The sequence below is a fragment of the Tinamus guttatus genome, unplaced genomic scaffold (genome assembly GCF_059628265.1).
Source record: "Tinamus guttatus ecotype Peru unplaced genomic scaffold, ASM5962826v1 Tinamus_guttatus_pri_ptg000297l, whole genome shotgun sequence".
Lineage (NCBI taxonomy): Eukaryota > Metazoa > Chordata > Aves > Tinamiformes > Tinamidae > Tinamus > Tinamus guttatus.
Window position 1 is genome coordinate 4036853 of NW_028288831.1, and position 69442 is coordinate 4106294.

General features: G+C 50.0%; 3 protein-coding genes across 4 annotated transcripts in view; 1 reads left to right on the top strand and 2 right to left on the bottom strand.

Annotated features, from left to right (window-relative positions):
• MAN1B1 (mannosidase alpha class 1B member 1) overlaps window positions 1-7125 on the bottom strand; it is a 17844-nt gene extending 10719 nt beyond the window's left edge. The window contains exons 1-5 of the mRNA XM_088527989.1: window positions 6955-7125; window positions 4567-4675; window positions 3821-3957; window positions 2884-3044; window positions 1069-1178 (exon numbers count right to left, since the gene is read on the bottom strand). Coding sequence (XP_088384115.1) covers window positions 1069-1178; window positions 2884-3044; window positions 3821-3957; window positions 4567-4675; window positions 6955-7086 — 649 coding nt within the window. The 5' untranslated portion in view covers window positions 7087-7125. The remainder of the gene's footprint in view (window positions 1-1068; window positions 1179-2883; window positions 3045-3820; window positions 3958-4566; window positions 4676-6954) is intronic.
• A 3734-nt stretch (window positions 7126-10859) lies between these two features.
• Window positions 10860-29039, bottom strand: UAP1L1 (UDP-N-acetylglucosamine pyrophosphorylase 1 like 1). The gene is made up of 9 exons (XM_088527990.1): window positions 28766-29039; window positions 19636-19840; window positions 17829-18004; window positions 16450-16622; window positions 15568-15761; window positions 14764-14904; window positions 13056-13241; window positions 12224-12290; window positions 10860-11200 (listed from the first exon to the last, which is right to left on the bottom strand). The coding sequence occupies exons 1-9, from the start codon at window positions 29037-29039 to the stop codon at window positions 11114-11116; spliced, it is 1503 nt and encodes a 500-aa protein (XP_088384116.1). The 3' UTR covers window positions 10860-11113.
• Window positions 29040-34977: 5938 nt separating this feature from the next.
• SAPCD2 (suppressor APC domain containing 2) lies at window positions 34978-48135 on the top strand. 2 transcript variants are annotated; one of them, XM_088528047.1, is made up of 8 exons: window positions 34978-34990; window positions 35024-35084; window positions 35119-35606; window positions 41265-41398; window positions 45935-46081; window positions 46686-46787; window positions 47361-47483; window positions 47895-48135. In XM_088528047.1, exons 1-8 carry the CDS (start codon window positions 34978-34980, stop codon window positions 48021-48023), a joined length of 1197 nt encoding a protein of 398 aa, XP_088384173.1. In that variant the 3' UTR covers window positions 48024-48135. The 2 variants fall into 2 exon arrangements, with proteins under 2 accessions (XP_088384173.1, XP_088384174.1); XM_088528048.1 differs by lacking the exons at window positions 34978-34990; window positions 35024-35084 and having other exon boundaries at window positions 35123-35419; window positions 35480-35606.
• Window positions 48136-69442: the final 21307 nt, after the last annotated feature.

The following is a 69442-nucleotide window of genomic DNA, read 5'->3' on the forward strand; positions in this document are numbered from 1 at the left end:
TAGTTTGACTTAAAGAGAGAATGTCTTTTGCTCTGCAATCCAGGGAAAGTAAAACCACTGCAGGAAAAGGAAGTTGTTTGATTCAAGCCCTCTCTCGCTAAATTATTCTTTCCTGGAGAAGAGATGAGCATGTCTGCTTCTTCCCAGGGGACAGATTTCAAAGATTTGGTACTAGAATTTATTTTCAATGTCACTCTAATTGTTTAAGGAAAGCAAAAATACAAACAAGATGTCCCAAAGCGAGTGTACACCTTCCATAAAGAGAAAGAACAAAAATACACAGTGCACATGTTCAGCTCCCGTTCCTCTGGTTTCTCTTCACTGAATTAAGCAAAAAATGTAAGCAGGGGAAAGCATACAAAACTCACAAGACAAAAGATGAAAATGAGAACAGACCTACAAACTCCTAAACATGAAGCAGTTATATTCTAGAAAATCAACAGAGAAGACCCAAATCAAACAAGGGGAACTTGGGATCACTTTGCTTCAAAATATCAGAGAAAACAGTGCTGCTGCAAAAATATAGAGCATGAGGGAACATGCATATACGTTTTCATACAAGTGAAACACTCCCTTTGTAGCTATAATCCTGATAAAGAAGATACATTTTATGCAGCACCTCAGAAAAGACACCCCAAATGCTTTTCAGAAGCAGACACACACACTCTAAGACAGGAGAAATGTAGCAGTGAGCTGCATTCAATGCAGTTTATAACCTTTAAAAAAGCAGAGTCATGTTAAATGAATTGCACTCAGGCATCAGAATATTCCTTATTCCATATTGAGAAGCAAAACTAGAATTCAACCAAAATTCTCACGATTAACAAATGTGTCCTTATTCACTGCAGAACAAGGGCACTGATGAGTTTTGATGTCCTAGATAAATAATCTCTTCCTATAGGAACAGTTTTATAGAACTGTTCCTTCCTACGTCCTTCTCTCATCAGATTTTTCCCCCATAAACTGAGGAAAAAAAAAGAAAAAGGTGTGGGAGCAGGGGGTGAAAAGGAATTGCACAACTTTGACAATCACAGTCAACAGATATAAAGGTGTCTTTGTTCTACTTGCCTGGTTCTTTCTGGCTTTCAGCTTCCATAGATGAGGGTTTTTCTGGTTCCTTAATTTTGCTAGAAGGAGGTTCGGTGCTTTGGTCAGGTTCTATCACTGCTCCTCTCCAACTACAAATACAAGGAATTGAAATTAAAATTTCATTTGATTACACAAGATTGTGCAAATGAACAAAACTTATCTGTGTATTCCCTATTTTCACTACATTTGATGAAACAGGAGTTAGATTTTTGTATCAAAGATCAAAATAACTGTGTTGCTCACTAGCTATTTGTCATTTGCACCAGAGAAATTTCACTCAGTTAAGAATGCATCTTCCAGCTTTTGAGATTTTATTAAATATCTTGGCATTGGAATTTTACAAAGAAATTTTAATACACATGCAAACACCTGAGATTGCTGCATTTGAAGTGTTTAGTTTCATTTCAGAACTTTAATGTTCACAGGAGCCATTAGCACTGTACAAATGAACATCATTAGGAACTCACGAATAAGCACAATGGAGTATAAAGTATTCGCTTTATTATCAAGGACTTCTCAAGCCTTTCCCACAAATACAGAAGCACAAAACTACTGAAAGAAGTTTTATTAAAACTATTTTGAAGGAAAAAAAGTCTTTTAAAATAAACCTCAGTTCCTGCCACATTCACAGCAAGATCAAACCATCTTGACCGTTCTTAATAAATAAAAACGTTATCTTTGAGTTCATGATATAACTGCTAATGGACCATGGCCTTAATAATCTTAAAGTTTCATACTGTTTTCAATCAGCATGCCTTATGATTTCCATAAATCAAATCATTTCTTTTTCTTACTCTCTCATTTAAAATTTGTAACAAGTCTTTGCTGTGCTATAACCATTTTTCTAAGTTCTCCTGTTCTGCTCTACCAGCAACAGCATCAGCAGAGGCACAGGAACGCTGCTCTCCAAGCCATTTTGAGCATTCAGATAATCCTAATAGCCAAAAGGCTGAAGCAAACACAACTCTGACACCATGATCAACTGAGCCACGTCAGTGCTGAAAAAGGACACAGACATTCAGAAAACGAAGTCTAGTGCCCTCATACTTTAAGAATCTCTACTGAATTTCTAGCAGTCTTTTCTACAGCAAAGTTACATTCCCTCAGTTATTTAAAATCAAAGGACTCCCCTCGGGAATAGCCTAGAGAATTGTATCTTTGTATCAATAGTCAGAGCACCATAGGTCCCTTGATATAGCAATATCAAAAATCTGTATGAAGATGCTTTGCTGGTACAACTAATCCCTTATGAAAAAAATGGATAAGAATATCTTATACAGCTCCATCTGCACAGCCACATACCTATGGCTTCTGCCAGCTTTCCTTGTGCTTGCTTCATTTACTGCCATCGTACTGCTACCCAACTCTGTGACACTGCTATGAGTGTCAAGCCCAGATCAGGGCAGAGCCCCCTGTGTCCGTATACTGACACTGGTATGTTCACATTTTCCAGAAGACAAGTGGAAACACACGCTGCAAATTCTGCATGGTACTAACAGTGTATAAATTATTAGAAACACAGAGTCAAGCAGGGCTCCAAAACTTCCCTGGAATTCTACAATAAAAATAACAGAAACAGTAAAACCACACATTTGCCCAAATAAAATAAATCAACATAGCAATATCAAGAGATGTCAGGCAAGAGGGAATAATCATAAATAGAGGGAAAAGAATAATAATAAAAAGTCAACACAGACAAAAACACCCTACAATTTTTGCTGCAACATCCAAGGGATGCTGACAAGAAGAAAAAAAAAAAAGAGAAAAGCTGTAACTTGCTGGAAATATTTCTACCTGATAACAGATTTCTCTGTCTTCTCTTCTTTTTCAGTCTGGACTGGTTCCTCTAAAACTTTGCTGGTATCATGTTGGGTCTTGAGCCTCACATCCCTCCGTGGTGGCTTGATCTGAAGATTAGGAGGACCACGACGGACATGAGGCAACTTTGGCTGCTTCTGAGAAAACAAGTGAGAAAAACAAAAAAACGTGCTGAAGACCTTGTTTGATTTTTTAAAGCTTCAGTAAAGCTACACAGTTGTTAAATATACATTGATAAATCATCTTTAATTCACACTGTCTACTAGTAATGAAATTGCCATAAGACATTGTCAAAGGAGCATAAATATATTTGATTTCATTTTACTAAGTACAGTATTTTTTTATTAGAATTGGCAAGAATTCAGTGCAACACTTATCACATCCTATGTCTCATTCAATCACACGTTCCATTTAGGCTCCTTGCAACTGCAAGGCTGACGCCTGGAGTACTCTACAGCACTAAAAGGTCAAACAAATCACATCAGGAAGGCGAAGTCTCAAATAACAGGTCAACATGACTTAAAAGTTCTCTGCTCCACAGCACATTGGCAATTTAGAAAAAGCATTTCCCACTGCTATTCCTGCTCTTCCCACTTCCACGCAGCATCTTCTACACCCTTATGTTATCCAGCAGCATTCCTATTAAAGAAATTGATGAAATTCTTCAGATAGAAAAAGGAATTCCCAAGAGCCACACAGAGTCCCTCTTTAGACTCAGATTGGGTATGGCCTAAAGCCAACACATACTATACCATAACCAAAGCTCTTCCTGAGAGGATAGCACTCCATTCAGAGCAAATCTTATTGCAGGCTATAATTTCTTTTTTCCATGACAACCACTGGAACCAAGCGCTATTGGCAACTTTCACAAATTCTTTGGCAGGCTTATAAGGATCATTCCATCATATGGTACCTGAAGTGAAAGCTCTGGGTAGTCTCCAAGGTTGGCATCTGCTTTCCGAGGTGCTGGTAAAACAGCTGGATTTGCCAACTTTAGCCCAGGAACTTCTGGCTCTGCTCTCTGATCATCTGGTGATTTGTTTGTTAGACCTAGACACAAAAAAATCACTCAGCACAGGGAATTAGCAATCTAGACTCCAGCTAGGAATGCATTCAAATAATCTATGCACCACCAGAAATGTTTCTATTCACAAAACATTGCTACGTAAGCCCTGCTTGTTAGATACAAAGTGTCTTCTAATGTTAAGACTTCCAGAATATAAAAAGAGACTGTTGAACAGAGCATGTTTTTCATTTCAGATTTTCAATTCAGGCAGCAAGATAATACTGTAGGTAAATGTGCCTTTATATTTCAGAAAAGCATGGAATTTAAAAGCTGAACAGAGGATTATCTTATCTTCAGTGTGTATATTTGGGTTACCAAAATGTACACACAAATATAATCAAAACATACTCATGGCCTCCAGACCTGAATCATCAAAATGTTGCTGCTAGTCACGATAAAGAACTAAAAGGCACATTAAAATATGCCTGAGTAAGCATAACCAAGGAAACACCACATAAAACTATTTCACAACTCCACTTTAATAAATGTACCCAGTCATTGTCACTGCAAGATAGAATTATCTAGGAAAATTAAAACAGTCTCTTAAACATAAGAACTCATTCAGGTAATTCTGAGCCATACAGAGCACATACTTTTCCACGGCTCTCCCATAGTTGTATACGAAATGACTCCGCAGACGGCCAGGAAGGCAAACAGGAAGAGAATCACACTCCGTTGGAGTCGAGACAGCTGCTTCCATTTCTTTGGGAAAGAAAATGAACAAGAATATTTAGCATGACATTAGAGAATCCCTAAATTCAGAGAAAAAAAAAAAAAAAAACACTCCCATCCATTCAGAGCAAGGTATAAAAACTTGGTTCTACCTGATTTTACCCTATCTTTCCAACCGCCGAAGTCCATTGTTTGTTTTCTTTTGATGACAGGACAGCAATATAACGGGCCGGCATACAGTCCAGGGGAAATATCAGAGCCACTCACTACAAGAACTTATAGGCTGTCAGTGCAGAGACTCCCTGCACGAGCATCATCTAGAACAGATTTTCACCACGGCCTTTTGCCAGCTGACCCGCACATCTGCCCAGAAGTAAAGCTCGAAATGAGACATCAGACTCCTCTGTTGTCGTTAACAAAATATTACGAGAGAGATATACAAAGTGAGAAACAAAAGAGAGTGGAGAAAAAACTGAAAATGATATTGCAGCCAAGAAGAAAGGCTCCAAATAAAGCTAAGCCCTGGTAATTAGACAAGAAAATGTAGGCATTTTGCCTCTGACAAGCAACGTTCACGAAAATACCAGGAAATTAGGGTCTGCCACCACAAATACGGTCACCAATCTACAGTAAGGTGAAAATGAAATAAACAACAGCACAACTGCTGTGTGAACAAGACAAAAAAACAGTATTGGGCAAAAACTTGGTATTTTTTCAAATTGAAGCAGATATTTACAACAAAACCTCCAAAAATCAGACCCCAAAAGCTATGTCAGTGTAACAAATAAGATTTTCTCACTGGAGGCTTTACCACTTTGATCTTAACTAACTTTTCTATTACTAGATTGTTAGTTTCTTAACTAACATGCTATCCATGCACCCCAGTGCAGCAGCCAGTTTCCAAAGCCTTGCTTTGGCACATGGCAAGGGAGGTTTTGGTGCAGAAGCTATGCTCAGGGACACCCTCCAGTTCCCTACATGCTGCCATACCCCTAAGTACTCCCTATAGTTCTCGCATTCTTAATAAAACCCACAGACTGCAAATATCTCCACGAGGAGACAGCAGCGCGGCCGCCTCGCGAAGCCCCACGATGCACGTTGTGCACAGCAATCCCGGGCACTCTTGCATGCAGCAAAGTGCTGATCCTGCTCCTTCACCTCTGACTCTATCTGTGCTGCCAACAGCATAACCACCTCACAGTTTCAAAGGGATGTTTGCAAAGCCTGCAGCTTTCAGCTTACTTGGAGCAGAAAGGAAGAGTCATTAACTCTACAGTTATTCCTATGCATCCTAAAGACATGTCCCTGTGAGTGCATTCACCAGCATCTCAGTACTCTGCCTGATAACACAGACAAAAAAAGGGTGAACCGTACCCTGCACCTGTGTTTCCTTAAACTGTAAATAAGGGAGGCGCTGCAGTCTAGCATCCCTGAAGGGCTCCTACACTCGCAACCTGATCGCACCACAGGCCTCTGCTAGGTGGCTGTCCCTCTCCGCTCTTGGCATTTTGGCAGCAGCGTGCAGGGTCACCTCCTCACCTGAGGTCACAGTTTTCCATCCCTGTCCAAGCTTTCCAGCTGCTCCCACCCCCAAGCAGAAAACCAGATCACATCCACACAGCCCTGCTAGCAACTCCTGTCTGACGCTCAGCCTTCTTCCCATCAGAAGTGCAGCCACTGTCCTCACTCCTCCACAGCACAGGACATTGCTCCTCCTTCGAGTGCCAAAACAGGGAGCAAAGACACCAAGGCCAAAAAAGCATCTCTCCTCTTCCCTCCCATCCACCTCCCCACCTCGCCTGTAAAGGGCCGGATCCCCTCCCCAAACACTCGCCCTGCTCTCCCCTGCTTGGCTCGCAAAGCCAGACGAGGACAAGATCGACCCACAGCCCCAACACCTCCCAGAGGCCCCAACGCGGGGCGCCCCCATCGCCAGATGCCCCCAGCCCCACGGCACCGCCGCTCCACAGCCTGGAGACCTCACAGGGGGCCGGGAAGCCTCCCCACAGCGCGGGGCAGCCTCGTCTCTGGGTGACCCCCGCAGTAGCCCCGGCATTCCCTGAGCTCAGAACGATCCCCAGATGCCGAGGCCCGGCAGCTCGGGGGCTCCCCCGCCGCCCGAGGCTCCTCTCACGCTGCCACGAAGGGGTGCAGCTCCCTCCCCCCCAGCTACCGGCACCCCCTGGCCACGGACCCCTCGGGCTCGACAGCCCCTCATGGCCGCGACGCGCCGCAACCGCGGTCCGCCGACAGGCAGCGGCCCCAGGTCGCCTCTCAGAGCCCCCGCAGCCCCCGCGCGGCCCCCTCACCCGCCAGCACGAGCGCCGCCTCCAGGCCTTGCTGTTGTTGTAGCCGCCGGCGCCCACCGCCTCCTCGGGACTCAGAGTCACCGAGATGAAGTCGCGCCTGGGCGGCGAGGCGGCGGCGGCGGCCGAGTACATGGCGGCCGCCTCAGGGGCCGCGCCGCCCGCCGCCCCGCGCCGCGCCGCCCGCCGCCATCATCCCGCCGCTCCCGGACACACAGCGGGGGCGGGTAGAGTAGCCGCTTCCGGGTGCCGCTCTAGCCCGCGCGCACGGCCGCGGCTCTATGGCGCCCTAGCAACGGGCCGCCGCGCCCTAGCAACGGCCCCGGTGGCGGCCCCGCGGGGGCGTTGGGGTCCCCGGTGGCGGACCCGCGAGCGGGTGGTTTGCTGCTGCCCCCCTCAGCCACAGCCCTTTCCTGTGCCATTTTATACAACAGCACGGGTCGCCCTGGGAGTTGCTTTCCCTCTCCCCTGCCTGGCGCCAGCTTCCTACGTGCTCTCCCCACGTAGCCAGACAGACCTTATCCACCAAGCACCCCGGCCACTGTGGCAGAAAGCAGGGAGTGATGGTGGGATCCTTCTCTATTCCTCCATGTCACATGACTACGCTGTAGAGACTAGTCCCAGAAAGGCTGAGGTTGGCATGGAGGAAGCCCAAATGGAAAGGTGCATACATGAGGCCAACAGAAGAAAAAGCAGCGCAACGAGGATCAAGAGAAAGGCCCGGGCTGATAAATGTCACCCCTTACCCGCCTTTGGGAACATGCCGCTTCCCTGGAGCCATCTGAGGCTCAGCACAAACCCCACTGTGGTTGCCATTTTGTAATATCCACTGCTATCTCACATTCCTTCTATCTCAGGTTCAAAGTTCAACAGGGAAAAAGAAAATATTGGTGCAGCCATGGACTACTGTTCTGGAGCAGAGCACTGTGGTCATGCTGGCACTAAATTCACCTTCAGCTGTACATAAGGATGCGTTTAATATACATCTCGCAAGCCTGTAAACTGAGAATGCACTTTGCACTGGATTTCCAGATTAAACCAAAAACTGGGGAGGGAGAGCTGGGAAGCATTTCATAATTAAAAAAAAAAAAAAAACTAAACATGCAAACAAAATATTTGGTAGGTATTAAAAAATGCTGCATAGACAAGTAGAGGAACAATTTAAAAGAATTCCAAAAGATTCTTTTTAAGTATTTATTTTCCTGTCACAGGGACTACCCTTTCAGTTAGCTTAAAATGTCTAAAAATAAAAGGTCTCCAGCAACCTTCATATGGAGGCTAAGAGAGAAGCATGGATGAAGCAGATATGAAAGGAGGAATATGCACTTCTGAACTTTGCTGAGTCATAAACAGCACTAAACCCCAAGAAGGCAGAAGATGATCTGTCACTTACGAAAAAATACTAAATTTTCCCTTATTGATGTTCTATAAAGAGAGACCTTTTAAAAAGGGGCCTATCAATGGGAAACAGAGCAGATGTGTTGTTACGCTTTATGCTCAACGTATCTCATTAGCTAAACAACATCTATGAAGGCCTGACTCAGAACCATATCCTGCTCAGGTTGTCTTTAAATAAAAGCAGTTGGCACACTACCTGCCAATAAACTCCCTCCCTCACAGAAGTGTTATCCCACCATAAACTGCGTTAAAGAAAAAAAAAAGAAAAAAAAAAGAAAAAAAAAAGTCTGCATAAGACACAGTATTCTCATAAAAAAATCACAAAATCAAACTTTTTCCAGTATTAGAGTCTCCTGGATTCCACGTCATGTTGTAAGTTTGAAACACGGGCACTACACCACGTTACAGCACCCAGCCATGCCATCAATGACAGTGATCTGCGGCTGTGGTCACAGCATCCATGCAGGGACAAACACAACAAGGATATTTTCTTCACAAACAAGAAACAGATAGACACGTTATAGAAATCACAATAATATCTTTATTATAAAAATGCTTAAATCTCCAAAAGTTTCTGGAATAGCGTGGGATTTGCCTTTGTTTCAGGTAAGTTTTTCTTCTTTTCACAATACATGCCAGAAGAGTTTTATTATATATATGACATTTTTTATTCTCAGGTCCCTCAAAAAATTTGTGTAACATTTCAGTTTAAAACGTGAGGAGTTGTTTAAAAATCCCCAAAGGATATTTTTTGCATTCTAACTCAGCTCCTCCTTGAAAAACAACCCTTAAAAATCATGTCAGTAGCTCAGTGTTCACATGATCAAAGCACACAGGGTCGTATTGTAATTCAGTCTCAAACAAGAAAGCATTTTAGCAAGAGCAGAAGAAATATGCTCTTTTATAGCACAGTGCAATTTAAAACAATCCTGTGCCTGAGTTGACAAGCAATAGCAACAAAGATACAATGCGATTTCTTCTCAGATGTAAAACTTGACTGACTGGAATGGAATGGAATGACCATAGCAAGATTGTGCAACAGAAATTACAGAATTGTGTGTCAAGTGTAAAGGCTTAATTTATACTAAAAATCAGACTTACTGGTTGAACATGCAACCATTGCACATGCAATGAGGTAATCAGACTGCAATTAGCTGATCTGCAGGTACAAAAGACTAAATACTTGTATATATGCAGATATAGCTGATATTTGAAAACCCTGCCACTGACATTTAGATGCTTTCCTTAGAAAACTGGAGCCTACTTGCAAGTTACAATTACTCACAAAGCTATTTTTGAACTTCACCAACATGTGGAATGTGGCTTCATAACAAGAACTGGAGAAAACCACAAGTTATTTAAAATATTTATGCATCATAAAAGGAACATTAATTTCTCAGCAGAAGCAGATGCATGAAGCACAGCTATCCAGAAGAGGCAGCTTCCTCACTGCCTTCTCCAATGCCTGATTTTCTGGAAGGGGTATAGCATGCTCATCGACTAAATCCTCTCCAGGAACACACCTGAAGGGCTTTGCGAGCCCGTGAGCTGACACTCAGCCCGGGTTCTGCAGCAGCAGCTGCCCATGCGACAGGTCTACCAGAGTAGACGTGAAGAATCAATCTGCACACCATGGCTATCCTGGGATCCCTCGGGCAGGGCATTGCTCATATGTTCTGACAATTAGCACTCTCAGTTACCTGCTTTTTATGTTATGGTTAGTAAAAATCTTTAAAAAAAGAAGGCACCTAAAGAAGTGTTTCCATACGTGAAAGAGTGCTGGAAAACTACCAGCCCAGAAACTATAAAGGCAGAGGCTAGTGCATGTGCCATTTACACAGCTTGTGCTGGGATTAAGTCTTTTATTTATTTATTTATTGCTTGTCTTGTCTTTTGGTTAAGCATTTAATTTCACCCTCTGGATTTGTTCCTCTTACTACTGTCAGGCACTTATAGAGTGTCCCCCTGTTAGGGATTCCATATATAGCATTGAAAAAAAAAATGCCAAGTATAATTATTTTTTGGCATAAGATTAGGAGTGCAGAGGGCTGCCACAAAAATAGTTGTTATCATCCTGTTTTAAAATAAACAGGTCATTACAGCTGTAAAGGGCAATCCTTCTAAGCTGTGTATTTATTTTGTTTTCTTGGAGTGCCAGCACTGAGCTTTAGCAGTGCAAACCTATTTGTCCTGCTTTAGAGTCTGTATCCCAAGCAACACTTTGTATGGCAGCATCCCTACCTACATCAAACACCTCTGTAAAATCAGGTTACAGGATCGTACTGCTGAATTGGATCTTCTAACCTGTACAGGGTTAGGAAAGAGATGAAATGCCCCTAAGCACCAAGACATTCAATGCTCTTCAAGCTAAGGCCTCACATTGATCTGACTTCCTCTCTGCTCACAACTTAAAAAAAAAAGCAGCATGAATAAGATACTGAGCAAGGCACTATAGAGATTTAATCTTCTTACATACAACAACACCAAAAGTAAAAGAAATACAAAATCTGTTTGGTATCTGGAAGGCTTTAATCTTCATTTATATCTAAGTCTTCAAAACAGATGGAGGTAAAAAGGCCTCGATCTCTTCTGTAGACTTCAAAGTTACCAAACAGCACTGGAGCGAGTACGAGCGTGTGTAAACACAGCTGCTACAAGGACTTGGCATCCGTCCGGTAACACAAAGCAATTTCCCATAGCACAATAATAGCTGACATTTTAGTCTTGTCAGTTCTCGAGATGGATATGCATCAGATTTGAGAATTTAATAATTTCTTAGCATTTCTGCTTTGTTTTCATCGAGTATAAAGGGAGAACAGAAATCTTTATTCTTCATGTACATCTCCAGACCCTGAGAACATGCAAAAACAACACAGTTAACATTGCAAACACATCACACTGGTTACCTGCACTATTTTTAAGTTCTCAAGAAATGACTGACTACCTAAAATGAAGAGGTCATGGAAGGGACAGACAACAGCAAGAGTTTCCTTAGTGACACGTTACAGCATGACAGAGATGGAAAGGGTTTTAACCTCATGACTGGAGTTCACGAAAGACAGACACAGATGAACCATAAGACAAGGGATCTTGGAAACAAATCCTCCCAAGTTGGGGAGGGCGAAAGTGAGCAAGGCATGGTCTCGAGTTATAATTGCTCTCCTTAAGTCACGTTAAAAAACAGTCCTAGAAAGGCCAACTTAAGTTGCATTGTCTTCATTTTGTTTTTATAATGCATTTATTGGAACCAGTTAGCTCCCTGCAGACAAAAAAAGAGCCAGCAAAGATAACAGTCGAAGCTTTATGAACACCCTTCCCACTGTCCACCACTTATCCTTCTGTCATCCATCTGTCTGCCCAACATCCAAAGGCTTCTCTTTGCATTGTTAAATGAAAGTAGCTTTCTTGGAACCAATTAATTTAGGGATATGAATTTCTGAAATGTGTTCTGAACATGTTGACCCAAGATGATGCACATACCATGCTTTCCTGTTTGGTATGCACACCCTGGAGAGATCACCAGTGTAAATTAGCTTGCAGGCATATATAGGAACCCTCTGCGTTTTATAACGTGAATATTTGCACTTCTCTAGTCCTTTGCATTCAGAGGATCACAAAGTATTTGTGAGCCTTAATGAAACTGCGCCGCTTCATTGCAAATTTAGTTTTACAGATGGTTAAAACAGATGCACCTTTGGCAAAGTGGAATCAAGTTCATGGTGGAACCAAGACTGGACCACAGAGCTCTACTCCTGGCTTTCTTGATCTTACCATTTCTTGACAAACACGGCTAAAGAAACCCCTTGCATTTGGCAGGAAATCAGATACATATGTGCCCTCTCTTAAAAATACCTCCATAGATAGTTATCCTCACCTCTCCGAAGTAGGACACTAATGGAGAAATCTCACACACAGCAGGAGGATCGTCAGTTCCTGAGAGACTAGAAGGACAGAAAACAGGATTTTAACTTTTTGCTAGGCTAATAATGGCATGTTTTCTTTGACAGTTCAGCAAGAACAGGACATGCAGCAGGATAAGAGAAGCTAAGTTCACAAGCATCAGGCATTATTTGAACCAGAATGTGGAAATAAAAGAGAGCAAGCAGCTTCCAACTATTTCTCATCAAAGCAATAGGTGATTTTTGAAGAAGGGCCTTTCAAATAATACAAACAGCTTACAGGTTTATTAAACTATGAGCTGATGAACTAACAACCCATAGAGTAAACAAAGCTTTACATTTAGATACAGAATGTATCTGAGGTGGTTAACTGCTACATAATAGCTGATATTTATATCCACCTGAGCCTGCTGCTTAGCTATGAGTCCTGGGGCTGCATTCAGAAAAGCTGGCAATGGCTACAAATTCCCATTGCTTGGGCTGGCTAAATCCTGAACATTAAAAGGGATTGCCTCTAGCTAAGGCTGTGGCCTCTGTGTGTCAGAGTTGCTATAGGAGGAGTCATCTCATTACCAAAGGCAGGAATGTGTCAGAGTCACAGCACCAAGTTACTTGCGTATTTGTTACTGTATTTATAATTAGTAATGAAGCAGGAGCAGTAATGGACATCTATCCCCAGAAAAGGCTAGCTGAATAGGAGTCACGCCGAGGCACCATGTGATGCCCAGTTTTGTGGAGCAGCGTCCACCACAGCAGCGGTCAGGCAACAGAAAGAGAAGCTACAAAGCAGCACACAGAGATTCACACCTGAATTTCTCTGGTATTCTGTAGCCATTTTCATCCACAAATCTGGCCCCGGCATCGAGAGCCCAGCGGTAATGCTGGGCCAGGAGGGATTGCCGAACCGTGGTAGGAGTGTCTTTCTCAGCTGTGTCTGCATTTTTCAATGGTGAGAACTCCTCTTCTCTCACAACTTCAAATGCCACGAAATTCCTACCAGCAAAGGGAAGGAGATGATAATAATGAGAAACAATGCTAGCCATCAATCCTGTTCTCCAAGAAAAAAGAAAAAAAAAAAAAAGAGAGAAACCCATCAACAACAACTTTAAGTGGGAAAGGCTCGTACATACTGCTCTTGGCAGATTTAAGCTAAGGAAAGCCCACCACCCACCTGTAGGGCAAAAGACTACCAGAGCTTGATGACAGAAACACCCCACTAGAGGCCCAGGCTCCTGGAGAACATAACATCTGACTCTCAAATGGGTTCAGAGATCCCCCAGAAACCTTTCCAGAGCCTAGGTGGCTTTTTACTGACAAAAAGCCTCAGCTAAGAGGATAATAAGCAAGACAGGGTGGAGGCAGCAGTGATATCTGAAGCTAGGATGCAGGTTGCACTGCAGGTGGTCAGTCTTGGGGATAATTTGGCTCTGAAACAAAATATGCAGCTGTCTCCCTGCTACAAGAAGTGGTCACTCCATCTAGGAGTCTGTGGGCAAGGAAGAACCGAGGACACCAGTTTCTGGGTATGAATTAGCAACTTTGCACAAGTGACAGTCAAGTAGGAATGCAAATAAAAACCACAGCAACATCTGCATGTTTCAGCATTTCAAGGGTGAAGAGCATCTGCCAAGCTGCTTTGCATTATCATTAACAAAGCACACAGAGAAATCCCTGCTTGCAAATGAGCCCCTTTAAAACTCTGAAATCAGGTCTGTTTTCATCACAGTGATTTATATAATTTATTATGCTATTTCATTACTTGATGCATATCAGGAAACAGAGACGAGAGCTCAAATCTTGAGCTGCCCAATTCTAAAGCAAATCACTCTAAAAGCGAAAATAACTATACCCAACATTATAAGCGGGATCCCTAAACTACTAAAATCCCATGTCCTCTAAAAACAAAGCATCTCCAACTGTGTTACCACTATGGGACAAATGATCTCTGCTACATGTAAAGAGCCTGGCAAGTCAACACTTACAGTTCCCACAGCAACAGGAACTCGGCCCCATGGTGCTTGAGCAAGCTGTTTTCCCCAGCACAAAGGCTGTGAACTGAGCCCGGCTTAATATGCCCTGAAAATGTAACACGAGCTGCAGTTGCCATGGAAGCCGCAATTCTCAAAGACCTGATTTCAGCAGGCCGAAATACTCAAACATGGCTCATATTAAATGTTGACTTTGGACTATATATATAATTTCTTCTCTTCTCTGTTCATGCAACTAGCAGAGGCTCAGCCAGAGATGCCGCCCTCCTTAGGACAGGCAGTTCTTGGAGCACAGTCAGAGCAAGTTTGGCTGCTGCTGAGGGCTCTGCAAATGCACCCCTCAGAGCCTGTGGAGATACCCTCGTGCTCGAGAAGGTTGGTAGATGCAACAGCTTCTTAACAAACCACCCACAAAATGTGTGCTCCCTGTCAAGACCTGTTACAACCAACAGTCATTCAAACAAACATTGAGAAGCAGAAAACAAAAGAAAGAAAGAAAAAAAAAAAGATTCACATCTGCCACTAACTTAGAGAACTGGAACACATCAAACACAAACTTCTCCAGCTTTATCCCGTTCGGTTTTAGCGGCTTTACCAGATTTCCCTCCTCGTCAATGTAGGGCACCTTCTTTATGGCTACATGATGCTTCAGCTGGGGCTCAAAATTCCTGCCAGAGCAAAAGGAGCAGAAACAAATTCATTTACTTCACGCTTGCTTTGAGAGAAGTAGTTTGTTTGTTTGTTTTTTATGGAAAACAGACAGCTTATTACTGCTCTTGGTAATATTTCAACTGTTTTGGATATTGTTCTTTCCAAATGCATATAAAATACATCCAGGAAACATTCCACTGACCAGAGCAGTCCAGTCATCTGTGCGGTGGGGAGCAGTGGCCGCTCTGCACCCACAACAATGTGACATAATCGGGTAAAGCAGGAGGTGAATAAGGACCCTGTACCCAGTTCAAACCACAGGTAGAAGAAAAAAGGTGTTATCTGATCAGGATGACAGTGTACCAGAGCAGATCCTAACACAAAGAGGGACCAGGCTCTTCAAGAATATTGTCTGGCTCAAGACTAGACAGAAGTGAAGTTAGGTCTTCCCATAACTATCCCAACATTTTAAACTACATCAGTTCTATATCCTCCCACAGGTACAATTCACACAACAGACCGGTATCTTCAACATGCCCTGAATGTATCAGATCTAAGGGCAGAGAGCTGCTTTTTGAAAGCCTACCCACAACTGAAAGTACCGAGTGGGAAACCGCACTACCCCGTCTTGAAGGTGTTTTGGGGCTGCACAGCTGTCTGGCAGGTCTGCTCCAACTTACTGGGCCACTGTCTGCAGGAAGTCAACTGTGAAGAAATGGTTGCAGATATTGCCCGCGCTGTACATGAGCCTCCCGTCGGGGCTCTGCTGCTGCGCGGTCTCCGGGCTGATCTCGCTGTACTCCACCACCTGATAGCGCCCGTCCACAAGGCACACGACCCCGACGGGCTCCGTGGGATAGGCCTTCTCCACCACCTGCAGCCACAGGGCACAAGGAGATGGCAAAGACGGAGGAAAAACCAGTACCCAACTCCCACATACAAACCACCTACAAGGCTCTGCTACAGGCTGCTTCTCCAGTGCCTCAGCAGCACAAATGGGATAGTACTGAGCGTAGCCTGGAAGCATGTTTTGTCCCCAAAACCTGGCCTAAGAACCATACTCAAGCACTTAATTAAACAGTTGCTCATGGGGCAGACCACAGTGAAAAGAAAGCAGCATACTTGAGGGCAGCTCTGTAATCAAGGACTTTTAATTGGGACCCAGCATTAAATGAAGAATTCTTTACAGTTCTTAACCTTTAGCTCCCTCTCTGCATGAGCAGTGTTAATGATTACTGCAAGATAAATCTTTCCTTATAAGCATTGAGAGTCTGGCACTTTAGTCTCAAATCAGGTTGCTTTGGTTTTCCCCATTTTCCATGCTTGGTTTAAACTAAAATGTGCATCTCTAAACATGCCCCAGGCCAGTAAAGCTGCTAACCTACACGCACGTACTCTGCATCTAGCGCTGGCAGCCAAGCACTTACTACTTGCACTTCAGGCCATCATCTTTTCCAGCCATTTTTGTCAGAGGTTTAATATCCTGGTACATCCCTCCCCAACAGCTTCCAAGCTCAGATGGACCTTAATTCCCAGGAGATGGCCCATTGGCGCTGCCTCACCTTAGCACCACAGTCAGCCCCTTTGGAAACACAGAAGCCTATGAAGACGGGATCTGCCATTTTCACGAGGATATTGTCCACACAGTATACGTGCACATACTGGACACCACGCTCTTTCATGTCGTCCAAGATCTTATTATCCATCAAAGCACGATATAAACCACCGTTGCCATCTATAAGGCAAGAGAAAAAGGGAGGCCCTGTTTCATTAGTACCAGCGCGATTTTGTGTGACTAACGTTGCCAGAGCAAAAGCTGCAGAGCAAGGAATACTTTTTCTAGCAGCAAATGTGCAGGCCAAGAGTCAATGCTACTGGATTTTATTCCCAGTGTTGCCACAGTCTCAGTTCATGCAACCCACTTCCCCTCCATACCCCATTTTTCTCATCTGTAACGCGGGACTGTGTACAGCAACCTCACAGAGAAATAGTATGAGACTCTATGAAGTGTTGTAAGATCTCTAGAGGAAAAACACTAAAAAGTATTACACAGAGCATGACAGAGAATTATTACATTTCTTGTCATCCAGTGCAGAGTAAAAATGCATTTAAAAATCAGCCTTGGGGAGAAAGACTAACATAGATCTTATTTTCCGTGGATTCCCTCTCATCCCAACCTAGTACCTTTCTCAAACACTTGAACTCCAGCTGCAGAAGAGCCACCTGCACATCTGTTCAGCAAACACAGATCTTTGACACTCCAGTCAGCCCAGGAAAACCACTGTGCAGCCCCAAACCACATCACTACAACAGAGCCTTGAGTGCACTGCCTTGACTGCTTCTGTTATCGAGGCCAGGTGGAAAGAAAGGGAGAGCTACTTTTCAAGACGAGACATTTCAATCATTTGGAAAGAGTTTGTCTTCTTGCTGAATTATTTGCCATTTTAAGCTATCAGCCTTGAATGGGAGCCTTCAACCAGGTGACTTTTCTCCCCAGTGTGACAGCATCGCTCTGTGGAGGGACCAGAAGCCCCAAGCCAGAAGGAAGCGCAGTGGAGAGCACACGCTGCTCCCCCGACAGCTTCATGGAGTCAGGTCCCCAGGGGCTTTTACCCAGGGATTTCCTCTTGTGTATACACAGACCTGCCAATGCAGGTCTTTCCTAACCTGCAGCTGCCCTGGTCCTTCTAATCCTGCCCATGTTCCCAGGCTTTGATAAAAAAAAAATGCATGACATGGACAAATGTCCGGAAGAACTGAACAGACATTGCTATACTCTTCATTACCAGCTTGAAGACACTTAACTGAACCGTCCCATGCTAATCAAAAGCATTAACACTGACCTGCAAAAGAAGGCTTCTGTGTGCCAAGGCTGGTGATAGCTAGTAATTACCCACACATTTTATGTTACTGAGCCAGTTGAGGGTGAAAAGTTGGGTACCTGGAGCCATCGCAATTTTCCCTTTCTCCTCTAAGATGGCCTTCCCATCAAAGGTGACAGCTGGCAGCATCCTCTGTTCAAACATGATCACATTGGACTTATCCAAGTTGAAGTAGTTGTGTTCAGCAAAAAACTCTTCTGTCGGCCCCAGGGTAAATTCACTTGTCATAATGTACCTGGGCAAGAGCAGATGCTGAATGACCAAGTCAAAAGCAAAAGGAAAACACAAGCAAAAAGCAAACTACATAATATAAAAGTGTATGTGTGTGGGGGGGGGAACTGTAAGTCTCAAGTTCTGTATTCTGTGGTAGGTAATTAAGCAGGAGAGATTTTCTCCAGAACTCACCCTGCCTGAAGGCTGCATGGAGCCTTGTGCATAGCCTTTCCCTCCCACAAATGATGTCTAGATACTCAGGTGAGCTGGCAACGAGGCAAGAGACAGTACAACAGCCTCCCACCCACCCCGATTCAAACTGATATTAAAGAGTTTAAAGAGGCACAGATCGGGGCCAGGTGCTGAGAATCTCCAGGAGCTCAAAGTCTGCCAGTCTGTGCTAAGGTGAAGAGCAGCATTTTCAGATGTTGGCTGGATGATGTTTTCTTCTCTTAAGCCTCTCTATTTCCCCCCTCTCCTTCTATCTCTCTCTCTTTTCCTTCTTCAGCAATGGCTAGGAATCATATTTGCCAGTTCCCCATCAAGCATGTTTCCAATCACTATTGCTATAGGATTACAGGGTCCTCTGACAGCGTTCTAGGGTACCTGCACTCTAAACAGGAGAACTTAGGCCTCCTGAACACACCGATTTACATCCTTGCAGCACAGTATGTACTGGCCTCTGGCACACTGTAGCAGTCAACTGTCTCCTCAGCCTGAGGGGACAAGATCTACAGGGTATCAACAGAGTTCGTGTGCTGCAAATAATCCATCCTAGCTCCCAGCAGTACCAGAGATGAGAATATCTGCAATTCACGTCATACACATGGCTTAAGAGATTTACAACCTGGAGTCAAATCACCTTGTAAAAGACGATGGGCTACGTGAAGGTGCCAGGCACGTGTGCTCTTTTGTTCTGCCCACACCCTATCTCAGACAGACAGGCTAGTGATTTCATAAAGAAATTTTCCTATTTGGGGGGTGAGCAGCCAGCAGCAAGACATTCCCTGGAATAAGCTCAGTGTCTTCTCTCTCACCCTCACATCCCCCAAGGAACTCTCATTTTGCACCTTCCCCAGATTCAGTCTCTCCTGAGGCCTGGAGGCTTTTGAAAGCAAGGAGCAGCCAGTCAGCTCTAAATAAGCCACCTTAGAATTAAGTGACATTTGATGGCATTTTCTGTTTGCAGCGACAGCAGGAGGTGGCCTAAAAAATGGAGCACAACAGGCATTTACCCTTGTGAGCTGAGAAGTTCTTTGTTGTGGCAGAAATAAGACGCAAGGGCAGGGTGAGGGGCTTGGAAGTGAGCGCTCAGCGATCACTCCATGTGCAGGTCTGAGAAAGCACGGTACAAATAAATCCCTTTCAGAGGATGTGAAACAAGCACTGAAGTGTTGTTTGTGATGTCCTAGGGTGTGTGCTTTAACAGCCAGCATGCTGCACTGGCGTTCAGCGATCCAAGGGCAGGATTTGCTTCCTCAGGTCACACTTCCCTTTCCTTCTCCCCCCACTCCAGCTGCGGGGATGCAAACCCTGAGGAGCAGAGGCTCTCTGTGTAGAGCGCCAAGCAGAGCATTTCTAGAAGACAACGCAGGCATGGCTGCAAGGCAAGGCAAAGACCCTGTGCGGGGGCTGTGGCTCCAGGTCACTTACCAAGGGATGACACATCTGCGGTGGTATCTCTGGCCAGCGAGCTGCTCTACTTTGCGGATTCGTTCGGCCTGGATCTGGTACAGGGTCTTGCCGCTAGGCAGGCCCACATCGTACATGCCCTTCGGGTAGCTCACGCCCAGGCGAGTTCCTTGCCCACCAGCCAGGAGCAGCACTGCCACCTTGTTCTGCGAGATCTGCTGGAAACCTGAGGAGAAAGAAGCCAAGAGGAACATAAGAATCACAAGGCTAAAGGCAATCAACACCTTGCACTCTTGAGGCTTTCTACAGAGCTCAGGCAACAGCCATAGCTGACAGCTTGATGCTCACTGTCGGCAGAGAAAGGTGACGTTGCACAGGAGGAATTGTTTCACTTCTTTAATGACTCAGATTTCTCATTTAAGGTGAGAAATGGTACAATAATGCGTAACTGCCATGAAATGCAGCTTTGGAGGCTCAAATTGGAGATTAACATAAAAATTCCTAATTTATCAGGAGGGGGTGCATCTCTAGAATAGGACCCCAGAGAGGTGAGAGATCTCCATCCTTTGAGGTTTTCAATATTCGGCTCGAGAAAAGCCATAACTGACCTGATTTAGTGTTGGGTATGGCCCTGCTCCAAACAGGAGGCTGGACTAGTTGTCCCTCACCGTTAACATTTCTACATCCTGTACAGTTTCCACTGCTACTAGGACACCATCAGGACTAATGACAACCAGAAAAGTCCAAGCTTGGGGAATAACCAGACCACATTATAAGCATCCATTCCACTCTTTCTTTGACTGTTCTCTGCCTTCCCTCCAGTCAGAATCACAGCAACCACCATGTTCAACTGGGACAAAGGGAAGAAGCAGCGGGGAAGAAGCCACAGTTCTGATTACAGTAGCAATCAGAGCCTCCTGCAAACTCACCCAAGTCTACAGCACATAGGTACGCCTGTCATTGCTCTCCATGGTCCAAGGGGTTCTTGTTCCTCCCCAGCTTCCAAGGAGAGAACAAACACCCAGATTTGCATCATTTTAACCCTGTCAAGGATTAATTAAAAAAGTATATATGATAAAAAAATGCCATTGGGACTGGAAGACACTGGGACCAAAACCACCAAATTAGAAGAAGCCACAGGTCATTAAGCTTATCTTTAAATAATGTGCTGTTAAATTGAACAGTAAGGTGTAAAACATCACTTGCTGCTTTGACAAGCTAACTTGGTTTCATTTCTGTTCAAATGTCCAGCTTTCAGTAATAATAATTAAAAATAAACTTCAGTAATCCAGGGCATTGCAGTGACACTGACATTCCCAAGCCAACAGCTTTCAGACCCATCACAGCAGTAACGTCATGTTTCAGTCTACATATACTGCTTCCAAAAAAACTAATAATGCCTGCGGAAGCACACTTGAGAAAGCCAGGAACACAACAGTGTCATTAATTTGCTGGAGAGCAGACCCTTGAAGTAACTGCTGGCATCACAGAAATACTGCTGGAAGTGACCTCTGGGACCTCCAGTCCTACCTCCTGCTCTAAGTGGGGCTATGAGAGCTCTCCAGAGGGAAACCTGCCCTGAATGTGAAAGCTTTAGGTCTTCAGAGCTTCCAGCAGCCCTAGGACAGAAGAGGAAGCTTGTACAGACTTAAACTGGACAGGCCATAGCACTGGGCCAACTGTATTGCAAGATACATAGCTACACTAACACAAAGCTCTAAAGCATCAACTCTCCATTGCCTGATGCAGTTAAAATAAGCCTGACTTCATTGCATAATAAACCACAACAGTTAACGGTTCCCTTGCACCATCACTGAATTCCCCAAAGCAAAAGCTGACCCAGACACAGAGCAGAGGGTCGAAGGTGCTCGTTACAACACCCTTCCTCGCTACTTGGCACCCTGCTTGTGTCCCAGTTGGAGAACTGCGGAGAAGCCTCGGGGAGCTCTGCACACAGCTTGGCTCGTGCACAACCCCGCCAGCAGCATCCAGCACAACGTTACAGGAGCCAGGGGCTACTGGCCTTCGCTTCCTGGTCTGCATGAAAAGAAGGGACTGCAAAGGAGATGCCTTTCTTTAAGTGGAAGCTTGATGCGAGAAAAGCACAGCCAGCCACGTCACGGGGCTGGAGTAAGGAGCACTGGCTTCCATGTGGGTCCAGACGAGCCATGCCCAATACCACCGATGACAAATAAAGGACCGGGAGAGAGGGGGCTCTAGGAGGACAAGCTGTCTCCTGTCCAGGCCCTCACACAATGAGGGTGTCATGAGGGTGTCCTAAGGTGCCACCTCCCAGGGAAGAGAGCCAGCAAACTGTCATGCCAGGGATGCTGCAAGTCGGGGAGCAAGTGGCACCAGTCCAAGAAGTGAGACCCACAGTTTACACACAAGCCTGCCTGGATGCAGCGATGCGGCTCCACTAAACGCAAGCTTTGGCTAAAGCTTCTTTCCTTTTAGTTACTTCTCTCACTTCCCTTTCCTCTTCTGATGTACACACACACATCAGAAAAAGGAAAGCAGTTCAGCAGCACACTAAATGGGGATGCTCTGCTCTGAGCCAATCTCCATGCTCCACAGCCTGCCAGGAGCTGGAGCCCCATTAATGCATTTTCACCGGATTCCTTGGAGCAAAAGCTGCAGGATGAAACTGGCCTCATGCAGCCCTTGCAATATGCCAGTCCTCATCCTCTGGGGAAAGCCCCCAAATTAACCCCCAGGGATGGAGAGGAGAGGAGTTAAAGGCAACTGTAGGATCGGTAGGGATGGCAAAATCACCAATAAGGAGAGGAAGGAAAACCAACTGCAGTTAGAAATCAAAGTTAAACCTTCAGTTTGGGTCACACAGTGTTTTAGCAGCCAGTCCACTGTCCTAGAGCAGGGAAAAGGTGAGAAAGTTACAGCTAGAACTGCAATAAGTGGGTGTCATGGTAAGTGGAGAAGCAGTTACATGAATTCTGTTTATTTGCTTTTCCTCTTTATCACAAGAAAAGAGATGGAAAGTGCTTTGGTCCTGCTGAGCTCAACCAGAACACGAAGCCTATTCACCAGGCTGCAAGGAAAAGTCTCCCCCTCTGCCAGTCCATTCCTGAATGGATTTAATCTTGGCCTCTCCACAGCAATGATAAGCCTCTCATACACAGCAAGATAAATAGCAACATCCAAATGAAGAAAAGTGCTTGACCATTAACACCGGCAAGAACATATTTGTTGTCACTTCAACGATTAAGGACGAGGCTGAATGAGTCACTCCCCAATTATGCCCAACCACATTAAAAAACGATAGCAGATGGACACGGGCCCAGAGCCTTTGCATGGCGAGAGGCGCTCTGAATGTCACCGTGCCACATTTGCTCCATGACAGACAAGTGCCCCGGAGCAAGAGCAGGAGGGAGGAGGTAAGAAGGTGGACTACCTGCATCCCCATCCATTGGCGCCGGGTGCTTGCTGCTTTGGATGCAGATGTTAGCTCATTTACAGCTGCACCACTTGTGCCACACCACTGCCACACTGTCCCAGCTTGGAAAGGCAGATACAAGGGCAGCAGGATGCAAGGAAGCTCAAATCCTTCCTCTCTGCACCAAGGCAATCCACTCACTCAGATCTGCAGCTTTCCAAGAGTCTGAACAGCTCTGGGTTGAAATTCAGGACTAATAAGTTGGGTTAGTGAAAATCAGTCTACTCAGCCACATCAGCCCGCACTAGGGTGGCTTTGATGTTCTTCACATAATGCTCACCAGACAGAGCAGCGCACTGAGCCGCAGCACAGCTCGAGTGCACGTGTCTATAGTCTGCTCCATAGGCTGCTTCCATCCCAGCCCTGTCTTGACTCACTGCTTCGTTGGGCTCCAAATTGCAGTATCCGTTATTCCTTACCTCAGCCACGTGTTACTGCTGGAGTAGAACAGGTAACAGCTCTCAGTTTGGCCTAACTTGCATGCACGTTGCACTGAAGCAGTGCGGTTCCTGGCCGGCAGGCTCCTTCAAGCTGAAGCCGACACAAGAGTTTCCAGCAGAAAAACAAAGGGAGGAAAAAAATTACAGGAAAAGAAGTTCTAAAAGAAGATCCTCCATAAAATACTTTTGTTTGAATTGTTTCAGCTTTTCTGGTTAAACAGTTGTATCAAGAACTGTTTCAAAAAGGTAACAAAAATCACAAAAAAAAAAGGCTAAATGATCTAGAACACAAATTGGTTAAGCTTAAGTATTTCATATTGGTTTAAAGTAAAGCTTCCTGAAGGCTTCACTTGGCATTTGCTGCTTTCAACACAACCAAAGCAGCATCTCTCCAATTTAGCCACCAAACCATGACAAGTCAGTCATTTCCCAACTCCATCCCTGCTGCATTGTCTGCTCTGGTATTGGCATCTCTTGAACTCAAGCATCCACACACACATCCTGCCCTGAACCGTAAGGCCACTCTGCTCTGCTTCCAAGTACCACTTACCGCCAATAACAGGATTATGTGGGGAAACGGACTATGAGCAAGGGGAATCAATCATTCATGTCCAATCTTGATGTGATGCTGCATCATGAAAAGCCTAAAGCCAACTTATCTGCGATCCAAGGCTCAAAGGTCCCAGAGCTCAAAGGTACCAGGGCTGGAGTCACTTTCCTTAAATCAGAATGTCTAAGAGAAGGAAGCAGCTCACATGAACTTCACACATTGCGAATGGAGAACAACAGACACTGCCACACCATGATTTGGCTTCTAGCAACCACCCTCCTACACCTGCCTCCCCCTGCACTGACTACAGACAGAGCTGAGGAACCGAGACATATGTGGGATGGATCTGAATCCAAAGAGGTACCACTGAGAAACTCACTGCGGTCCATTCTTTATTTTTGCCTTTCTTTCTTTTTTCCAAAATCCAGCAGACTGATCAGGACTCCTAGCAGATGGCCACACCACAGGGCCTGGTAAGGCAGACGCTGGTGCTATCAATGCCACGAGAAGTTTGGTCCTCATTTCCAGCAGGGTGACCTTTTTCCGAGGAGAGATTTGTCCATGGTGCATTTCTAGGCCTGAATGAACAATCTTATCTGACTGCAGGCAGATAAGGAAGGAGACTGTCTTTCCCGTATGTATTGATGGGCAACCTAACAACTACAAGGGAACATGTCCGGTTCCTGATTTTAGGTTGCCATGAATATAATAAATAAATAAATAAGAATCAAGTCTGTTCTGACTTCCTAACTGTAAAAATAATAACTTTTATGAATAAAGCTTATAAAATCTGCCTCACTTTGCTATGCATTCCTGCAGGAAATGGAAGTATTTATCACTCAAAAACAAAAGAGAACAACAACAAAAACATATGAAAATATCAACCAAAGCAAAAAGGGAAGATGTCTTGGCAGGCACCTATACACAAATACAGCAGTAAGCCTTATTTTGCATATAAAGTGAAACAAAAATAGATTTCAGAGGAAGAACATATTGATCTTGCAAGACCAGATTGAATTCGCCTGCTGAATGGACTCCACCAGCCTGATTACTACAGCACCAATGAGAGAAGCAAAAAGGGAAAAAATAAACAAAATCCTTAATTCTGCAGCACAGCCACACAACAGTCCCAGAACAGATCATAAGACCTTCTCATTAAACAGGAGCTGTACAGAAGTCCATGCCCAAGATTGAGTTTTCACAAATAAAAATGTTTGCAGAATGTAAAAGTGACTGTGCTTGATTCATATGAGCCTCCATAAAGCTGCTTAGAAAGTGGAATCTCTCAATATTTGCATTGTTTCTAACCACCTAAAAATATCTGGAGTATTCCCAAGAGCAAGTTTTGCACTGCTTCACAATCCCTTTTTAACACAGAAAAGAAAAAGGGAAAGGAGAAGAAATTAATCTCTTCAGTCCTTAACTGCCTTTGGGGTGACATATACACTGCTGGTGCGAACTGCTGGGAATTCAGATGCCATTGGCAAAGCACAAGGAGCCCAGCCCAGGGGTGACACCAATCCTCCCGGGAGCACAGGGCTACTGGAGCACTCCCCCAAGAGGACCAAGAAAGCAAGGAGCAGCGCAGATCCTGCCATGAGGGCCAGCTCAGCATCACAGCAGTTCTCTTGAATGAAATAAAGGTTGTTTCTTATTTTCAGCACTGAACTGCATTATTAAAAAAAAAAGAAAGAAAGAAAGAAACAAAACAAAGCAAAGCAGCAGAATTGCATCCCCCTCTCCTGGTGGAAATGAGAAATGATGCCTCCTGATAAGATCTGGATGAGAACAAAGTGGATCTAAGCATTAAGCAACTCCTGTGTGGGGCTAACGGTCCCAGTCATACAGGACTTATTGAATTCTTGCTGGAGACTCCACAGAGTTTGCATTGATTGCTGTGGAGAGGAAGACCTCCAGCTCCCGACCTCCAGCTTCCCAGTTTGCTAAAACTGCTAATTTAGCAAATTGTCTGGATCAATTCACCCCATTAAATTCATGCGTTTTGCTCCTCTTCACTTAGATATTCTCAAGCAAGAGGCAGCAAGTGCCATCCTAACACATCCCCTACTAGCTGGTGACAGTCACTTCTGGGCTGTTCTGCAGGCGCAGACACCCCTGTTGCAGCCTCCCTACCTCTTTGGTGCTCAAAATTCAGCGTGCCAGGAAAGATCAGTGGGAGATGAGAGTTCTGCTGATGGAAAACTTCTTTGGACACAAATCCATGGCTTCACTGTCACAAGAACCTACTTCACTGTCACAAGAACCACCGAGGTGTGCTCAGGCCTGCCCCAGTGTTGCTGGGCAGAAAAAGGAAGCCACCACGGAAGCTGGTGAGATCAGCTGCGACTTCAGCAATACAGGGACGGCACCACATACCATATAAAACCAGACACACAGCCCATGGGACCAGCAGGGCCACCGTGGCCTTCCTGATGCGTGGCAGGATCAAGCACGCGCGAGCCCTGCGTCACCACCATTAATTTCCCAGAGCGGAGCCAGGGGACTGAGTTCCTTCCAAGCAAACAAAAGCCGCACTGCATCCTGCCTCGGCGACGGAGCCTCCCGCCAGACAGCGTAAGTTCCGCCTTCTCTTCCCTCCTTAACCACTTGGCCCCATCCTTGGGGAGCTGACAGCTTTTCTTCTGCCCTGTGACTGTCATTTCTATTTTTGCTTTAGTTTGGAAATTTTTACTTCCCTGATCACATCTTCCCACATCTTTGCTCACAGGTTTAGGCCGAGGCCATGCAAACACTTGGTGCAGTTTGGAAGTTTCCTCTAGGGCCACAACTGTTTCCTTCTTGCCTTTTTTTAATTACTATTTTTATTAGTTATTTTTTAAAAATAAAACATTTCTCAGGCCTTGGTGTTAACCAAAAACTGCCATATTTTATAATGAATGCTGGAGTGTGGAAAGATACCTGTATCTTTGTACATAAAATTTACCCTAGAAAAATAGCAGTGGGTCATACACACCTGGCAATGGCAAGGAGCTGGCAATGCTGGCACCCCCCTCTGCACAGACCAGGTCCAGCCACCACCTCTTCCATCACTCCCACATTTTACACACCCAGCACATCCACGAGGTGACAGGTGACATCTAACCAGGCTTCACAGAGCACGGTGGATGGTCTGGCACCTCACGGAGTCCCAAACAGCTCATGAGAAGGTGGGTCATAAGCAGGCTGAATGAATCCGCTGGGCTCACCACATGCAATGCAGGTCAAGACCTCCAAGTCTGCTTGCCACAGCAGTTCCTGCAAGCCACCAGGTCCAATACAGGTTCAGCACCCATGTGGGAGGGAGACGGGAAGGATCATCATTCATCTGAAGTCCTGGGATCACTTCTAGAACAGAAGTCTTCCAGAGAACACTCTTTCAATCAATATCCCATTCATCTTACTTGGCAACCCAGGCTTAATCAGATGCTTTCATTTCCCTTCCTTTTCTCTGTTTCTTCCACGAGTCTGGCCAAAGAGGCACTTCACTTTGTTCCCAAAACTCGGCTTCTTCCTGTGCCGCACCTAGCACAGCCTGGAAAGAACCATCCTAACATGGTAATTACCTTCTCGTTACTACAGTGTCCAGGAGACCTCCTGCATGCCTCAATGCAACTCCTTATGTGAGCAGCAACGGAAACCTCTGAACCCCCACCACTCTGGGGGCTTCACGTCTTCCTACAAGACACAGCCTACTCCACAGCAGCAAAGGCTGCTGGATGTCACTGCAAGTGTGTGATCACAGGACTTGCTCCTCGCCCCAGGGATCCTGCTCGGATTAGTCCTGGTTTCTCCATCAAACAAGTCTTTGCAGGGTGACCTAGCAGGGCATCTTCCCAAGCACACACAAGCTCCACAGCCCTTCCCACTGGTAAGGGGAAGACTTCAGCAAGGTCAGGACACAAACCAGATTCACACCAGGAGTGCAGATCCAGCTGACCTACCAGATTTTCACAGGCACCAAACAACCTTATATTTTTTAAGGCAAACCTGACTATTTTTGGTATTGAATTACACAAGTGGTACGCTCATGAACATGCTGACAGCCTCAAAAAGCAGCTCTTACAGCTATAAACACCTCTGCTTCCTGACAGCTGTGGCAGTGTCACTGGAATCCAAGGACTCATGAACGCGCAGAGCTTGCAAAGCAAACATTTTTTCCACAGGGCCCAGCAACAAGAGCTGAGCAGGTGACTAACTGCGGTCAGTCTGGGCTCCTGGCATGCATAAAAGCACAATTGTACAGCCCAGGGTTTTGCTCAAGCCTCCTGCTAACACCAGACCTGCTGCTGCTGCATGGAAAATAACCTCTTGCCTTGAGTTTGCGTGCTGCCAACCACAACGCAGCGGCACGTCCAGTGCTCTGCAGTGAAGCCGCCTAAGTCTGGGCCACCTCGGCTCCCGGCTCATCCTCGCTGAGGAGACGATGGCCACAAAGGCAGCTGCAGCCAGAAGCAGCTACATCGTCCCAAATGGCCATCCCGCCCTTGCAAACAGCCCCGACCCGCGCGCGGGGCCCGGGCCGGCGAGGGAGGCCCGGGGCAGGCTGCGAGGAGGCCGCGGGCTCCGGGGCCGGGAGGAGAGGGCAGGCAAGGAGGGTGCGGACGGAGCCGGGCGGCAGGGCCGCGGCGGAGCACGGAGAGGGGCTGCCGGGGGGAGCCCGGGGACACGGCCGGGAGCCGCGAGGGGGGTCCCCGCGCCCGCGCTCACCTTCCGCCTCCCAGCGCTGCAGCGCGGCGGGGCCGCTGCGGCGGGCGCTGCCCAGCAGCGCGGCGGGGAGCGGCTCCATCCGGCCGTCCAGGCGCTCCGGGGCGCGCTCCCGGGCGCGGGCGGCCGCCGCCAGCCGGCAGTGCTCGGCCAGGCCGGGCTGCAGCGCGGCGAGCAGCGAGGCGCGCTGCGCCGGGCCCAGCTCCGGCCAGAAGCGCAGCAGGTGACCCTGGCCCGCGCGCTCCAGCCGCGCGCGCAGCTCCGCCGGCGCCGCCATGCTCCGTGCGGGGAACCGGGCTCCGTGCGGGGAACCGGGCTGCGTGCGGGAAACCGGGCTGCCCGGGAGCGGCCGCCCCGCCTCCGGGGGGCCGGGCTGGGGCCGGGCGGCCGCGCGGGGGCGGCCCGGGCAGCGCTTCGCTCCGGGGCTGCCCTCGCGCCGGGGCCCTGGGGGCTGCCGGCAGCCGGGGGCGGAGCGGGTTTGTCCAGGTCTTTCCCCGCTGCCGGGAGCACACGCAGCTGACCGGGCCCTGCCTCATTCCTGCCGCTGTGGGGTCCCTGGCTCCCCTGGCTGCTTCTCCACCAGGAACCAGCACCAGCAGCACCCAAGTGACTGGGCACAACCCCAGGGTCAGGCCAGGCGGGTGTCCAAGAGCACATGGCAAGGCAGCCTCTTCTGCTGCCCGTGCTGGGCTCACAGGCTGCCAAGAATGAGGCAATGTAATGCCCTAAAGCCCTACCCCAAAGCCTCCGGTAAATCCACTGCTGTCAGGAGCAGATGGCAGCCTGAAATCCCTTCTAGTCCTGCTGCTGAGACAGTGCAGCCACTGTTCCAGTCTCCATCCTGTATCTGCAGCATCTTGTTTGCAGTCAGAGCCGGGCTGGGCAGAACGAGACCAGAAGAAAGGCAGAAATGCTTGGACATGGAAAAGCTTTGAGAGGTGCTTTGAGCTTTAAAACCTTTTAGCTCTGCTCTCTGTGCTTCCATTTACATGAAGTCTCCACTGCAGTTGCATTCATGTATGAACGAGTTCAGTGTGCTACTCCTTCCATGTGTGTCTGCGAATACAGCACAGATTGTTACTGCTGAGACCTCCCCGGGTTGATCCCACAAGCTGTTGCACACTTACAGGTAGAAATTTCCCTCTGTGAAGCAAAAATAAAAAGGGAGGAGCACAAGGGATAGAACATATGAGGCAGAACGGCCCAAGAAAGCAGGAAACAGATAACTTTGGGCCAAGCAAAATACAAAACATATAAATGGATCAGGAAAGCCTACATGAAAAAAAGCTCCAGTACCCCTCAAGAAGAGGAAAGGCAAACACTGCTTCACATGATCATAGAATCATAGAATCATAGAATGCTTAGGGTTGGAAGGGACCTCTAGAGATCATCTAGTCCAACCCCCCTGCATACGCAGGGACACCTAAAGCACGTGGCACAGGACTGCATCCAAGCGGGTTTTGAAGATCTCCAGAGAAGGAGACTCCACAACCTCTCTGGGCAGCCTGTTCCAGTGCTCTGTCACCCTCACTGTTAAGAAATTTTTCCTTAAGTTCCTATGGAATTTTTGATGTTTCAGTTTCCGGCCATTTCCTCTAGTCCTATCAGTGGCCACCACTGAAAAGAGACCATCCCCGTCCTCTGCACTCCCTCCCTTGAGGTACTTATATACACTGATTAGATCCCCTCTCAGCCTTCTCTTCTCCAGGCTGAACAGGCCCAGCTCCCTCAGCCTCTCCTCATAGGGCAGATGTTCCAGGCCCCTGATCATCCTTGTAGCCCTGCGCTGGACTCTCTCCAGCAGCTCCACATCCCTCTTGTACTGTGGAGCCCAGAACTGGACACAGTTCTCCAGATGCGGCCTCACCAGGGCTGAGTAGACGGGCAGGATCACCTCCCTCGACCTGCTGGAGATGCTCTTCTTAATGCAGCCCAGGATCCCATTGGCCTTCTTGGCCACAAGGGCACACTGCTGCCTCATGGTCAACTTGTCGTCCACCATGACACCCAGGTCCCTCTCTGCAGAGCTGCTCTCCAGAAGGTCGGTCCCCAGCCTGTACTGGTGTCTGGGGTTATTCCTCCCCAGGTGCAGGACCTTGCACTTGGCCTTGTTGAATTTCATGAGGTTTTTCACCGCCCAGTTGTCCAGTCTGTCCAGGTCCCTCTGGATGGCAGCACAGCCCTCTGGGGTATCGGCTACTCCTCCCAGTTTGGTATCATCAGCAAACTTGCTGAGGGAGCACTCTGTGCCTTCATCCAGGTCATTGAATGATTGAATCATTGAATGATGCCAGCAGAGGAGGCAGGGATGCAAAATCCTATCAGAAAAGTGGCAGAGCTGCTTATTTTCAGGACCTTGCTTCAGGTATGGGTAAATAATCACCATTATCTTCCCCAGAGAAATGCTTAGTTCCCTAAATTACATGAAATGAGGGGTAGTTGCTGTTTTAGGCATGATTTTTACTGTGTGAAGCCATGGTTGCCTCTGCATTACCTGACTCTAGTACCAGCAGAAGAACAGAGTTTGTCCTAGGGCAGAGCCATTGCTGAATTGCTTCTAAACTGACATTTTGGGGCATCTTTTCATTGAAGTCCTGGATAATTTCCTACTTCAAACTTGTTCTGCTGAGATCCTGAGAGGTTGGAGGGGGGCAAGGAGGATGAGGTCGGGTGTGAATGTCTGTGGTTTCCTGCTAAGGGACATCATAGGACAAAGTAACAGAAGAGCTCCTGGTACCTGGGTTTTGTCCCCAGGCAGCATCCTTTCCATCTGGAAGAGGACAGCAGCTCCACAGGATATCGAGGGAGTAGAACAAGAGAGATGTGCATATGCCTAAACTTAAACATGACACATATCACCCAAGGATGTTTCACCTGCAGGCTTGGACCCTTCTTTTCCATTCCTGCTCAGAAACTGTAGTAGTCACTATAGATCTAAATCCTCACTCTGACAGTCCAGCCATGCTTCAGACGAAGAAAACAGCTCCCCCAACCCAACACATGGAGCTTATTTTATCTTCCCACCCACTGCCCTGCTCTTGGCCCTCGTGACAGCCTGCGAGCTGCCAGACAGGCACCAGGCTTCCTGCTCACAGGGCCTCCAAGGGGGAAAAAAATACTCAGAAGAAAAGGAACTTTGTGGGAAGTGCCTGGCCCCTTCCAAAGCAAACAGATCGAGTCCTTGAGAGGCCCAGTAAAGATGGAAAACTTGAGGACGTCTCATGGAGCTGGAGGAGAAAACAAAACAGCGCTCCCCCCACCAGAAGATCTGCTGCTTTTCCCCAGACCACACATGTCTTCCCCTTCTCAGCCCCTGCCCAAAGGTTTCCTGGGGATGGACAAGCTTCTGGGTGGAAACTTTGGTGCCCTGCTGGGAGTGTTCCCGTCTTACCCTACATCTTGGGGTTGCTTGAATTAACAAGAAGGAACACCAAAATTTGACCTCTAGACTGTTGCTAGCCCAGTCCCTTGTCTGGTTTTAACCAAGGTCAACGCAAACTCTTGGGTGTCATTTGAAAATCAGCGCTAACTGGGAAACAACCCAGTTTGGAGGCAGAGCTCTTTCAGCAGGTAGGCAAATGCAATGCAGTGGGGCATTTTGCAGGCCGGGCTCTGTTCCTGGACCAAACCTTGGTCTCTTTAAGGGGAACACAGAGGAGGCTCATGATGTGAGGACTCACACACATAGGCCATGGAAATCATGGAAATCAGCATGGTTTCCTACTGCCAAAGTCAGGCAGCAGCATCCTTACATGGTCAAGGCCAAATCCAAATATGTCCTGGTTTCCACCAAAGAGCACCTTGTTAACCCACTGCACTGCAGGGAGTTGGTGGATCTAGTGTGACCTCTTCTCCCAAGGGAGAGCAGTCAGTGGGTCACATTGCTCTCTGTCACTGGCCTCCCAGGGGCATCAAAGGCCTTGTGCCCTCTTCAGAGAGAAGGGCGCATGTGGCTGCCACCACATCAGAGCGATGCATAATTCTGCCTGCTCCTCTGCTGCCACGGCCTGAGGCCAGCGGAGAGGGAGGGCTGGTGTTGGATTGATTGGCAGCTGGTGCTTTCCAGTAGCTTGCGGGAAGGAGAACTGAACAAGATGTTTTTATTAAAGAAATAAAGATGGCTCTGTCCATCAGAAGAATCTTGGCTGACCTGATACACTCTGGTGAGAAAAGCAAAGGAACGCAATAAATTTGCAAATCTCCCTGTGTTAGACAGCAAATCTAAAATAGTAACACCTCATACACTCTGCCTTTCCCCGAAGGGATAAAACTCCACATATGGCTGTTTGGATCAGACTCCTGAGGGCATGTCAGTATAGAAGAGGTAATAAGAACAGAACTGCAATGGATAGTTATGTCTTGGTTTCCTACAACCAGAAGAGAATTTTTCATATGGAAGAATGGGAGTTTTTCAGCTGAATCACCTTACACAGCTATTCCAATAGCTGCTTTTGGTATCTCCAGATTGCTTTCCTGCTGAGATGGGGGGGGAAAGTGGACAGGAGGCATTAAGGCCATCCCAAATTCCCTGTTATTCCTATCTGCTCCTGCAGGCCAGAGATGTGAGAAGACTCTAAGGAAAGAACATTTTCCTGCAGATTTAGCCTTTGCTGAGCATAACAGCCCACGGGCTGATGCCGCAGTTTGCATCATGCTGAGATACCCTGTCCTTCCTGTGAGATTTAAGACTTTGAGCTCTATAACAGCATGAACTCTCCTCAGCCTTTGCTTGTAGCAAAACTGAGGAAGATAAAATTCACTGCTTTGCTTCCGAGATAGGAAGGGGAGAAATGAAGCAAGAGTTAATTCTCCCCTTACCTTAAGCAGGTGTGAATGCATTCAGCTAAGCAGAGCAAGGCAGTGTTTTCAAAATAGATAGGACAGGCCCATGAAATCTGTGTGAGGAAATGGCTTGAAGAAGAGCAGGCTGTGAACAGCATGGAGGAGTCCAGCCGGAGCAGTGCTTGATAGGGAAAGGAGCAGTGATGGTTTCCCGATGCTGCTGGGAGCTGAACCTGCCAGTCCACACCTGGTGGCTGAGGAACTCCGTTCGGAAAAGGAGTGACGAGGATGGACTGTCATGGTGGTGCCAGAATAAAATCAGGATGGGGATTCGGCAGGTGCTAACATGCAGCAGCCTGGGGCCACTTATGCCAGTTGAAGGGCCCGTGACATGGATAGAGTGATGTCAGGGCTCTGCAATTTCCTTTAGCGTAAAGCAGTACCTGGCAGCTTGCAGAGAAGGGCAGTATCTGCCATCTGCCATGACACTAATGCACTCTTATATCTGACAGATACAGCAAATGCTGGATAGAGAAACCTTTCTTGTAATGCTACCAGTTTAGATTAAATTTCTAGGAAATAAGATCCAAACTCTGTTCTTCTCACATTCATCAATAGATGCTGGACTTAAACTGAAGAAGCCTCCCGGGAGGAAAAAAAAAAAAAAGGCAATCACCTATTTCAGTAAGGCTGCACATCCCGGGGTTCTGAACCTGTTCAAGGAAGTTGGCAGCAAATTACAGCTCAGAGTGACTCGACCTTCCTGCCAACATCTGAGATTATTCGTGCTGCAGGGATCCAAAGCCACCCCTGGGCCCGGGGGTGGCAGCGCCCGGCTCCGCTGCCCGCCGGGCAGATGCGCAGCTGGGCAGACAGCAGGTGAAGGACCGCGCGAGGAAAGAGGATTTGCGCCTCTTAAAATAGCGCTGCCACCCGGGCCAGCGCTGCTTCCCGCGGGGCTCCGGGAGGCTGCGGGCAGAGGTCATCGGCCGCGCAAGGAATCACGCGTGGGCCGAGCATGGGGGCGGCGGGAGGCGAAAGGAGGTGGCTCAGGCTTCCTCGGGGACACGGAGTTTCCACAGGGATCCCCTCCCAAGGGCCCCTCCAGACAGGCCGGGGGGTCAGACCCGCCGCCCCCGCCTGCGCCGAGCCCCTTGGCGGCGCCTTCTCCTCCGGGACGGGGCAGACGGCGCCGCCGCTGCTGAGGGCGCGGCCAGGCCGACGGCGGCAGCCGCCATTGTGAGGGGCCTGGGCGCCGCCGCCTCCTCGCTCGCACTGAGGCGGGTCTCGGCGAACCCTCGTGGCGGGGCGGCGGGGGGACCCGCTCCCGGGAACGGCCGCAACCGGCCCCCGCGGCGGCGGCGACACGGGGACCGCCGGGGGCCGCCGCGCGCCGCGCGAAAAATCAAACCGGAGGGCCGGCCCCGCAGCCAATGGGCGCGCGGGGCGGCCGGCGGCCAGCCAATGGGGAGGCGGGAGGCCGGGCGGCGGCGCCCGCCCCCGCGGCGGGGCGGCGAGACGCGCTCGGGGCCGCGGCGGCGGCGAGGGCGGGTGGCACCGGCACCGGCACCGATAGCGATGGCCCCGGAGCGCGGCGCCCGGGCGCCCCCCGCCGAGCCGCCCGCCGGCACCGAGGGGCTGCCCAAGGCCTTCCTGCAGAGCCTGCGCACGCTTTTCGACATCCTCGACGACCGGCGGCGGGGCTACGTGCACCTCCGGGAGATCGAGTCCCGCTGGCAGGGAGCCGAGGCCCGCGAGCTGCCGGCCGGGGTGCTGGAGGGGCTGCGGCAGGCGGCCCCGGCCAGCGGCTACCTCACCTTCGAGCGCTTCGTGCTGGGGCTCCGCGCCGCGCTGCTCAGCGCCGACGGCGGCCCCGCGGGCAAGGGGCGGCACGCGGGGCGCGCGCGCGGGGAGCCGCGGATCCCGGCGGACAAGGGCCGCGGCGGCGGCGTGAGCGGCTCGCGGAGCCTGGAGAAGCTGCCGAGCCCGCAGGGCGCCGAGGAGCGGCGGGGACAGAGCGGCGGGCACCGCGAGCCCGAGCCGGGCCAGCCCCGCGGCCGAGGTGAGCGGCGGCGCGGGGGGACACGGGGCCCGTCCCGCGGCACCTTGCGGCCTCCCCCGGCAGCAGCCCCTGGTCCAGACTGCCCTGCGGGCCCTGCGCAGCCCTTGCTGCCGGGAAGGGCTTCCCGGAGGGCCCCTCCGTTTCTATTTCCCCCGTCTGCTAAACCAGGAGCATCTGGGCTAGGGCTGTTGCAGGCCACGGAGAGGGGAACCCGTCTGGCTTCGGGCACACGTTTCCTCGGGCGTTCGGGGCTGCAAGGTTTTAGCAGCGCTGCGGCTAGAGAGCTGAGCGGGCACGGCTGCTTGGGATCCGTGCCCGGTTATCCAGTTATCCAGCAGCACAGACCTGCTCCTTCTTTGGGATTTAAAACAGCAGTCCATTCCTCCCACAGGCCAGATGCAAAACTCTGGGAAATCTGTGATTTTTTTTCCTTATTGTTATTTTTAGCTTCTGTAGGCTTTGATAGATGCCCTTGATAAACCGGCATGGAGAGCATGTTGTTTGCAAATCCTGGTGTGTCTCAGGTTTCTCCTTTCCTTTACATTTCTCCTCGTGTGGGTGCTTGTCTGTTTATAGTGATGACAAGAAGAATTAAGGGCTTTACGCTAACATGTCTGTAGTTGTCCCCTGGTGCAGAGGCTGTAGGTGACCTTCCTTCTGGGGTAGGTAACAGAGATTATTGTCTCTGAGGGTCACCAGATCTTCAGAGTGGGGAAATGCTCTGAAAGCGAGCCGCTTTAATGGTGCGGCAGATGCAGGCATGCACCAGTCACAAACTCAGATATGTTCTGCCTTGTCAGAAAGGCTTGTTTTGTGATCTCATGGACGTTTCTGCCAAAAAAAAACTCAAAGTAGGGAAATCTGCCCAAATTTCTGTGTTTGAATAGCTGGCACTTTTACAACAAGTACTCGAATGGGAAAGCAACATCAGGGAGATGTGTTTCCCTGTCTCCAAATGCCATTCAGGCAGCTGGGCCAGCTTGATCTACAGAGTTTTGCTAATCACTAATCACTTCTGACCATGTCCCTTCCTCAGGAACTAAGGGGATGCCTGTGCTGCGGTGCCAGTGTCTGCTGATGCTCCTGTAGGAGGGAGATGTGGGTCGGGCTGTCCTCGTAACTTTGTCCCGTGGCTGCAGCCTGGGTGACAACAACTCTGGTGCCGCCACACGCAGTTCCCAGCAGGTCAGCCCCCTTCCCCTGTGTTAGATTAAGTGACTGGGAAGTCGTGAAGCGAGTTGACTCCATGAACTGAATGGGTGAAAAAATATTATGTGTATAGTATCATAGTATCATCGAATCATTATGGTTGGAAAAGAGCTTTAAGATCATCAAGTCCAACCATAAACCCTTCAACACCATAGCTGCTAAACCATGTCCCTAGGCACCTTATCTACACCTTTCTTCAACACTGCCAGGGATGGTGATTATACCACTTGCCTGGACAGCCTGTTCCAGTGCTTGACGACTCTTTCCATGTAGAACCTTTTCATAATGCCTAACCTGCCCCTTCCCTGGTGCAACTTAAGGCCATTTCCTCTTGTCCTGTTTTCAGTAGTTATTTTAGAGAAGAGACTGACTCCTGCCTCACTACAACCTCCTTTCGGGTAGTTGTAGAGAGCGACAAGTTCACCCCGAGCCTCCTCTTCACCACACTAAATAACCCCAGCTCCCTCAGCCGCTCCTCGTAAGGTCTGTGCTCCAGCCCCTTCACCAGATTTTTTCTCTTCTTTGGACATGCTCCAGCACCTCCCTGTCTTTGTAGTGAGGAGCCCAAAACTGAACCCAGTGTTTGAGGTGGGGCCTCACCAGTGTATATGTTCATATGCAAATGTAGACATTATGTATTTATTTCCTGTCAGCTGTGTGATCGTTCAGTTTGACAGGACTAGAGGGGCTGCAGGGCTGATGAAGGCAGGCAAGGGAGCACACTGCTTTCAGAAACCACCTGCCTGCATCTCATCCTTTGGCTGTCGCGCCAGGCAGCAGCTCAGTTTGGCCAAGGGGGACACTTCCTCACCCAGATGTCATGGCCATCCTCACTTGTGGCTGGTAAGCAGAAACTAGAAGAAATACAGAACTCATGTATTTCTCCATTGTAGGCAAGTAGTATTTTCTTTATCTGCTTCTTGTTCAGTGATTTGAGGCTTACTGATACAAAGCTCTGTGAGAGATTTTGATGTTTCTTATCGCAGCATCTCTGAGCACAATGTCTTCCTTTGCCTCGATAAAGTACTCCTGTCTGACCAGGTTCGCCTTCCTCTTCTCTCCCACCCTTGCTTCTGCAGGGTGGAGAAGAAATTTGCAACATCATTAAGGTTCTCTGCTTTCCTTTTTGCCTCCAGACTAATAACTGGAACTTCATTTAGGGGAATATTATTATGCAGACTAGTTGTTCTATCATCAAGGATATAAATCCTGAAAAACTTGAAAAAAATCATGCATGATAAATTGGTATTAAATGGAAAGCTTTCCTTCAAAAAGGACCAACCAGACAACGGCTGCAGAGTACGACTTTCTGGCAGTGGAGGATCGTTATGGTGTGAGATTAGAGTGATAGTCTGAATCTGCAGGCACATTTAGCGCCTAAGCCCATGCTGCCAACTTTCCAGATATTGGGGCAGTGTTCTAGCAACCGGCCTGGATTTCAAGGCTGCTTAGTGAAAGTTGTAAGTGAGAGTTACCAGTTTTAGTCTTCATCACTGCACAACTGTTCAGTGTTGCCTTCCATCACAGGATACTTTCCTGCCTTGTAATCCAACCAGTGAATGTTGCTCCAACTGGTTGTGGAAGAGCTGGGCATTCATATGGCAAGACTTTTATGGTGGACACAGCTGGGGCTGGTGCTGTGTGATGAAGAAAATGGAAATTAACTGGGCCCAGTACATCTGCTCTCGAATATCACACTGCTTCTGAAGAAGGCCCTTCTTGGTGTCAGTTTCAAGCTTTTCACACATCACACAGGCCACGAGTTCTTCTTTGAGTGTCAGCAACAGCACCTGGGGTGCTCACAGCAGCTGTCCGACACAAGGACAGCGAGGCTGATACTTGTACAGAAGTCACTGGGGCAGCTCCCTGCTGCTGGTACTATCACCACGGTGTCCAAGTGCCCCCGTGTTAGACGTCCAGTCCCCTGTGCTTCCCTGTGAGAGAGCTTTTGTTCCTGCTGAGAGCTGGGGAAACAGGCAGGGAGTGATCCTGGGGGATCTGCACTACAGTGGAGATGGGCGCCGCTTCCTCCCCAGCTCAGCACTTGCTTTCGCTCCCAGGGTGGCCTGGCTTTAGCAGCTACCTGCAGAGCTGATGGCAGTGGAACAAGGAAGGCGGAGGTTTGTGGAGGATTCGCTTGCCTAAGCCACTGCCAGGGGCAGGGAGCTGTGTAGAACAACCACCAGGTATCTGGTCCTAGGCTCTTGTTCGGCTGGGCTTGTGCCCCATGGGGAGCAGAGGGGCTCTGCGTAGGAAGAGGCCTGTATTTCATGGCAGGATCTCTTTTATCTCCATGAGTGGGTTCTGCTCTTTCTCTATGAAGAGGTGATCCCTTGGCAGCTACATTTTAAACTCAAGTGCACAGAGCTCTGCTGTTCGGCCAGGGGACACCCTGTAATCAGAGGCTCAGGTCAGATCAGTGTCTGGGGGCTGTGCTTTTCCTGTGCTGACTTAATGCTGGCGCTTCCTGGCAGCAGCAGCGTAAAGCTTTTTAATGTGATTTTTTTTTATCTTCATTCTGCAGCTCTTCCCAGGGGTGCTGCTGGCTTTGCTTTGAGATCCTGCTTATCACCTCCAGTTTTGTGACTGTTCTTCTGCTTCCCACAGAGGTTGTGCTCGAGGTCGGTGAGGAGAATGAGTGCAATTTCACCGGTCCTGCTAGGTTAGCAAATTTGGCAACACAGAGAGTCTTGGTGCTGAGCAATCCTCCCTGACCTTGTGGCCTTTCAGCTCACTCCTGTGAGCTGGGCTCACCCTCAACATTGTGTGAGATGCTTGCAGCATCAGCCTCTTTCCTGCAGGCGCCATAGCCCTCTTTCTTAATGCCCACCTTGTTCTGCTTAGGAGACTTGTGCAGCAGTGGGAGGTGGCATTCCAGGTGGGGCAGAATTACACTGCTGGCTCTTTGCATCCCGCCCTGGCACTTCCAGTCCTTCAAGTCTAGCACCAGAGAGGATGCTAAACTCGTGGGAGATTCCTCTGGGAACTAACTACTGCCTGGTGCGTGGGAGAAGGATATGGATGGCTGATAGATGGGGAGATGTTCCTAGCAGAGATTTCTTTCCTCAACTGCATCACCACCTGTACTTGACTGCATCTCTGCTGTTCTCTTGTGGGTCTTGCTGGAAAGCCAAGCCAGGAAAGAAACTCTTGAGGAAAACTGTCTGCAAAGACAAGGGTGAACAGCTGAAGGGAGATGGGACAAACACGAGACAGGACCTGCTGGGGCCTCAGCGGAGGACTGGCGCAAGAAGGGAGGTGCCTCCTACCTGCTGCCTGGGCACGTCTGGAGAAAGCGCTGGCTGCACCTCCGGCTGCCGTGGCGCCTGCTTCTTGGCAGCAGGACACTCACTCTGCCAGATCATCCAGAAGCACAGCAATGATTCCACTTGGATGTGGCTGCAGGGCTGTGTTTCTGGTGAATTAGCCAGAACATGCAGCCTAGGAGCCGTGCTGAATTTTGGGCAATTGCAGATGCTGCTTTGGTACTGTCAGACAGCGTGGACAAGGGGGTCTGATTCAGCCTAAAACTTGCCAGCATAAAATTAATCTGTAAAAATAGGTTATGGATGGATTTGAACCAGCACCACGTGTTTGTATCTGCTGCAGAACAGGCTGTCAGATTTTAATACATTTTGGAAAACCCTATAGCCTGAGTCACTGTATAGTTTAGGCCACAGGCACAGGGCTCTTGGAATTGGTTTCCCCCTTCAGCACCACATGTCTCTGGGTGGGAAATGAAAGTGTGTCTGCTCCAAAATGAGTTGGACTGATCTCCATGGCCATCTCCAGAGCTGCACTAAGTGACTTCCTCCTCCAGAGGAAGCTCCTTGTGAGACGCTCACCACGTGTTTGGAGAAGGAGCAGGTCCTTGACCTGCATTCAGGAGGAGATGAGCTCCTGGCAGAGTGTATGTAGCCTGGGAGGGAACCATGGATCCCATGAGGACAGGACAGGGGTGGGCAGTGTTAGTGATAGTCTAGTTGTCTGTGCTGGGAGTGAAACGGCATTGGAAGCGGCTTGTTCTTTGCAAATGATGGTGACCAAGATCTATTGCTAGCCTGACAAAGCCATGTAAGTTGTTACTGAAGTGTGTCCTGCCCATGCAAGGACCTGAGCAGGTGCTCCTGGAAGGACTCAGTGCTTTGTTCAGCCGTTCCAGGTCAAATCCACTCTTCAACCTACCCTGCATTCCTTTCACATGCTCCCCACATGAGCATGCCAGTAAACTGATTCCAGAAAGGAATCAGGGAATTTGGGCTGGAGAGGAGTTGCCAAGCTGGCAACTGGGTCTGGGGATTTATTTCTGAATTTGATAGGCATAGTTGTCAGCTGGAAGAGGAGCTGAAACCTCGGACCCGCAGAATGGCTAATGAAAGCCCCACCGTGACGGCCACTGGGAGGTTTTCATTGCAAGTGACTGGTATCTCATGCTTTCCTGTGTTACAGGCCCCGATGCTAAGTCTGCTGGGCAGCCCCAGGGAGATGGCAGCCATTCGGCGGCTGCAGATGCTCGGAGGCACCAGAGGGGCCGCGCAGAGCACCGCAGACACACCATCACCAACGGCGTGGACTTCAGCGTGGTAAGAACAGCGCTGTTGTTGGCCAGTGAAGGGCCTACATACCCTGTAGGGGACACTGGGGCAAGGTAAATGGCAGAGGTCCTTCTTTGCTGATACTAGCTCTGTTTGGGCCATGGCTCTGCCTTGCCCACCCCAGAGTGTGAACTCCAAGGGCTTTGGATATTACAGACATCCTGGTATTTCTTTTTGAGTCCTGCAAGTTGCTTCTAAAGTCCCTTCTGTCCTGAAGTCTGCAGGACTGGGAGAAAGTATGTGTCCCCTCTGATGCAGAGTGGGATCCCTGTGTGGGAAGTTGGTGTTTTACTGCACAGGTGCCTTCTCCATTGGCAAACAAACTTGGGCAAGGAAAAGCAAACATTTCCCCTCACTGTATATATGGTGGCCCCAGCCCTGCAGTGGTCTCTGTAGATGAATCTCTGGGGCTTTCAAGCATGCCAACAGAAGTCATGCGTGCTCAGGGCTGGTGAGTGGCTGTGCCAAAGCATGTGGCATGGCAGTATGGGGGCCCCGAATGGTCAGGGCTAATCACACAGTCTGTCTCTTCCAGTAAAGCATGGACATGGTAGAGGAGCCCTGCGGGCTCTGAGAGATTTTTTTCCAGTAATGCTGGTTTCTGTGCTTTTAATTTAACTGAGGAGCCTGGGATCTAAGGATCTGCTTCCTTCTCACAGTTCCTGAGTGGAAAGGCTTGCCTGGAACAAGGGATCTGCCCTGCTCCGAAGTGGGTTGGAGAGGTTGCCTGGACATGTTGCCCATAGACTTGAGCTAAATTTTCCTGGGAAGTGAGCCAGAACCCTGCCTATACGTGACAGTCTCTTGACCTTCCTTGCTTTGTCTTGCGGTGTGAGCACCGTTTGTTTGAGCCATTTGGGAAGCTGTGACTCGCCCATCAGCACTTCCACTTCTCACACACTGGTGTCACCCTGCTGCCTGATGTGAGCGAAGCTGACAGGCCGCATGGGCCGTCTCTGTGCAGCATTGATTGCGACTTTGTGTTGGCCCTGAGTGACATAACGGGCTCTCGCGCTCTCGCTCCCTGCCCTCCCCAACCTGGTTTTTGCACACATAGGACCAGGTTGACTGGGCGGGCTGGGGCCCTCCCTCAGGCTCAGAGGGTCTCTCTGAGAGGTGCTGGTCTAGGGAGGGGGAATGATGTCCCTCTGGTCCTCAAGGCTTTGGTGAGTGGGTGCCACTGCTCTGGAGAGAGGAGGGTTCCTCTCTTTCTTAGCCAGGCTCCTCAATGTGTACACAGCTCCCACCTGGAGCCAGCACAGGCGGCATCGCAGTCATGAGTTCAGAGTGCCAGCTGGTCCTGCACAGGTAGGGCTGGCAGCCAGGTCTGCCTTGCAGGGGTCTGGGTTCTCTTCCCAGCACTGCAACAAGTGCTGTAGTTTTGGGTAGCTGTTACCATTGCCTATGTAGTTATAGTGAGAGAGATGGGAGGAGGGAATTTTCCCCTGTCCCACAATTATATTTGTCTCACTGTCTGTCATGTGTTTCTCCTCTCTAAGAAGGGGTGTCTGTGCCTGTCCTGCAGCTAGGAAGCACCCTGCTCCCCTCAGCACCAAGGCAGCTCTAGAGAAGCATTTGGGTATTAATCCCACTTCAGAGCATCCAGAGACAGTTAGAAAAGGTTTGAATCCAGCCAGGATTGAACCCTTGTGCAGAGTAGTGTTGTAATCTCTTACTCTTCCTTTCCCATGATGCTGGAAGATGATAGGTGCTGAAAAGGCAAGGCATGCAGATGGCATTAGGCTAGTTTGCCTTAAACTCAAGGGGTGTTGGCAGGCACTGATGTCCGTTCTGCACCCTATGTGCATGTGCTAGGGACATGTGCAGCCCCTGATGAGCAGAGCGAAGTTGTGGGGCTGTGCTGCGGTGCCCAGACCCTTCGCACCATGACAGCTGGTGTCTGCCTGGCTCATTTTTTTCCAAGTCCATTGATCGATCGGCCCAATTTCCGCACAGCCTCAGGGCAGCTGGGCTGAGACTTTCTGTGAGAGGCTGAGCTCTTCTTTCATTTGCAGGCAGGCTCCGATATGGCACTATCCCCTCCCCTTCCACCCCAGGCAGCCCCAGCCAACACCCACTGTGCCTGTTCCACCTCCATCTTCCTCCTAACACCCCAGAAGCCGCCCTTGCCACCAGCTGGATCCCGTCCTCAACCCTTAGCAAGATGCCGTCTGTCCCCTCACCCAGCAGAGCTGGTGATGTCCCACCGCTCTGTGTGATGCTGCCTCTTCCTCCAGCCACCGTGTGCACTGGTAAGCCTGGAGGGACCAGGGCAGGACAGGCGGTCACAGGCTGCAGCCAGAGCTGGATGAGGGTCCTTGCATCATACAGCATCATCTTCATGCCCCTCAGCAATAGCCTGCGTAGCACCAAGGCTCTGCAGTTCTTCCTGTGGGTATGTCACCTTCTGTCCACCTTCCATCCAAGTGTGCGTGTGGGAGACTGCTGTATTGCACGCAATACTTCCAGAAGCAGTAGGAGGCATGAGCAGTTCTGGGGTAAGGAGTAACTGGCATGTGACAGTTGGGAGGTTTTGGGGTGGAAGCAGGGACAGAGAAGTGCTGGCAGCGTGGAGAAGGTGCTGGAACAGTCCTGCTTGTCCCCACCAGGGAGGTGGGAGGAGATCTGTGCAGGTCGTTCTGAGCTGAATCCTTTCCTTCCAGACATGCTCTAAATGAGCAGGAGAGGTTGTTCAGTGCCCAGCAGCTTCTGAACGTGCCTGCTTGCATGATGGAAAACGCTAATGGTGTCCAGAAAGCAGTTTTCTCTTTATGGTGGAGATTCTGGCTCTCCTGGTGCCCAGACTGCCCTAGGCTGCGGAGTTGAGGTCACGTTGTGGCCTCATTCTCCAGCATGTCTGTCAGGCAGAAGCAGGGTGGACAGTCCTTTGCTTCAGGGGATGCAGGGGATGCTCTTGCTCTCAGAGTGGGGGCCTAGCACCTCTCCCTGGCAGAGTAGCCACAGGAGTAGCCCAGGAAAGGCGTAAGTCAGGGGAATGGACTGATAGAGCTGAGGGGAAGGAGACTGTGAGCTCTGTGCTCCTTGTTTGAGGGTTGATCAAAAAGTCGCTGTACTGTGGTGACTCTTTGTTCTCCAGGAATGTTTTCTCCTTTTCTTAAGTTGCCTTGATGATTTCCTGTTAGCAGTGCAACGTCTAGGGGCCTCAAGAGAAAAGGATGACAACAGAGCAGGGAGACCTCCTGCTCCTGCTGTCAGTGCAGTGCCTCTCGCTGATGGAGGGGCCGAGCAGCCCATGCTGCAGCCATCTCTTTGGCTGAGTCACAACCTGACTCCAGATGCAGGGTTATGCTGTGCATGTCCCAGAGAGCTGACTTAGGGGTTAGAGCTCTGGTTCTTACAGTTGCCCTCCAGATATGCCAAGGATACCCCTCCATGTCCACCTCCAGATTACTCTGGTGCTTGAACCTGAAACACTCAGCAGGTGTTCTACACCAGGTAGTTCAACAACTACCTGAAAGGAGGTTGTAGTGAGGCAGGGGTCGATCTCTTCTCTAAAATAACTACCGAAAACACGACAAGAGGAAATGGCCTTAAGTTGCACCAGGGAAGGGACAGGTTAGGCATTATTAAAAGGTTCTACATGGAAAGAGTCGTCAAGCACTGGAACAGGCTGTCCAGGGAAGTGGTATAATCACCATCCCTGGCAGTGTTGAAGAAACGTGTAGATAAGGTGCCTAGGGACATGGTTTAGCGGCTATGGTGTTGAAGGGTTTATGGTTGGACTCAATGATCTTAAAGGTCTTTTCCAACCATAACGATTCTATGATTCTATGTACTCATAGGAAAGGTGTCCTATGCTCTGTTCAGAAAAACCTTGGTGGACAAAGTAAAGGACACATGACAGACAGTGAGACAAAGTAAAGGACAAACATGGCCACAGATATTGTCCAGATGTCTAATGTGTGTGTTCAACTTGGCTGCTTTGTGTACGCCATTCGTATTCAAGCTGCTGACTGAAGCCTACAGCCTCAAGAGCATGTAGAGAGTGGGTGCAGGCCACAGTCTTAGTGCATCCTTGAATAAGTGACAAAGAGAAACCTGCTTCTCCTCTAGTGAGAGCTGGTGGGCAGCAGACCTGGCTGTCCAGACGGGGGATGGAGATGATCTCACTGTCCTTCAGCTGTTGCACTTATTCTCCCAGACTGGAGAGCTCTCCCTCAAACCAGGATGATGCAGTGGGCATCATCATACGCCTCCTTAACTCTTCATGGGGAGAGAGGCTGAGATGTCTGCTGGCAGCCAGGTTCCTCTGTGCCTCATGAAGAAAGTGGCTCCTTGGGCTTGACAAGATCTTGGGCTGGACTGGAGAGAATTGCCTGGGCTGTGAGTTAGATCACTCCTGGAGGCTTCAGACTGGGGTGGTAGGCCAGTGTTTCTCATGTTTGTCTTCAACCTCCTCCAGGTGTCATCCTGGGCACTTCATTTCCAGGATGGGAGGCCCAGTCTGCCTGCTTTGGACCTGGATGAGGAGAGGACATGATGTATCTGTGTACTGTCTTGCAGCTGAAGCATATGAAGGAGCTGGAACAGGAGAAAGATTTTCTGCTCCAGGGTCTGGAGATGGTAGAACGTGCTCGGGAGTGGTATCACCAGCACATCCAGTTTATGCAGGAACGACAGAGACTTGTGGGGAAAAACAAAACCAGCACTGTGAGTCTGGAGTTTGTTCTGTGGGTGCTCATCTTCTTGGAGGGTCTGGGCTGCCTCATGGGTTGGGAGAACTCAGCTGGGACTTAGTGTGCTCAATGTTGGTCTGACTCTGCTCACCCTAGCTCCTGGAGATAGAGTCCATCCAGGACCTCTTGTGCCCAAATCTTCCTGCTCACTTGCCAGCCTTGATACTCTCCCCTTGGACCTACTTGTAACTATACATGTGTGGATATATATGTGCCCTTGGCCTGACTGCCTGGGCTCACGCATTCCCTGCTCACCTCTCGTTAGGCCACAGACCAGATCAAGATCGCCTTTTGGACAGGACAGTGACTTTGGTCTGTGTGTTGATTGTGCCGTAACTCCAGATCTGAACCAGGATCTCTGTCCTCATCTCACTGAATAAATAAAGGGCATGTCCCGTTGTCTGCATGAGCTTGGCTCTGCTGAGTATACTGGGCTAACTGGCGTGTCGGTGGCAGATTGAGACCCAAGCTCTGACAGAAATCTGCAGAGGGGACTGGAAGACAATAAGACATTGAGTCCTCTGCAGGGCAGCCTGATTCCCCATAACAGCTCCCACCCTCTTCTTCCTCATCTCCAGGACTTCCTCCCTGATGGCAGCCAGAGCCACCTGGGGCGCCTGCTCCCTAAGCTGCAGGAGGTGAACCGCTGCCTCAGTGACCTCCTTTCTGCGGTGGGCAAGGTGAGAGGGAGATCAGCAGGTTGCTGTTGTCTGTGTGAGCTTGGGGGTCCTCCCTGTCCCCCCTTACCCTGCTGGAGGACTGATGCTGGAGCTGCCAGAGCTCTCCCTGGCTCTGGGGAGATGATTTGGCCCTGTAGGCAACGCTAAGGGCGGCAGACAGCCGAGAGGCCAGTGCAGCTGGTCCCAGACTGGGCTAGAGGATGCTCAAGACATTTGTGGGGCCAAAAGGAGTTGACGTTGCTGTGGGAATAGGGAAAACATCCTGCTGAGGTACTGAGCCAGTCTTCCTGGAGCTGCACATCTTGAATGCCAGGCTACAAGAGCTCCTGGCAGGTGTAGGGTAGGGCATGTTGACAGGAATGCTTCTTGTCTCTGTCTCCTCCTGCAATGATCTGTGCTAATTGCACTAGCAGGTCTTACTCTTGTGCTGGACTTCTCAATGCCTGGCCCACCAGCTCCCAGCCTCCTTTAAAAACTATTGCAGTTAATCTCTTCTGGCTTTGGAGACAGGCTGGGGAGGGTCTCCGGGAAGAAGATTTCACGTCTTACCTTTTCGCTTTATCCTCATTTCAGCCAGCAAACTCTTCCTCAGCTCTGCCCAGGCCAGGCCCTGCAGGCCCTGTGGTGTCCCCAGCGTCAGCAGGGTCCCAGCAAGCCATCAGTATGCTGAAGGAGCAAAACCGGCTTCTCACCAAGGTGAGTGGTGTTCGGAGAGGATGTCTTGCATCCAGCTGGGTGGGGTCACTGTGGACCTGAAGAGCTCATCTTTGCTGTAGGAAAAAGACTTTGTGGCAAATTCAGCCACAAGAGGGTGCAGATGCTCCAGCTCAGGAGGCGCAGGCTGCATGGGCCAGGTCTGTTCTTCAGGACTGTCAGGAATGGTCCCGCATGCCCCTCACAGCTCTGCCAGCCCCAAGGCATCACACCTGCAGCAGAACCGTGCACCTGCGGCTTGCAGGCAGCTCTTTCGGAGTGTGGGGGTGGACATGTGTATCGGGGGTGGCGAGAGCAGCAGCTGGGCCTGACAGTGAGAACTTGCACTGCTCACTGGATGTCCCAGGAGGAAGACAGCTCTGAGCAGGCGTTTTCCTTCTCTATCCGGTGCAGGAAGTGACTGACAAGAGTGAACGCATCACCCAGCTGGAGCAGGAGAAATCCGCCCTGATCAAGCAGCTCTTTGAGGCTCGGGCTCTCAATAACCATGAAACAAGCCAGCTGGACTCCACCTTCATCTAGTGTCCGCCTCCTGGAGCTCCTGCTGGCCCCACACTTGAGCTCTTCCCTGGGCTTTTGTGGAGCTAGGACTCTTGCCTGAATCGCACTACATCCGTTGCTCCTGGTGGTGTATCTCAGGGCCTGTGGAGGTCCAGAACTGACCATGGTACGTCTACATGAGGAAACCAGAGGAAAGCACTTTCCTGATCCTGCTTGGGCAGGCCTGGGGAATCTCCCCTCTTTGCTGTGCTGCTGGGCTTGGTCAGCTGCACCAGTTGCAAGCTGCTCCTTTTCTGCCTTTAAAACTGACTGCAGAGACTGTACCTCCTACCCTGTGTCCTCTGTGCTGGGTGCTACCTGCACTGTCTGTGTGGGGTTGGGATGGGGCCTGCTATACCCTTGGCCTGATTTAGGCTGAATTCTGGCTGCTCTCTGAAAAACATGATGTCCTTAACACTCCACTTGGCGTCTCCAAGCAAGCCTGGCCTCTGAAGGACAGCTTGTCCCTTGCTTCTGACAAGAGGATGATATTGAAAATTGGTAATGAGGCAAGTGTGGCCTCTCTCTGCTGCCTGAATTTTGCCTGCCACTGCAGCCAAACTGGATTAGAGCAATACTGGAGCTGCTGCTCCTCTTAGGATAATCACTCCCTTCATTTTGGAGGAGTGTTGATGAATTTGTTTACACATCTGGAGGCTCCTGTAGTTAATGAGCCATAGACCCAAATGAGATCACATGTATCTCTAAGTTACTGTTTCAAGCTGTTTGCGGGTTTAAGCAGACACTTATGAATCAATTTTGTTTGACCTGGCAAATGTTTCCTTATGACTGCTAGGATTATGTTTTTGTGATTACTTTAAAAGGAGAGATAATGTCCTACAGCAAGAGGACTACTGACAGAAACCTGATTTCACAGCGGGGCTTTAGAAGTAGGGTTCTTATCTAACTGAACATGGGTGATGGAGAGGAGGCTGGTGGGCTCTTTCCTTTGCACATCTCCAAATGAAGAAAGGGCAGATTTGCCCATCCTGGTGTTGTACCCAGGGTCCCCTGGTGACATCCTAGGTGTGAGCTGCATTCTTCTTCAGGTCCATAGGGGTGATGGGGGTAGTTTAAACATGTATCCTTGTTGTACTGGTGCATCTTAATTCCTCCGTTCCACCCAGCTCAGGGGCTGGAGCTGGGACTGAATGGTGTCTTCCACTTTGTCTTGGTAGTTTATATTTATGGTACTTGCATAGGAAGTCCTTGTGCATCCCAATGTAGCACAGGCCTGGTCCTTTGTATCCTGGCCTGCTTCAGGATATTTTTTTCTCTGCAGGGTTTTCCATGCTCTGACTCTCCTAGCACAATGCACTGATCTGGGCAGAGGCTACTGAACCTGCTCTGCTCCAACACTCAACTCTGACAGCCTGGGCGCTGTGCAGATCAGTTCCTTTCCCACTTTGGGGAAGATGCTGTTGCCTGTACAGTCCACCTGGCTCATCCAGCTCCTCTCTGAGTTGGTCTTGACCTGCTGCTGACTGCAAGGTGTGCAGGCCTTGGGCTTCCCTGGTGGCTGCTATTTCTGCCAGAATGGGCATCAACAAAGCGTGAGGGAGACAGAGGAAAGGCCAGGCCACGATAAATTGTGTCCCCTATGGCTGTGGGAATAGGATGTTATTTATCCCCTGGGCTTCAGTTTCCTCCCTGTCGTTCGTGATGGAAGTCCAGTGCCTGTTTTGCCTGAGGCTTAATAAAAGTGACCCTCCTCATAACCTTTCCTTAAGGATAATAAAGTGGGATGAATTATTTAATGTATTTGTCTGTCTCTGATGGTCCTATCCCGAGGAATGGGAGAAGAGAGCTGAGGTTGTCCAGTCTCAGCCTACATGTAAAGAACCCAGTGGGCCCCTGTTGTAGGCTGCATTCCCATGTCCTTTCCCTTCCTCTTGGGAGTCCCCCGAGACCTCTGCTTCCAGCTTGGAGCTGGGGATTTCCCTCTATGTCCTTCCTGCTGGCAGATGGGATTGTGAAGCCCCCTGTACCCTCTTTCCAATGTTTGTACCTGCCTCATTTTTCATCTAGTAGCTACATCTGGCCATTCTTCCAGAAAATGTTCCAGGGGTTGGTTCATGCTTCTCAGGTGGTGCTGGGATAGTTCCCAGGTTTTGATGCTCTTAGCATCATTTCTTTTCAAGCAAACCACACTGGAGGTGGTGCTTGTGGCCGTGGGCAGCCCGTGGTGGTGGTGCTAGGTGGCAGCTCTGTAGTACCTGAGGGGACACGTGTCTGGCAGGGAGCACCAGGCACCCACGCTGGGCAAAGCAAGGCGGGAGGTGGCTCTTTTGTCCCTTAGGGCCAAGAATGCTTCTGGCGGGTCTCAGGCCTCCTTGCACACTGTGGAGACTGACGTGCTGCCCAGGCCCTGTGTGCTGCTGTGTTAGTGCTCAGCACCCGGGCAGAGCGCTGTGCTGGCTGGGGGGAACACGTCCCAGTGCTCCGGGGGAACACATGCCAGTGCTCCGAGGATCTCTACAGCTGCCCGAACTTCCTCCCATTGCAACTTCCCTCCGCTCGGTATGGAAGGCGCAGGGGTGCCCGTGCCAAGCCTCCAGGGCTTAGGAGAGGGATATTTGCAGCGGTTGCTTTCAAGTCCCAGACAGGGAGAAAAGGGGGCTGTTAATGGCCTGCAGTTACCCTGTTTCAGGCTTCTCCTTTGATGTGAAGCTTGTGAGGTCTCTCTAAAGGAAAGAGAGGTTCGTTGTCCCTCCTCAATGCCCCTCTGTGTACAGAGCCATGAGCTGCTCTGCCCTTGTGCTGTGGCCTGTCCGCAGCCCAGGGCGGTGCTGGCGTGGGGCCCGCTGCCCTGCGAGGCTGCTGCTGCCTGAGCGCTCCGAGTGCTCCTTGTCCTCCTGAGGATGCGGCTCTCCTTGCCGCGGATTGGGCTTGTCCTGCAGGGACGTGGAGCTGGGAGCTGCAGTTCAAGGCTTTGCCGGCTCTGACTGTGCAGCAGCACATGCTGCTCACATTGCTTCTGGCTCCCCTGAGGAGCTTGGTCCATGCCTAATGCTCGCCGGCCTGCTGGGGACCAGGTCCTCTTCACTACCATTTGAGGTTTTCAGAGGTTTCTTTTCGCTTTAGCAATACAGTTACTGTGCTAGGAGCCATGAGACCTGGGTTTTATTTCAAGGTCTATAAGCAATTCATAGCTGGTGTGAACATCTTCCCTTCTGTTTAGACGCTATTCCCTTTATAATCTCACTGGGTTTGTACAGAACCTATTGCAAGCACGTCCAGGGGTTCTGATCTCATCTGAAAATCACTGCGTATTCTCCAATGTAGCCTCTGAATCACCCAGAGCAGGTCTCAGCTACCTCTATCTATGGCAGCTCCTGAACCACCTGAATTCAGCCCGTTCATGCTGTAGGCTGGGAAGATCAAGGTGCAATAGCAGGTAGTCAACACTCAAGTCTCAGTGTATGCGTCACAAGTCCTAGCGTCACGGTGCTGCCTGCCCTGGGGTGAGACTGCTTCATCCCTGCGCTGAAGCCTTGGATAGCATCATGGGGAGAGGGGCGCTGCTGAAGGGAGCGCTTGGGCTGTGGCCGGAGCTGAAGGCATTGCGTCTGGCTCCTGAGCTGCACACTGGGGATCTGGGCTCTCTCATCCTCTTACTCTCTCAGCGATGCGGTTTGGGAAGCATCCAGTCACTCAGGTCTATTTGTAGTCTCTTCTTCTGCCTGCTCCCATGCCCTTCTCATGCCCTCCAAGGCTGGGCTGAGTGCCCAGCTCAGCGCCCTCAGAGATGGGCCATGCTCTCAGCAGAGCAATTATTTGAAATGCCAGCAGCCAGGGGCCCTTTGCAGGCCCCCAGCCTGTACATTTTGTGCTTTTGTTTTTCTGTCCTGACAAACAGCTGTTCTTTGCCCAAAGACCATCCCTGCCGCCCTGGGTAGTTTGCAGCAGCCTGGCGACATCCATGCCAGAGCTGTTGCACTGCCCGCGCGCTGGACCTCTTGTCCTACTCCCATCCAAACCCCAGCTAGAGTGTATCACTTGGAGAAGAGCTGAGGATATGGAGCTCTGGAGAAGCCCCCGGTTCCCAGGGCAGTGAGTTTGTGCCCTGCACTGATCCACATCCCCAGAGCTGGGCCGGGGCATCGCTGGGCTGGGCAGTGAGTGCCCGTCTGCTGCTGCCTGCACTCTGCTTGCTCCCTCTTCGAGTAGCTCAAGAGCTTCTCAGTGACTTGTGTTTGTCTAGCTGGACAGACCTGCAACCTGGCCTGTGGCCACTTCTCACTCCTCGTTCTCGTTATAAGGTGTTTCCTCCTCATCTCTGTGCCTTGCTGTGGCTGCACGCTCCAGCCCTGCCTGTATCGCTGGCCAGGCATAGGTGCGATAGCTGCCCATTACTCTCATTGCTGACTGCCCACATGGGAGGGCTTCATATCCCCATCCCATATCCCCATTCCATACTCCCCATCCCGGTTCGTTCCCACATCAGTCAGCCCATGGGCCTTGCCGCAGCCATGCCAGCTGCCCCCATTGTGGCATCAAGCACCAGTGACAACTGTCCTGGTCTTGGCTCCAAACCCCTCCAGCTCCCAGTGGGTCTGATGGATCCTGCTAGGCCTGCAAAGCCTGGTCTGACCCACGTGCTCCCCCCTGCCTTGCAGCTTAGCCTTTTCCAGGGGACAGTTTATTGAAGCCAGATGCTCCCTCCCTGGAGAAACCTGGAGTGATGGGAAGAAGAGAGGGTGGGGTCCCTGAAATTCCTGGTTGGCTCCGCAGTTGCATGCCGTGGGGACTGTGACTTTATTCTCCCTATTACATAAAGATGCAGCTGCACTTGGCAGATGTCCATATCGTTTTTCTCCCTTTGTGAAGAGCAGCTGTCAAGAATCAGAGTAGGCCTGACTGCTCCTTTGGAAGGTGCATATGGAGCAGGGATAGGGCTCCCCAGGAAGCATGGCAGGGCCCTGGGGTCGCCTGCAGCCCTCTGGTCTCACCATACCCAAAGGGTCACCTCACAAGAACTGCTGGTGCTGCAGCTTGGATGCCATTCTGCAGGAGCAGCACTGAGACCCTTGGGTGCCCAGACCAGCTCTCCTACCAGCACGATGAGCAGGACACAGAGCAACCAGACGAATCCCGCATGCTGGCCATGCTGACTGGTGCTGGCAGAGGTGGCATGTGGAGGTGCCTCCCTCCTGCTCTGCTGGCTCTGGTGGCCCTTCCTAGGAGAGGGGCTGCCTCGGTGCATGGAGCAGTGCTGGGCTTGTGAGCATGGGCAAGTATCAACGGTCAGGATACGGGTGCATTAGCAGCAAGTGAGCCTGCCCCAAGGAGAGGCTGCAGCCACCTCCCAGACAGAGATCAAAATCCACCTGCGTGACGACACCCCTTGATGGCTCTGCCTCGGTTTCCCAGGCTGTAAAAGAGGGCTGGGTGTGCAGACATGGCTAGGCTGCTTCACCTTGAGATAATCTGAAAAAACGAATGATTTTCCTTCATTTAGTTACTGACCCAGTGCTCTCTCACTGACCTGGGGAAGCCCACCTTGGCCAGGCTGCCGGTGGGATGCCCTGGACCAGGCCTTGCTTGTGGCACCCAAGAGCTTCGGAAGCACCAGGATGTTTTCTTGGCGGGTTTCCACAGCCCTGTGTTTTGAGGCAGGGGATGGAAGTGTGGCATCCTTGACAGAGTCTCCTGTGCTCCTTGCACACTGGGTAAATGTCAAAGCCTTCTCCCAGACAGAGCTGCAGGGCCCGGATGCTGGCAGAGATGGATCTTGTGCGGAGGGGCCGTGCATTGTCCTGTCTTTCTTGCCTGCATGTGTGCCAATCACGTGAGGTGACTCTCTCCACCCAGAAATGAGTGCTTGGCCCCCTCTGAAGGCTTCATTTGCCCATCTGCATTGCGAAACCCGCAGCGAGGCCATGGGGCTGGATCCAGCTCCCACTCCGGCTCCCACTGCACTGCTGGAAGATGCTCGGCTGCCACTTGCTGCTGCCGCTGCAGCAGGTCCCGCACCAGCGCCAAGCCATGTGGCCGGGGGACACAGGGGACATCCTTCTGCATCAAATCTGTGATGAGGGACTGGGTGCTCTGGCCCCCTGCACCGCTCCACCGCACAGTTATTTCATTGGTGTCATGAGTTGCACCCATCTTGAGCACGTTAGCATGGGGCATGGCGAGCTGGGGCCATGTGGGTGGCTGCAGGGGTGAGAAGGCCGGGCCATGTAATGAAGGGGACATGCCGGGCGCAACAGGGACCCCCAAGGGACACTCTGCAGCTGCCTCGGCAGTGCAGGGCGCAGCCAGTGTGTGGGGCCCTGCCTCTCCCCAGCACCCCTGGGCGGCAAACGGGACCCAAGGGACACCCAAACGCAAGCCACCAGCAATTGGTGGCCACCATGTGAAGTAATTCAGGCAGATGCCCCCGTAAGAGCAGTTTAACCCTCGCAGGGACTAAAAATCTGCCACCAACTGAGTCATTGTCACCAGCAGGGAGAAAGCCTGGGGACACTCCAGCACTGGTGTCCCTGGTCCTTGGTGTCACATGAATCGGGGGGAGCTACATGATCCAGCAGACAGCGAGTGGTGCCTCTTGGCGGAGCGCCCTCGTTTTACCACGGCTTGGCCTCCATGGGCTTTTATTGATGCCAGTCAAGCCAAGTCATTTCTCTTTGAGAATAACAACTCCATTCTGGTCAAACTGGAAAAGGGATTTTGTTTGTTTTCTGATTGGCTTAAGAAACCAAAGACATCGCCTTGGTCCCTGAGCTTTTGTTTAGCCCCACATGAAAATGCTTTGTATTCTTTCGCATTTGTGTCTGGCTTTTTTTTTTTTTTTCAATGCACCTTCCTTTTTATTTATTTATTTTTCTGCTGCCTTTCAGGCAGCTTCAAATGAAGGGGCCGTTCAGTGACATGCAGGGGAAGGGTCCTGTTCCAGCACTCCTGGAAGGAGCTCTTCCCTGTGAGAGACACTGACTTTTGGGGGATGCTTCCAAAAGCTACATTAGGTCTTAAAATCTGCCCAACCCTCTGTTAGCACTTGAGCTTCTACCGGTATCTCCATAAAAGCTCACACAGAGAAGGACAGTGCCAGCTTGGAAATACCCCAGCTGCTTTAGGCATTAAGTGAATACTATAACAATATAACAATTTAAGCACTAAGTGTTTAATTTTGGTGGTTCAGCAAGAGAGTAAGCCGAGCTTGGAGAGGCGTCTCTGCGCTGATGCAGATGGGATTGCCTGCCGGAGTGTGCCCAGAGGCTGATCAGAGGCACCAGCAGAAGGCGGCAGCCTTTGCTCCGTGCCGGCTGGCCGGCTTGTCCCAGTGGGCCAGGAAACTCCCTTCATCAAGCCAAGGCAAAGGTTCAACTCCAGTCTCCCTGCAGCCTCGAGGAGGACATCTGCCACTCACTGATTTTGGCGAGGCCGTGACATTTGCCAGCCAGACTCAAGCAAAGTGACAACTTCTTTCCCTTATGGATTTCCCCAGCTGGCACCATCCATGCTGCTCACCTGAGATTATCCGGGCTTGTTTTTGCTTCTCTGCCCAAAATCCTAAGGGGATTTTCCATCCGAGGCATTTTTAACATTTTCCTCTGCTGAGTAGGCTGCGGCACTGTTGCCAAGTCTCAGGAAGTCATAAATCTCCCTGGGCTTTCTAAAAGCATAACGTATAAGTACATAAATAATAAAAAGAAGAAGAAGAAAACAAAAGCGGTTTCTGTAAACAATGCATTTTGGTGAAGACTTCTATTTCCCTCTGGGATCTAAAGCCTTTATTGATGCTATCTCCCAGTTTTATTCTTCAGCCAGTGTGGCTGGAAATGTAGCTTTTTAAAACGGTATTCAGGCTTAGGTAACCCAAGGAGCCCACAAACCACAAAATATGATGCAAGACTTATGAGCTGAGAAGATGGGCAAGGCCACTGGGTGGTCATGGCTGCCTGGCTGGGAGAAGCTCTCCGGAAGGGATCTGGTGTGGATGGAAATGACCTCAGCAGGTTAATGCCACCTGCTAGAGCTTGGCCAGCTGTGGCCCATCAGCAGACTCTACAGTGGATTTGTCTTGTATCTCCCCAGCTGGAGTGGCTATAGGGTTGGCCTTGGGCCATGGGCTCTTCTCCACTCTTGTGGAGGTCTGAGCTTAGCCAGCACACTACCCTCAGACCTAGCTTCCCAGCACTGCTTGTCCTCTAGGAATTTCCCAGTTGCTTTTCCCTGTTTACTGGGGTCAGGGTGATTTCCTCTCCTGGTTATATGCTCCAGGATGTGGGACTGTAGGATGGGACTTGTTGGGGGTGTCTATGCCTGCTGAACCTGTGCTCCCATGCTGGACCCATTGCAGGCAGACCTGGCAATCTAAGCTGGGACCCACCTCCCTGCAGCAGCTGGGGCTGCACAGGACAGAGACAGCCCTGTTTGCAGCCTGGCCGGTAATGTTCACGACCCTCTAGACCACAGCGGGTGTTGGAGAGCTGCAGGGTGCTCCAGCACATCCCATTAATTCACAAATTCCCCCAAGGAAGATGCCGGCACAGACACTGGTGTGTCAGTGTTCACTGACATGGTCTGCATGGAGCCCTGGGAATGTGGGTGCCGATGAGGTGAAGCTCTCCTGCCCTGGAGATGTAGCACAACCATGAGGGTGCACCCAGGCCTACGCTTGGCCAAGTGTCTTCCCAGTGCTGCACCCAGGACCACCCTTACCCTGTGCCAGGCTCTCCCCCTGCCCCACACACCATGCGCCCGCACCTCCACCGCTCTCTTGCCTGGCAATGTGAAGAGGAAAGTGCAATAAACTGCCAGGGTTTTGCAATCGTCCTCCTGCCCTTGGCCCCACTCACTCACTGCCATGTTGGACGTGTCATGTCACCCTTCCCATCCTGGTCTGGTGAGCGTGCATGTGCATGAAGAGCTGGGATGGATCCTTCTGGCTACGAGGCTGTGACGAGCCACCTCACCCTGCAGGAGCCTGGGAAAATAAGGCCGGGTATAAAATTAGCTGGTGCTTTTACCAACCCCATTTTATTTTTAAATTCAGTGGAAAATACACTGCCAAACAGAAAAACAAAGAAGTCTGGGCCTGCCAACACAGCCCATGGGACTGAAGCGGCATACCTAGGTCCTGACAGCCAATGCCCTGCTCATTCCTGGGGGAAAGGTGGTGCGTCCCAGAGCTGCAGAGCAGTCACGGTACCTCCTTGGGACAACCAGCAGCAAATCCCTGGCCTTCCTTGGCAATACCCTAAGAGCAGACCTGGCTTTTGAGTCCTGGGATACCCTGGGCATACCAAGGAGGTCCACAGGGTGTCTGATGGCAGGACGTGCTCGAGTGGGGCTTTTCTCCTGCAGGCAGGCACGCTCCATGTCCGCAGGTGTGGCTGCATGCATGGCACGCTGCCGCGAGCTTCTTGCAGGCAGCAATCTCTTCTCTTCTAGCCAGTCCCCAAAGCTGGTGCTCAGGTTTCATCCTGGCTAAACACCCGTGTGGGGCTTGAGCCTCAGCCAACTCTACATGCAGGAACAGGGCTTGCCCCTGGAGCGATGCGCATGGTGGCCCAGTTCCACATAGAGAGTAACCAACTGTATGAGGACAGTGGGACATGGTTAATGTGTTATCTCTCCAACCCCCAAGCCTCCATGAGGCTGGAAGGATCCTTCGGGCCACAGGCTGCACTCAACAGGGAAGTGGGACCTGAGTTTGACTGGTAACACTGTGACCTCGCTGCTCTTCTGCTCCACTCTGGGAAGAGGGGGATGAAACCACTGCCTGTGGCTAAGGAAATGACTTGTATGGGGGTGGTGAAGGAGAAGTGGGCAGTGGGGGTGGCATCTGGGGACACATGCAGCAAAGAGGGAGAACTCTGGGGGAGACATTCCCCAGTGTTGTCCCCAAGTAGTGCCATATCTTCTGATCTTCTGTCATTGTCACACTGCAGGACCCCTGGGTAAATCAGATTGGAAGGGACCTCCATGAGGAGTGGCAGAATAGGCCAAAATCTTCCACCCAGAAAAGACAGAATTGAGGGCGTCTCTGCATACGCAGGACTGTCCTGGAAAGGTGCAAGAGCGACTGAGTCACCATCTTGCCCAGCAGAACAAGGGGTGTTGGATGAAGCACATGGGAGCCAGGCCCAAAGCAACCTGAAGAAGGCCGTTCTTCATCCCAGGCTAGCAGAAGGTGCTTGTTGAAGGATGCTGCTGATGTGAGTCCAAAGGGAGAATGGATAAAACTATGGAAGAGGAATATATCAAAAGCTGTAAATACAGACAATTCACTTCAGACTCAGGAAATTCCCCAAACCAAAGACATCTGGAGACTGGGAGGATGTTCAAGGGAGGTATCACAGATGCTCACTGTGCTCCTACTCATGCCTCAACATTTGCTACTGAAAACTGGGCTGACTAGGCCCCTGTGCTGCTGAAGGGCAGGAGGGGAATGAGTCTGGGAACACGTTGGCTGTGTTACCTGTCCGCTGCACCCAAGATAGCTTGGCCAGAGGAGCGCCTGCCTGCTGTGAACACAGTCTGCCAGACTCTGCAGGGCCCAGGGAAGCTTAGGTTTTAAACCACTGAAACCTGTAACCAAAACCCAACTGAATGCAATCCTGTGCCATGTTCTCCAGGTGATCCTGTTTGAGCAGGGAGGGTTGGACTAGATGATCTCTAGCAATCTGTACCAACCTCAATCATTCTGTGATTCTGTGAGTGTATAAACTTCCAAGGGTCAAATAAGTGCCTGGTTTCCAGGCAAGCTCCTCACCATGTGTTGCCCAGTGATTCTCAGGGGACTCCAGTTATTCCAGAGTTGAAACCACCAGAGAGGAGCACCCTCTCCTCTCTGATCTGCCCTTCAGCCATGTAGATATGAAGTTCTTCGCAGAATGACTGGGAGAGGCAGAGGTCCATCTGAAGGATGGGGCAGAGCTCAACCCCCTACCGTGGTCCAGCGTGCCCTTGGCTGGCACTGACCAGCATGTGAGAGCCTCCTGGCAGCTGTGTTTTGCCAATGTTTGTAGAAGTGCTGCTGCGGTTAGCACCCGCATAGCCGCAGGAGAACTGAAAGTGCAGATCCCTGAGGCCAATTTCAGCAAAGGGCACATGTAGGATGTTGGAAAGGGAAGCTGAATCATTTAGCAAGGCAGCTATAAGCCTTTGTACACAACTAGGAGAGGGAAGAAGGAGCTGACAGCCCAGCTGCAGGCATTAGCCGCTTTGCAGATGTGTTGCCGTGGTGGCACTGGGTGCAGAACCATGTGCATATCCAACAGCAGTGCAGACTGCGACATGGAATCAGGAGCCCACGGTAAACATCCCTCACATGTGTGTCCTCAGGAGCCGGGGACCTTTCCCTGGGCTGCCTTTGGCTGGACTGTCTGCCCTAAGGTAGCAGAGTGGTAGAGGGTGAGAAAGAGCCACCACTTTGGTGCCGTGTGATGTCCCCAACCACATACAAGAGGGTTGTGCTGGATCAAGAAGTGGGATGCCCAGGGAATGAGCTGCGTGTAGTCACTTATTTTGTCCAGCTCCTGTTTAGCTCCCATTGCATGCACTGGGCAGGGATAATTTCTAGACTGAAAGCATCTTCCCTGAAGCCTGGGCCATTTTCTGCTCTCCTGAGGACTACTCTGTTGCAGCAGATCTTCCACTCTTCAGTAAGTCTGTTTTTTTCTCCTTTCGATGCCCAGGCTCCCTGGCTCCTCTGCACACCTCCGTCCCTGGCTGGCTCTTTACCCATGCTCAACATCACACAAGGCCATCAAGGTCATTTCTTGTTGGTCACCCAGCACCATGGTGTGTGTTTCAGAAGCTACACCTCTCCATCCTTACCGTTGAAATGAGATGACAAAGACTGGGTCCCTGCAGAAGGCTCTGGCAAGCCCTCCACCACATAGGACATCCCTGGTGAAAAATGCTATTTTTCTTACTTAAGCACGGCTCAAGAAATTCAGGCTGAAAAAAATCACTCCAGCACAGCATGATTTTCCTTGCTCCGGAGCTGGCACCTGGTATCTCCGAGGCAGCTCCCATCAGTATCAGGTGAAGTAAGAGTTGCTTTTCCACCCCACAGTAAGAGAGAAGAATGTCGCAGATGCGTAAAATCAAATGGAGGCTGGGGAAAATTGGACTCAATAGTTTTATCCAAGTCAGGTGCTGAAACCTAAAAACCAGAAGTGAATTAGAAGGTGGGATGAGCATCTGCTCTGTAGCCTGCGCTGGCATGGCCCCACCCCTGCAGGCAGGGAGGAACACCTGGATGTCATATCCCAGCCCGTAATGCCTTGGCAGGTTGCCATAAATGACCTGGGTGAATTTTTCTTCTTTTGTCTCAGTTACAAAGCATAAACATATCTAAAAAGGGTAGGGCCATCTCAGGCAATGGCACTGCATGAAACCTGAAGTTGTGCAGATGAAGCAGAGACACTCGGAGACAGTCTCAGGGCACAGCTGTTCTCCATCTCCTTTCCTCTGCCAGTGAATCCACCCATCACTTCTGCACATGCGTCTGTGTAAAAGGCATATTTTTAACAGGTATCAAGACCAGGATGGGGTCTGCTTGCTGTTGTTCTGCCCCAGGTAGACTCTCTCGAGGGATGTTGTCTCTTCAAAAAATTCTGCAAAGGTTAGTGAAGGAGAAATTCTGGATCCCTTCCAGAGAGCTGTGCACAGGCACTCACAGGCAAATAACCACAGCAGCCCAGGAAGTCTGCTACGTTGTAGAGACCTGGGGAGGGGACTCAGAGCGGTCCCTAACCTGCTTCATGCTGCGGCAGCTGGGTTTGTTATAACTTTTAAAGCAGGAGCTTTGCATGAAGCCAACTGACTTTCCCGGAATATCTGAGGGAAAGCCCTCACAGATCTCTCTGGTTGGGGGCAGGATAACCCGCATCACTGGAGTGCATCTGAGGTTATCCATCCACAGCTGAAGAAATCCCTGGGCCACAGAACATCTTCAGAAGTATCCAGCTGTTTCTAAATCATCCTGCTTTGTAGCATCTGGACTAAGAGATAATAAATGAGACTCTCAAGAGCTTTTTGAATGCTTCACAGCACATGCTTTCCTCAAACCGCAGCTGCTGGTGTCCTATGATCACTTCTCACTAAAACAAGAATAAAGACTTTGCAATTACACCCCTAAACAATAAACATAACAATGAAAAATCTCTCCAGTCTATTAACTTTTTTTCTTAAAAAAAAAAAAAAAACATGGTTTTCGGGCCCTGCTGAATTTGGGCTGCAAGGGGCAGGCGGGCTGGGCTCAGTGGAGACATGTGCTGCAGCACTGTGGACTGGTTGGGTCCTGCTCCACAGGGCTGCCTCCAAAGGATGGGAGCAGCCTCGCTGGGCTCCTCCAGAGCCAAGCAATGGACCTATGTGGCTCCCTGCTACCGGGTAAGGATGCGCTGCCATGATGAGGAACAGCACAGGTGACTTCAAGACACCTTCTGCCCCTCTGCTGCCCTCAGGAAACTGGCTAAGGCTGCATGATAAAAGCTTGAGGGCAGGGGAGAGATCTGGCTGCCCACACACCAGTTTGCAGGGGAGGTGATGGGAAAATGTCTTTTGGACTAAGGGTGAGAAGACAACACATTTTCTGCTTCTCTGGAGCTAGACCTAGCTCTGGTGCTATAGCTCCAACAAAGGAAACTGCACTAAAGGGGCTTCTTCTGCTTTAGGATGTGGGCAGGAGTGGAAATACACCTTCTTGTCCCTGGGGCAGCGTCCCTTTAAATAGAGACAATGGCCATCTATCAGAAAGAAACTGTTATGAGGGTGAGAAAGCACAATACTGAGGTCAGAGTGCTGAGATAGATGCTGGCTTGTGTATCACACCATACACTTAAATTTAGGCATCGTGAAATTGCACAGCAGGGCTGACAAGGGGCTGCTTCTTGCCCACGTAGACCTCCCGGCCAACTGGCATGTGGTTCTGCTCCTTCTTTGAGTCCCACATTCTGGTCTGTGCTCAGCATCCAGCTATGTGAGGTGATTAGATGTTGTTTTCCCTGCATGTGTTGGAAAAGGGTGGAGAAAGGGAATGCTGCAGGAAGAAGTCCAGGGGATACCCCTCACCAGTAAGGAGCATCCCTCAGAAGGACTCACTGGCTGTAGCATGGGAAGGAAATGGGCTTCCATGGGACAGCTCTGCTGGCTCTCTCCGATCTCTTGAGGAAGTCAGCAGGAAGCCCCAGGCTGCATTTTAAACCCAGTTTCTATTAAAGTGCTGCCAAAGAAGAGGATAGAGCCCCTCCTTTCCCCTGGATTGTTTTCTCGGGGAGAGAGCTTGGATTAACCACGTAAAGTTTGATGCCAAAGACTTGAATGGCCCCCTGGGGCAGGACTGCTTTCCAACCATAGTGCCTTCCATCAGAATCTAGAGACATGAATATGCATCTGGCAAGTGGGAACTCTCCAAGGGATACTGTGGATCTGAAAACCTGATCACTCACATTAGAGGGGCACAGCTTGGCCTTGATAGGATCAGCTCAAAATGGGATTGGGCTGGACTGATGCTTTCTTGCAGCTTTTCTTAGAGCTACGTAAAGAGGTTCTGGAGCAAGATCATGTAGCTGGACTTGGAGCATGTTGCCCAAAAATCTGTAGGATCATGATGGGAAAGTGGCTAAGGTGCTCCAGAGGTGCTCCTGACTCCTGTCCCTGACTACAGTGGTGTCCTGGGAGGACAATGAACACGAGGCCCTCTTGGTGTTCAAATCCAAATAGAGTAAAATAATGATTTATTTCCTAAAAACTTTTAAGAGCCTGAGGGAATCTTGGAATAGAGACTTTCTCTGCTGTGGGGAGCAGCAACGATAAAAGACAAAATCCACCACGTGGGTGTGCTGGTGGAGAAGAGCTAACACAAACCATGCCCCAGGCTGTCAAAATCTCCTTGCAGGTCAATGCAAAGACTATGACTGGAGAAACAACCATTTTAGATTTCCAAAGGGCAAAATTCCTCATGGAATTGGATTAAATAGTGAGATAAAAGACTGCTGTAAGGATGAGGGAAGAGTGGGCTCCTGGGTTCCCTCCCACTCCAACCTCTTCCAAGTGGAGAAGGTACCCCTATGGGCACTGATCCTCTTCCACCATGAGCATTTCTGCAGGTCCTGCTTCCCAGGTGTTGCTTAGGGACAGGCTGCCTGCAGCAGTCCCTTGACAGTCCCATCCCCAGCTGAAGCCCCCCCAGATGCTTTGGCTCTGATTTGCTCCTTCTTGCTCAGTCCAGCACCTAGGGAGCTGCCAGGCTGAGGAGCTGGGGTAGATTTGGCATCCTACTGGGGTGGTCCCCAGGGGAGCCTGCCCTTGCTATGCCCTTGCTATGGCTCTGTGTGTGGTGGGCAGTCATTGTGGGGTGCTGTAAGTCACCTGGTGTGCTGCTACCCCCAAGGCCCTGCTACATCGCTCACCTTCTGCATGATGCAACGCTCGCTCATGCTGGCAACATAAGCTTAGGCTCTTGGTGATGAGCATAGATACTCAAAATGTGATTGTCTTACTTGTGACTGAAGGCCCTGGGTAGGATAGGTCATTTTAAGAAAAATAGGTAACAGCAGCCTGCCTTATTCTTAGCAAAATGTAATTTCCACCTCCATCTTGCTAGCTCTAAGCCACACTGCAAGGGAAGAGCTGCGTGCTGCAGCCATCTGATCCCTGGGACCATACTGAGAATGGAGAATAGCTACTATTTCCTTGCTAATGCAGTGTAGTGAGTCAGTGACATCTGCTTGCTCCCTGCTATGGGGCTGCTCTCCTTCCCTTTAACCTGTGTGGTTTCCTCTTGCCACGTGTCCCATCTGACAGGTTTAGGGAAGCGTGAGCCAAGGAAGGCGGAGGCTGGGGAACACCACAGTGCTTCCACCCAAGCAGATGCTTGACTGGGTTGACCTGGATCCAGAGAGCTGAGGCATCCAAAAAACGGCTAAGCTGTTGTCCGAAACCTGCTGTAGTCTTGGACAGATCTCACTGAGGAGCTGTTATTGTGAGAAAGCTCCACTGGTGCAGCCGCAGGAGGGAGGCAATTGCCCCCATCTCAGCTGTGGGGTCCCTCCCGGTGCCAAGCCCTTGCCTGCTCCATGATAGGGACTTGGGAAGCCTGTTCTGCCCATGCCAGATTGTAAATCCGAATCCACAAGAGATGGGAGAGGAAGGACACTGGGGTATTTCTGCACCACATGTGCCCCTTGCACACTGCGGCAGGGTGCTCCTGTGGGAGCCTCTTCCTCGGGCACACAGCGGTGAGAGTGGAGGTCGGGGCAGGGATGCAGAGGCTGCACAGAGCTGGTAGGCTGCAAATGCTCTCCTGGGTCTCCAAATGCAGGCTCCAGACTGAGCCACAATGCAGGGGAGGTTTGCTGTGCCAGTGGGTCCCATGCCCTGCAGTGGGATTCAAGGCCTCCTGACCAGGGAAACGGGTCTTGCAAGGCCCTGGGTGACAGCTCTCATCTTGCAGCTCCAGAACTGAAAGCATGACACCTTCTCAAACAAGTGCAAACAAGTGTGTCCAAACTTCTTCCTGCAACTTATGTCCTGTGCAAAATGTGCAAGCGAGAGTCCTGTGGCCAGATGGCTTCCTGCTCGCTCGCCCTCACTCCGATGTCATGTGAAGGTTCTCCGTGAAGCAATCTGCCTTCTGCAAAACTGGTGGTGCTTCTTCTGAAAAGCACCAGCTGTTTCCTGACATCAGAGTGCAAAGCCTGATGTCCAGTGCAAAGTCCTAGGTTCACGTGGAGCAGCTCCCCAAGGCGCACAAGCCCTGCAAACCTGCTGAAAGGCCCATGGTCCTGGCACTGACCCACGCCAGGGCACCATCTGTGGGAGACATTGCACAGACAGGCCTGGGAAACGGAGGATATAAAAGGTTTTAGAAACTAAGACAAGAATGGGGACTTGTGCTTGGCTTTGTTCTGCCCCTTCCAGGCTTGCCTCCTTGCCAAGAGGGACTTTAGCCTTGGATGCACTGGTATCGTTCCAGTACCTGCGTGCTTCCGTTCCTGTAAGAAGAAAAGCTTTGGGCTGAGAACTGAAACTTGAGCACATCAAGGCAAATTTTTTCTTTTGTGGGCAGATCAGGGGCAAAAAAAACCCATCACTCTGGAGACAAATAAGGGATGAGGGGGGTCCTTCTTCCCCTAGCCATGCAGATCTCAGGCTTTTCAGCTGCGATTTTGAACACCTCCATCCAAAGGAAAGAGACACTGGAGAGAAAGTCAGCATCAACAGCAGCCATTTGGGAAGCCCAGATGCCCAAGCCCTCTGGTTTCTGCTGACATGTCCCCAGGGGTAGAAGACTACTCTGCGCTTGGGTGGAAGCAGCTCAATTCCAGCCCTTCCCTTGGAATGCACTCTCCAAAAAACACCGCTGATTTCTCAGCTGAGTCCCTGGAGCTGAGTTAGCCCAGTCCTGACTCCAGCAGGAGCCACAAACCTTGCTCAGGGTTCACCTGTCTCTGGAGACTCCAGGGCGCAGTTAACAGGAGCAGGTTACAGTTCCCCTGAGCTGGCTGTTGCTCAACTGCTGCTTTTGGACAGGATTGGAGTTGGGACTGGGGTTAGGATTAGGGCTGGAGCTGGACTTGGGAGAGTCTCTCTCATGTGGTCCAAGCACATTGTCCTGCTCCCTCCAGGACAGCAGCATCAGTTCACCCCTTGTTTGAGCAGCGAGTGGCCCGGATCAGGCAGTCTGGTCCTTGCCCTGTCCCCCATTTGCAAACAGTCAAGAGCCACCTATGAGGCAGACAATGTCTGTGCTTCTGCTGGGAGGCAACTTTAGGAAATCCTGGCTCTGAGAGTCAGAGACCTGCTGCCAATTTCCCTCCTTAGTTTATTCCTGGACAGCCCAGGGACAGTGCTGTCCTCTAACCAGCACCTCTCTCTGTCTTGTGCTTCTCACCCTGGATGTCTCTACAGCTTAACCCTGTCCCTACACTGCCCTCCTGTACCCACTCAGGAGCAGGTCAGGGCCACTATGAGGGCTCTCATGAGGGCCAAAATCAGTGTTTTTCCTATAACGATTGTGGATACATTGTGGAATGGCTTTTGCTTTGCTCATGGCTGGGCCATGTTGGTGGCTCATCCTTATCCCAAGATTATTAAATGCTCGCAGATGCTTCTCCTCTGTACTCCTGCCAGCTGATGAGCTCCTGGATTGGAGCAGGAATTCCCAGAGCTAATCCCTCCTCCCCTTGGATCATGGCCCATTCCAATGACTCCAGGCTCACCCCATCCTTCCTGTTATTTTCCGAGCACATCTGGACTTCCAAGCAGTGCTTCCCACCTTTGGCTTCCAGATGTTATTTCCCTTTTACTAAGGATATTGTGAGGCTCAGCCCTGATCCCTGAGTTTCACCAACAATAAAATCCCACTGTTTCAGTCACCAAACCAGCAATTTAGTCTCTCCCTTCCTCAGTTTTGCACCTTTCATTACTTCCAGTTTCTCTGCTAATCCCTTATTCAGCCTACCTGGTACTTACCAGGTGATCCCAAAGCAGATACATATTTGGAAGAGATGGATTAGAAAAAAAAAAATCAAAAAACTTGCCTTTGTCTGGGAAATTAAATAAAATCAATTTCTGTGTGATTCTGGCAATAATGCATCTATTCATCTCCTCATGCCATTTTCCCCACCCATCGCTTTGTCTGTAGCTAATGTTTAGTCTGCGTGCCCATTGGAGTGAGGATGGGCTTTGTTCAGCACCTAGCACAGCTATAGCAGGGAATCACTGGGCAAACAAATCCCAAATGCTTTTTATTGGGAATCTGTGCCTAGTATCTCATCCACAGAGCGGCAAGTTGAAGCTTAGGAAAATCTCAACCTTCCTTGGTTTAGCTGAGCTCAACACAAGTCAAAGTGCTGAGTCTACCGTTGTTGCAGGTGATTCACATCTGCACATGCTGAGTGACACATGCTGAGTCTGCAGTGTGTCAGGTGTGCTGGTGCCAAGTCCTAAATGAGATTTACCTGGGACAAAACTCCCAGCGTTTAGCCAGGTTAGGGGCCTTAGAATTCATACTAAATCATGGGGCTCTTATTGCCAACTTGCAGCAAAGCCTTGACTCTCCACTGTTTGTTGTATGGTTATTTGAATTTGCTATAAGTATCAGGTTGTGGTAAGAGTCTCTGCTCTTCCTATTATCAAAGTAGTAGAAATGGGTCAGGGGAAAATGTCATGATATGCCTCAGTCCCTGGGGATGCTCTCAGCAGGATGGTGCTCAGGATAGTGGGGGTCCCCCTTTTATCTGGCCATCCAGCAGATTTTTTCAGCTTCTGCACATGCCCCAAGCCTAGCAGACCGGGGACCATGGTTGGCTCCTTGGGACTTGTAAAGTGACAATGAGATGTGCAGAGGACAGGGCCAGCACCTTCCTTCCTCCAGGAACTCCCCAGTTCATGCTTTTAAGATCAGAGCTGTCTTCAGGATTCAGCTGTGCTGCACTGAGTGGGGTGTTTGACTGGGCTGCTGCTGCTTGGAAACTCTCGTCTTTGGACTTTCTAAAGCCCTGCACTTGAACAGCTGAAGGCCAAGAGCAGCACAGAGGGTGTGAGAAGAGCGCGAGTTTGGAGGTGCTGGATAGCCATGCTCTCTCCTGGGGCAGTGTCCCAAGACGCTAGTGCCACTCTCCCTGCAACCCTGCCGAGTTGCATAGCACTAGGACAATGAGGCACGTGTTTGGAGCAATGTGTCAGGGTGTCTGGGAAGCAGTGGACATGGCAGAGTGGCCTGGCACCACCAGGCTGGCTCCCTGCATGGTTGCCTGTGCATTGAACCTACTCACTTAGCTGCACTCTATGCTTGCCAGGCACAGAGTCCCCTACTTCATCCTCCCTCAATGAGAAAGCCTTCCCAAACCCCTTGCCTCTTTATCTTATTGAATTTAGTCATGCTTGGAGTTTATTTTAAAGACTTTGACAACCATTGCCCGTCTAAGATGGCCTTTCCAGCGTGATGCTGGCTCCTGCCTGGGGATGTGGCCAGTCTCCAGTGGCAACTTGACTCCCTTCCCCATGCCAAAGGCTGCCAGCTATCTGGGGTTTCCCTGGACTGATGGGAGCATGTGCAGCCCAAGAACATGTTCCAGCACCGGGCTGAAGCAAGTTTCTGGGACATGAGTCTATGTTTTGGCTTTGGGCTGTGCCAGGGCCCTGTTTGCCAGTGGAAACCACCAGCTGCCAGGTAGCTGAAGTGCTTGTGGTGCAATGTGAAGGCAGTTCAAGGGAGTAGGAAGCTCCATCAACTCTTTGCTTTGGTGATCTCTGGCCAGATTATCAATACACCATTGCAATGTGTAAATGAAGCAGGAATCACTACAGTGAATGGCCAGGACCAAGCAGACCTCAATTCAAGCCTTGTGCCTCTCAGGGGCCCAAATAGAAAGTGGCAAAAACAACGCCAGGGTAGTGAAGCGGTAACAGCCCTAAGGTTCCCTTTCAAGCAGTTTTTGAAGACCTCTTATTGCTACTTGTCCAGCATAAAAAGAATAAGAGGCTTGGAAAATATTAGGAAAGGAATTGAGTAATATATTAAAAAAAGATCTTTCTGCTTCTGCGAAATTGCCAAGCATGATGACACCTGTGACAGTTGCAGGAGCACATCTCGAAAATAGTAGACAAATGAAGAAGATGGCGAGGAGTGAAGAACAGTCAGATATTTCTCTTTGGAAATTTGAGAAAAGTCTGTAAAATCATCCCTGATGAAAGAAAGCAGAGGAAAATGGTGCTCTGCTAATCTCCAGGACCTTGGTATTATCAGCAGCAGACTCAAAATAAAGTGATTTTTTTTCACATAAACAGATGCTAGTTTGGTGAGGATCATTCTATGTCCAGTTTCTTCATTTCCCTCCATTGTCTTCTGCTGTCAGTCACACCTGCAAACAGAGAGCAGAGCAGAGATTCATGCGATGCTTCTGCGCTGCATCCTGAAGGACCAACGCAAGGTTCATGTGGGTCTGCTGAGTTTTGGAGGACATCGGGGCCTTATGCTGAGCTCTCTGCACAGGGGAGGCCTTTTGCCATCTTGGGAGGACTCAGAGAGCAGCTACCATGGGCTGCTGTGGCACATGGTGGAGCTGGGAGTGTCTCTTCCTTCTCCACAGCACTGCAGGCTCTCCGGTCCTCTTGTAGGCTGTGAGAGAGACCTCCTAATTTTAGTCATGGAGAACATGAGGGGTGGAGGTTTCCAGTGAGCACAACCCTTGTGCACAGCCTCATACTCTTGTATAGAAAATCCTGTTCCAGCCCAGGAGAAACCACTATGTTTGGAAGAGAGCTGGGAGCACACCCTGGCCTAGTGGTCTCCAGCAGCAGAGCCACCATAACGCAGAAGCCCATGGAGAGCGTAAGCAAGGAGTGCAAGCCAAGGGCAGGAGGACCACAAAGACTTATTGCAGGCTGGGCTCCTTTAAATGGCCTGTGCCCAGACACCACAGCGATGG

What these genes read in the sequence shown, in the direction of transcription:
- SAPCD2 (XM_088528047.1), top strand. An exon ending in ACGGCGTGGACTTCAGCGTG is followed by an intron (nt 41,399 to 45,934) that starts GTAAGAACAGCG and finishes ACTGTCTTGCAG; the next exon opens with CTGAAGCATATGAAGGAGCT. An exon ending in AAAACCGGCTTCTCACCAAG is followed by an intron (nt 47,484 to 47,894) that starts GTGAGTGGTGTT and finishes TATCCGGTGCAG; the next exon opens with GAAGTGACTGACAAGAGTGA.
- UAP1L1 (XM_088527990.1), bottom strand. Translation starts at nt 29,039, where the DNA reads ATGGCGGCGCCGGCGGAGCTGCGCGCGCGGCTGGAGCGCGCGGGCCAG. An exon ending in GCAGCGCTGGGAGGCGGAAG is followed by an intron (nt 19,841 to 28,765) that starts GTGAGCGCGGGC and finishes CTTTCTCCTCAG; the next exon opens with GTTTCCAGCAGATCTCGCAG. An exon ending in GATGTGTTCCAGTTCTCTAA is followed by an intron (nt 13,242 to 14,763) that starts GTTAGTGGCAGA and finishes CTTTGCTGGTAG; the next exon opens with GAATTTCGTGGCATTTGAAG.